The sequence below is a fragment of the Rosa rugosa genome, chromosome 5, assembly GCF_958449725.1.
Source record: "Rosa rugosa chromosome 5, drRosRugo1.1, whole genome shotgun sequence".
Taxonomy (NCBI): domain Eukaryota; kingdom Viridiplantae; phylum Streptophyta; class Magnoliopsida; order Rosales; family Rosaceae; genus Rosa; species Rosa rugosa.
Window position 1 is genome coordinate 13,245,602 of NC_084824.1, and position 57,500 is coordinate 13,303,101.

Sequence of the window (57,500 nt, forward strand, 5' to 3'; positions counted from 1 at the left end):
CACTACTAGAATTTTGTTCATAGACATCGGCCCAGAACCGATGTTAAACTAATTTTCGACCGATGTCTTAGTGGGTGTAGAGAAAGATATAGACATCAGTATAAGCGCGTTTTTAACCGATGTCCCAGACAACAACCAACATCGATTCTAAAAAACAAATCGATGTATAATCGTTATAATCATCATATTTTTGTATGTTAGGTATGTCTAATTCTTCATATTTTCACATTTTATGCTTAATAAAGTATATCTCGAACAATACCTAAGTGAACATTTAAATCGATTACAATTTCAGAAATGATGTCTAATACACTCGTAGACATCAGTCTCTAAAAAAATTTGTTTGTTCGTGTCCATTTTTACGTGCATCTTGCCGTCTTATTCTCCAGAGAACGATGTATGTACCTTTAGGCAACATCAGTTAATCTATTAAGAATGATGTTTTATGTTACTAGGAACATCGCTTTTCGTTAGTTGAAACGATGTCTAGTAGTTTTGTAGACATCATTTCTATTTTTCAAAACCGATGTCCTGTATTTCATGGTAAATCGGTTTACTTTATAACAGCTGATTTGTACGTTGACACTAGATAACGGTCTGGTGTTTAGATATCGATGTGCATTGATTTTGTGTACATCGATTTTGGGGTGACATTTCGATATGTTGATATTCATGAGACATCAGTCCAGTTTTAGGTACTGATTTCTAATCTCTGAATTGACATCATTTTCTGTCATTATTGTTTTGTTCCCCATTTATATACATCAGTTCATATATATAAGAATGATGTGCAAATAATCATCTAGCTGCTGGTGGTGGGAAAATATTTTGAAATACATTCTCATCATTCAAAAATTGGGGCTTTCCATTAATTTTCTCATCTTCATTCATGATTCTACATAATTCACAAAATAAAACCCCAAAACCTACAAAGGCTAGCCTATAAACATATTAGCAACCAACTACAAAAGTTCAACACCAAACTTTGCTTCAAAGCAAAAACTAGTCTTACTCAAAATCATGTTGGTAGCCAAACTCTGTATATAATCAGCCACTTCAATACGTACAAAGTCGTCTCTTTGACAATTATATGTAGATGCCGGATCAACAAAGCAATGGTGTCAAATTCATCTCTTTGAGTAAGAAGTTCATGCAAGTACCTGTGTCAAAAGCAAAGACATGAAATTGCAAGCAAACTCGTTTTCCAAATGCAGCAAAACCCCATAATCCCATATCACCTTTCCACACAGTTACATTGCAAGTCATGTGTAAGCAAAGGGAAAAAGAAAAAAAAGGGAAGACAGCTGCAGCCATTACCTAGCTTCCATAGTTATGTATCAAATCAATCTTAGAGAAGACATTTATGTGTGGGAGCTCCATATGTATCATGGTTGATAAAAAAGAAGAAATGCAGTAACATACTTTGCAACGTCACTGCATATATGGGCATCAACTAAATGCGTTGCAGCCAACTGCAGAAAATCAGGAAGCCAACCAAATGAAGAGCAGAAGGCACATCAATCATTCATGGTCATGGTGAATGGTCAAAGCAACAATATCACAAAAGAAGAATATAATCATAACTTGAGGTTTAACTTCTTTATGAGTTTCATGATAATATTCCTGGTGTTGGAAAATCAAAGAGAAGATAGTGATCTGCAGTAACATTGATAGGCAGCAGAATGCTATTGTTAATTTTACCACTACTTAGGGGACAAACTACAAGAAGAATGCTAACATGCCATGTCATTTGAGCAACTTTACAATCAGCCAAATATATATGCTTGCGTAATTTCTGATTGTGGATTTCAAAATGCATCACTTATTATTTGAATTTAAGTATCATTGGTTGAACATTTCAGTATAATTCTGAGCAACCATAAGACTAGCTCCAATTTGAACTGATTCTTGATATAACAATGAAAATCACATACTAGCGAATTATACAAACGCTCAGAGAAGCTATCACAGAGAAAAGAAAAAAAGAGAAAAAGAAAAAAAAAAAAAAAAAAAACACTATCACAACAACTCCAAGAAGCAGTTATGATGTATCATAGGAAAACAGTATAATAAAACTGCCCATATAAAGAACTTGATGGGAAAAGATAAGAATAAGGATAACAGAAGCCAGATGCACAAACCCTGTATTCAGAAACATTATTTTCATAATCTGTAAAGCACAAGATAAAATGAAAGTTAAGAGTATCAGGCTTAAGGATTCAAGGAGCACTCTTCTCCATAAAAAGAAAAAGAAAAAGAAAACAGGATTCAAGGAGCACAAGAAAAATGGTATACTTATATGCACATGTTTTCAGTGACATCAGTAACTAGCAAAATGAGAGACTTCCAGGGCCTTAACTGAGCTCCTGATATAGTCAGAAACAAGTAGAAATTTAACATAATCTACATAAATGTGCTTTTATTTATTTGTATAATAAACACACTTGAACTGACCAGATTGTGAATACCTACCCTAGCACCAATTACTGAACAGTTCTTTATTCAGGTCAGCCAGTGTTAGGTTGGGGTAAATTATGCTAAAGAAAACGTTTTGTATTATTCTCACATAGCCACTTTTGCAGCAGGACATTATCATGCACTCTGGGTACATAACACCTTGAAGAGCACATATCAACCCATTGTTTCCCATCTCGTTCCAGCTTTTCACTTTTATCGACTGGATCATCTTCAAAAGTCAAACCAGCTATACATATGTTCTTCTGCTAGTTGATTATCAGAAGAAGTCTCACCAAACACTGCCTAAAACTAACGGAAAAAGCAGCAATAAGCCAAATCTTTTCAATCTAAACTACTTCGACTCTTGGTAAACCAAAGAACATATACACTATGTTCTGAACAGTAGTAAAATCAGTAGTAATTTATAATTCGGGAATCCACCAAATTTCCTCAACTATTCTAATTTATTGGTAAAATATGTTTTCTTGATAACAACAAAAAGAGTGTGACCATATAAAGAAACAGACAAAATATAAAAAAAGACTCGCACAAGGAAATGGTTTTCATGAGCATTTATTTAAATATCTATATTTCTGCCGCACTTATGTAAGCATATGTATTGTGTAAAGAAACATGTATGGCAATAAAAATGACTTACTTTTTCCCTTCCACATCGACACCATGTACCAGAAACTCGTCTGCATACTTGGCAATGAAGTCTAATATTTCCTTGTCAAGATACACGTCACTGAACTTTTGCCATCTATCTGTGACAATTGCATATTTACCTTCCTGCACATAAAAGACCAGATACACATTAAGGCCAACGAATAAAAGAGGGGCTTGAATAAATTAATGAGATGGCGAATGTGTGACAGTTGCTTATTAGGCTAAAGCACAAAAGCCTATTATATATTAAACATGGTACTTGAAAATGCTTAAAAAAAAAAAAATACAATAGTTCCAGTAGCTTGCTGCAAAACTCGTCCACTGTGTTCTAGCATTCATAATATGATCTGAGTTTTAATAAACTGATATTTCAAAGGCAATAATTAAAACTGCTCAAGAATACGTAGTCTAATGAGGCTGCTTAGCCTCGTAAAGAAAGTGAACAAATGAAGGACATAAGACGTATAATTCTGGATAACTTCATACCCTCTTTCTACAGCTAAGGTCTAAAACAAGCCTTTCTTTTCCAACAACACGAACAAGATCTTTAAGCCTTTCAAGGTTTTGCCCATTATTAAATACATACTGCAAGAAAACCATGACAAGTTTTAGAAAATGTTTTCCTGATATTAATTGTTCTAAGAAATATACATGGTTTTTCAATTTTAGAAGAGGAGAAAAACAGAACTCACAGAAGTGACAATGACGTGGGTAGCCCCTTCTTCTATGTATTGCAAAGAATTATCTGAATTGATCCCACCTCCTACCTGAAAACCACCTAGATTATACCAGTCCTCGTAGCAAGTTCAGCAGAGGAAAATCTGTAAGTTTAAACATATCATCAATCATAGAGAACAAAGTGAAATAGCACACTCACAAGGTTTATACTAATCTCAGCATGTGCAATGAATAATGAGAAATCTGATCCTTTTGCAAAAGTTGGCACCTCTTTGATATCAATTTCCCTAAACCTCGTAATCCTAACTGATGCAAGTTAGAATAGTACAAACGCACAATAACTTCTTTCAACAAAATGTGTAACTTTCAGACCATGATCCTATTTACAACAAATAAAAATAATCATGCAGTAAACTCTGAGACCATGATGCTATTTACAACCACACATCCAGTAGATAAACACAAATGATATATCTCCTTAGTTTAAGAGTTGAATAAATAAAGAACAAAGCATGGTTGAGTTCAGAAAAGGATTTTACATGCAATATTGAACTGGAGGAAAATAAAAAACAGAGCAACTAATATTGCTGAAGGCCATACCTTCTGTGAAAGAAACCAGATTTCCAATCCTGTTGCGAGCAATTGAAACCGGATTTCCAAGCCTTCGAGGAAGCAAGCACATAGCAATACTAGATATAACTCAATCAACATAAAAATTACAAGTATGGCCCACCAAAATGGCAATAGTAAAGCTAAAATGAACCAGGTGTGAGAACATTGGCAAGATTTCGCACTCCAAATATTGAGTGGAAACAGTATAACATACTCAACCTCGTTCAAGATACGCAAAAAATAAAAAAGTTCACCTTTGAAAACTTCAGTCCGGATTTCCAAGCCTTTTGGGAGCAATTCAACCTTTGAAAACTTCACCTTTTCCCAATCAGCCCAACCAACAGCCCAGAACCTCTACCTGTAGAACATCACTATATAAGGAAGCAATGTTTGAGGCCTCTTCTGCTAGTGAGCTTCATAAATCACAATCAAATCAATACATCACACAACGAAATCCAGTTACAATCAAATCAAATTGCTCACATATTATGTATAGCTTCAATTCCACAAAAGTTAATCACATAAACACAAAAATCGAATCACCACAGCAAAATAGATCGATCCTTTACATATATAAAGCTCAAGATCAATCAAACAACTAATAAGAGCAATCATGAACAACTACAAAGTAGTTCTAGATTAGATTTTTATTTTCCTAAAATTAACACCAAAAACTAATCCAGATAACAAAATCTCTATACAAATAACACATACATGCCAAGCAATTTTAAAATTCCAAATATTTCAGCGAAACGGAGCAGAGCAAAACCTTTGGGGCTTCAAAGACAGAAGAAATCTGAGTGAGGCCGAGAGTGATGTGAGCAATTGTGTGAGCCATGTGCTTCTTCCCACTCAAGGGCGTGACTGCAAAACAAAGTCACAGACTCGGCGCGTGCCTTAGTTTCGTTAAAAACGAAGAAGAATATGAAGGTGAAGAAGATGAAGTGATTGCGATAAAGGAAGAATCCAGTGACACGACACTGGCCACCATTGGAGTCCCATCGGTGAGGACGTGAGGTAGTCGCCTGGAGTGTTTGGGATGACGTGGAAGAAGAGATCGAGGCAGGGGTTGCCGGTGGAGAGAAACGTGGCAGAGTCGTTCTCCGTCAGGCCCATTGGGAGGTCGTGCTTGGTTCCGACGTCGTTGAAATTCGCCACCATCAGGTCCACGAAGGATTCGCCGGTGGTGGGTTTGGAGTCGGGTTTGGATTTGGGTTGGGGTGGCGCGCGGAGCGGTGGTGGTGGGTGAGGGTTTGTGGAACTCGGGAGGACCGAGAATACTGGGAGGAGCCATGGCTCGATTTGTGTGAGCTAGCTACCTGTGAAACTAGGGAGGGAGAGAGAGGGAGATGAAGGAAGCAATGAGGAGCTCCAGAATGGCGGCGAGTTCGAGTGAGCTTAGGGTCCAGAATGGAGGTCGAGTTTGGGAGGAGATCTAGTTTGGGAGGAGTTCAGAATGAAGGAGGTCGAGGGAGAGTAACATTAGGGTTTTCCATCTGTTTCTATTTGGGCGCAATTTTTTTTCTAAGTGTGAAAGTTTTGAGTTTTAGTCCCCGCTTCTTCATTTCACTTAAAAACTTAGCGTTTTTTTGCAAAAATAGGTTCCCGCAAATTTTCGAACTAAACTTTTAACACCGGTCATTTTAAGAACTGGTGTTAATGACATACATTTAAATCGGTATTTTCGTAAAACGATGTTAGATTACTTTTTTACATCGTGGGCAAGTCTGACCGATTTAAAACATGTGATGTCTATGAACAGATTTCTAGTAGTGGTATTTCCAAAATGCAGGGCATTGTGATGAATACAATTCAGTCAAAGGCACTGGTTGGAATAGGTCGGTCTTCAGTCCTTGTAAATTTTATTTTCATACTCTTATACGTGTTGGTGTTCATTCAGATTTCTTGGTGTGATCAGTACAGGTTCCATTGGAGAGGTACCAATTTTGGTGGTGAAGCCTCAAGCTTACATGAATTATAGTGGGGAAGCGGTGTGTTCTCATCATCTTTGTTTGCTATCTTGAGTTAATATAGGTTCATTTTGGTGTTACATACTTTTGATCGTGTCTTATTACTTTATACCTGAAACTCTGGGACATCCCAAAGGAAATGACTAGGTTTGCTTTTTGTGTAATGTTTTAATCTTGTTCCTTTGAATACTTTCTCCTTTGTAGAGTTTCTTTTGAGTTTCAGCATAATGTTTGTGGTAGATCAATATATGCAGAGGGTACAGTTGATGCTGTAATTTTCCTTGCTAAGAAGGTAAGGTCTCTCAAACCGTGGAATTAAAAGTCTGTATTGTTTGGTTCCATAACAAGTTCAGAAGATGCCCCTGCATATGAGAAAAAGTAAATTAAAATGATCGATTCATATATAGAACTCATGTGAACTTATGTGAACTTATGACAGAAAAGTTAAATGTCAAAGCTAGTTTAACTTTTAAACCTTGAACCGTGACAATCTAAATAGTATGTGAACTTATAATAGTGTTTAAGTTTTCAAAGATGATCTTATGGTTTACTCTTCATCTGCAACCTGCATATTATGTACATGGCCTTTCTTCATTTGTTCATTTTGTTCATTTTGTTTGTTTTGTTTTAACTTTGAACATATATATCGCACTTTATAGGTCTGAGTTGATTTAATTTCCTTGTGAAGTTCTAGGTAGTTCATAATATATGCAGTTTATATTATGCATGTGAGTGGAGTTGTGGTATCCTGGTTCCGATTTAACATTAATTTTTTGGTCTATCTACTGAGGCGGTTATTTTTGGTTTAAGTTGTTAGCTATTTTGTATTTGATTTTACTAGTTTTTTTTTTTTAATTTTTTTTTTAATCATTTGGTTTTGTTTTCAAGGGATAAGGATAGGTGGCTGACGGTCTGTTAGAGGAGGGAGGAGAAAGAAAGAAAAGGAACAAAGAGAGGGATGGAAAGAAAGAAAGGTGCAAGAAAATGTGGATGATTGCGAAATTGTTCCTCCACCTACTGATAAGGTAACTATATTATTCCAATTCCAATTCCAATACTTATACTTCTTGTTAATGTGTGTAATCCCATTGCTATTTGGTAATATGTGCATCTGATTTTTCTTGTTAGGGTGGCGTCTGCAGCAAACTAGCAAAGTGATTTTGAGCAAGGCTAGCTAGATTTTTTGTGAACCATTTTGGAGTAGTTGTACTGTTGCAGCAACTGTGAACAAAACTACATGTACACTTATTGCAATGGTATGTTTTAGGCTAGCCTTGAAGTACGTAGGTTGGGGTCTTTTTGCCTATTTTTTGAACTATTATCATCTCTGATGTTGGATACAAATTAATGCAATGCCCCATATTCAAATTATTTGGAATTTCATGTTGTCAAATGTGGATTAGATCGATTTTGTAGCAGCAATTACAAAGTTAGTGGATATCATGCTCATGTGAAGGACATGATGTACATACGTCTATTTCAAATCAGTATTAAACTACAAAAACGATGTCATTAAAGAGATGATACAGCAGATTGGAAACAAAAATCGATCGTCTCTTTATTCAGTGCATATCGAGTTATTAAGTAAGAAACGATGTAAAACAACGCAATGGACATCGACTTTTTAAGTAAGAAATGATGTAAAACAAATCAATGAACATCGATTTATTAAATGAAAAACGATGTCTGGTATAAGGATGAACATCAGTGTCAACCTCATAAACTGATGTTTAATAGAAAAATGGACATCACTTCGTAAAAAGAAACGATGTTTAACATAATAATGAACATCGGTCGATTAATACAAAAGAATGTAGATTCAATCTTAAATAGTTTGATATATGACAAGTACTCGTAAAGCTCATAAACAGCAGGCAAATTTCAAAAATACCGATGTGTAAGAATATATTACACATCGTTTCTAGAATGAGTAACGATGTTAAAATGAATACTAGTCTATTGGACCTATATTTCGTTAAGCATTAAATGCATAAATATGAAGGTTTAACAATATCTACAAACACCAATTTGTGATCATAATAGCAGTTTAACATCGAGTCTATAATCTAATTCGATGTTTATGGTAGTATGGGACATCGGTTTTTAACCGATGTCTATTTTTTGGCGATCTTTTACATCACCCACTAACACATGTGCACAAATTTTTTTTTACATCGGTTTTTTGCCGATGTATATGAGAAAAATTCTAGAAGTGCTTCTTGATCTCCTATTCATAAAAATTCTTATGAACCCCCCAAAACGGCGTCTTCTTTAGCTTCTCCCAAGCCTCTTTTCCAATCATTGTTCGGTGGGTGTTGATGGTAGCCCAGAATGCATGCAGATTACATTTATACTGTATGTAATCTGGTCTTTGTGCTCTTATCTTCTTTGTTCCAATCGGTACATCCTCTTTGCCTATTGCAACAACCTTCCTCTTTGCCACTGCGATTAATCTGTGTTTATGATAAATGTAAATATATGAGTACTGACCATCAGTAGTTTATTGACCCTCAATAGTGTACTGACCCTTAATAGTTTACTGACCCTCAATTTGATTAAGAAACCATTATATATAGCTTATAAAAATGCAAGAGACCTAATCAAAAGATCCTCACAATTGCAGCAGATCATTGACCAAAATTTCAAGCGGAAAATAAAGACTAACAACAGTAATGAGATCAAATATCCATAGAGCCTATAGGTAGACATAATTGCAATGACCCTCCCATAAAGTAAAGCTAAGAAATTTGTCTAAAAATGGAAGCTCAACTAAACTGATAATAGATTTGAGTTGAATACCTCATGCAATCATGAGGTTGCAATACACATAGAGTTACTGACCCTCAATAGCATACTGACCCTCAATAGTTTACTGACCCTCAATAGGTTAATGACCCTGAATAGGATACTAATCCTCAATAGTTTACTGACACTTCATGGGATTAATCAACTATTATAGCTTATAAGAATGACTTATGTACTGGAAAGTGGTAGCTTAAAGAGAACTGATATTTTTCACCTAATTCCATTTCCAACCACTAGTTTTGTGACTATCAGGCTGAATAGCATTTTTTTGCCAATCATATTGCAAAAGAGTACAAGCTCTTCACCTAACTTAAGATGCAACGATTAAGAAGTCAAAACTAAGAAACTAGAGCACCCGAAAGCTGTGCAAGCAACTAAAAAGAACAACAAAGCGTAGAATTAGAATCACATTTAATATAGCAAAAGAGAATTGGATTACAATAGAATTTGCAAATTAGAATAGAAAGGGGTAACATGAAGAAAAGTAATTATTGTCTGTGAAGAAGCATATCCAACAAAAAGTAGTTCACTATGTAAAGAAAAATGTTGGAGAGAAAAGATCCCACATTGGAAAAGTGACAAATAAAATATAACTTATAAGTGGGTGACTCTTACCCAATTGTACTGAGACCTTTTGTGATTAAAACCCAACACCTAACGGGTGGTTAAGTTAGGACAGTATCGGTACAATGGTGGGCCACATGTCACACTTGTCGCTGTTTAACATGGTATCAGAGCGGGTCGCTCTTCAATACGTCGCCATCATGGACCCGGATATGGGTTCATTCATTAATTGATTCACCAATCTCCTCTCCAATCATGGACCTAGTTTGGGTTCATTAAATTGGCCATCGGAAGTTTCCGATTGGATTATTGCCAAGTGTCTGATGTGGGCCTTGGATTGTTATGTGATTGGTCAAGTCTCTAATGTGGGACTTGTGACCCGATTTCCAATGTGGAATCGGGTTTGTCAATTAATTCCACGTGCATACCTAGAGCTAGGTTGCACGTGAGGGGGGCGTGTTGGAGAGGAAAGATCTCACATTGGAAAAATGACAAAATATAATATAACTTATAAGTGGGTGGCTCTTACCCAATTGTATCGAGGCATTTTGTGATTAAAGCCCAACACCTATCGGGTGGTTAAGTTGGGACAGTATCGGTACAATGGTGGGCCACGGGACACGCTTGTCGCTGTTTAAACATGGCCCCTCTCCAATTACGTCTCCAATTATCATGAGCCCGAATTTGGGTTCCTTATATTGCCATCAGAAAAATTCCGATCGGATTGTTACCAAGTGTCCGATGTGGGCCTTGGATTGTATTGACCAAGTCTCTGATATGAGGCTTGTGTCCCAATTTCCAAAGTGGGAATTGGATTAATTAATTTTACGTGCTAACCTAGAGCTAGGTTGCACGTGAGGGGGCGTGTTGGAGAGGAAAGATCCCACATTGGAAAAGTGACAAATAAAATATAACTTATAAGTGGGTGACTCTTACCCAATTGTACCGAGGCCTTTTGTGATTAAAACCCAACACCTAACGGGTGGTTAAGTTGGGACAGTATCGGTACAATGGTGAGCCACATGTCACACTTGTCGCTGTTTAACAAAAAAGTCATTCAGTAACAGACAGACCATAGCATTCATAAAGAGCAGCAAGCAACAAAAACAGGTTTCTTCATATTTATGACCTTCACTCAAAAGCCCATTGGTTAAGGGTACTAACCCTTAATACCCCCACTTACAGAGAAAAATTTATGTAGAAATCAAATGATACATAAAGGATTTGTAGAATTTTTCAAGCAAAAAATTTGCAGGACTCTCAATTTCACCATCAAATTAAGTAGACAAGAATCAAACAAAGGATTTCCAAATAGGAATTAAACAGAGAATTCACACTAAGAAAAACAGTAACAGAATTCACAACCAAACTGACCATAATCAAATTTCTCAACCAAAATCCTTTACCTGAGGGAGAGATTGTGACAAGACGAGGCTGAAGGAAACTAGAGGATCTGAAGGATTCAAAAGTGTTAAATGCAAAGCCATTGATTTTGACGGAGGCAGAGAACCTATAGTCATGATCGAGGCCCTACTTCGTGCTGCTATACTCACCTATATTGAACAAAAAAAGCACAAAAATAAGACTATAGCTACTGACCCTTAGTAACTAGAAATTTCTCTACTGACCTTCAAGCCCTAGCTTTGAAGAAGCCTCGCCGCCGGAGCCTTGCTTTTCTTCCTCACCGCTGGAGTCTCGCTCTGTTGCTTTGCCGCCGGAGTCTCGCTTTGTTGCTTCACTGACGGAGCCTCGCTCTGTTGCTTTGCCGCCGCGACCAAACCCTAGCTTCCTTCCGATTGAAATTGAAATGAGGCTGTGAACTGAAATGAAATGGGTTCGAATCAGCTTCAAGCCCTAGCTTTGAAGAAGCCTCGCTCTGTTGAACATTGTATTGCCTTTTCTGTAATTGGGCCTTATAGTGGTTGACGGCCTGTTAGTTTTAATAGACCGCATGGGCTAAACGTTTTAGCTCTTGCGCATGGTAAAAAATCAGGAACTATTGTAGTTATTGGTGTTTACCTCTTTCTTTTATTTCACAAGGACAAGGCCATATCAAAATCCAGCGCGGTTAGGTAGAAATAAAATTCTAAAATATAGTTCTAGTCATATTTTTGCATGTACTAATAAATTAGAAAAGGGCTAAATACTGGTTACTACCCTGTGGTTTAGGTCCAAAATCAATTCAGCCACTGGACTTCTAATTTTATCAAAAACACCCCTGTAGTTTCAATTTTGATTTAATAGGTTCAATATGTTAGTCTTCCGATAATTGAGTCATTTAACTTGTCAACGTGGCTCATACATGGCCTATTTTTTATGATGTGGTGTTAAGGTGGCATGCATAGTCAATTTAAGAGTGGGTCTCACTATTAGAAATCTATCAAATAAAAAGTTTTTCATCAAATAATAACTATAAGTTGAACCCATAGCAGAATATTAACGAATTAGACCTATTAGATCAAAATTGAAAGTACAAGGGTGTTTTTGATGAAATTAGAAGTCCAAGGACTGAATTGATTTTGGACCTAAACCACAATGTAGTAACCAGTATTTAGCCCATTAGAAAATCACACAACAACATTAGAAGTCGAAAAATATGACATATGAAGTGCTTTACACTGCAAGCAAGTCACCTCCTTATCTCAATAATTATTTACTTTTTCCTTTGTAGTTAGGTTGCAATAAGTTTAAAACTTTAGTGGTTTATTTCATTATGATTATATGCGTAAGTGCTGACAAATATTAACTACTATGTCATTGCACGAATGAGTATTCACTATTAACATGTGTATTGTACATAGGTTCGACACGCGTGTTAAACGATTATTTGTTATTCACGCCCATATGAAGATCATGGTTGGAACTTGAAAGCAAACATTTCCATATGAGGGGAACTTGAAAGCAAACATTTTCATATGAGGTGAACAAACAAGATCCATATAATTCACGCACAAGTTCATAACCTCTCGTACTAGTTGGTTGAGAGGTGCCTATCACATGGTGGTTTTCCAACGGAAGCATGAGTGCCTATGTAGTAAGTTAACATGGTCCACAAGATGGAGGTTTTCCAAACCCTTGTTGAGGACAGAACACCAGTTAAATTTCTAAGAACTTGAGTTGAAGTTAGCACAATAATCATAACTACAAAGGTCTAGATGGAGCGGACGGAGAACCCCACCGTACTATATAAGCACTAGTGCACTACGCTCCGATATGGTCTTGTCGATATCGATCATCTTCCTTTGTCCTATACAAAAGTTGATGAAACTCAATAATTTGTGGTCGAGTCCACCAAGTTGCTGAGCTAGCTAATTATTAGTCGAGTCCACCAAGTTGCTAAAAGGTAGCACTTTGCATCAAATCATCAGTCCTCGTGTAGCAAGTTGCGGTCAAGTTGTAAATTTCATGAACAATTGGCTCAAAGTCGCAAATCTTTATTAGTTGTCTAATTGTCATAATTTTTCAAGTTCCTCCTGCATCCTCCAAGTAAAGCAATCTAGATTGTAGTTTGCGTGGTTAAAACTCTTACTCTTGCTGTCAAAGTCGCAGATCTTATTATTTGCTAAGCTAGCACTGTGCATGAATCATCAGTCCTTGAATAGCAAGTTGCGGTCAAGTTCCGAAATTTCTCAAATAATACACGTGAACATGATGAACAATTGGCGATTTGGTGCAAAGTCGCAAATCTTTATCAGTTGCCTAACTGTCATAGTTTTTTAAATCCCTCACGCATTCTCCCTCCAAGTAAAGCAATCTAACTTGTATTTTGCATGGTAAAAATTCTTATTGTTATGGTCAAAGTCAGAATTCGAGTTCTTCCGATTCCCATTTGACATACACAACCAAAATGTACTAGAAAACCATCACAATCATACTTCCTAACCAATAAGCACAAAACAAGGTCCACCACTTCAATGCTCCACAATAATGACCTCTACCTTACTATCACTCCCATGAATGTACATGGTACAAGTTTTTTTTCACTCTTTACCCCATAAGATCAACCTGTTTAACCTTCCTATACTTGAACGAGATGATGACCTGAAAGTTGAATGCATTTCAAAACCCTTTCAAAAAAACAAAGGACTTGCTTTTTTCTTAGTAATACTTTTTGTCTCTTTGAGGAAGTTAGTTAGTATTATATTTTATTTTCGTTGAAGAAATAAAAACAAAGGTTTGAGCAGGGGAGGTTTGTTCCAGAAACAAAACCCAGACGAGTCACACGTCAGTGGCATTTGCAAGCCGCCGTAACAACAATAACTCAACCTTTTACTCTATATCTGATCAAATCCTGAACAAACAAAACGTCAGATTCGTTGGCTATGGATATGGCTACAGAGAGAGAGAGGGCCACAGAGAAAAAAAAAAAAAAAGACCCTGTTTTTAATTTGTTTGTAAGAGAACAAAGTTGAATTCTTTTACCGCGTGGCTGAGCTGAGAGACGTCCACGCGGTCGTGGGAAAGCGTTAGATTCCCTGGTTCTACAGGCGTCATAGAATTTGTTATTAATCAATAGAAACGAGTACTGGTACTAGAAGAACCTCTCTCTCTTTCTATCTATCTATCTATCTCTCTCCACTGAAACCACATTTATAATTTATAGAAGACAGCACAGGCAGAGAGAGAGAGAGAGAGAGAGTTCTCTACTGACCTGTTCCTAATATTCATGTGCTTCTGTTTTGCTTCGAGGTCCCTATATTCTCTCTGCCGGCGATCTCACTTCTCTGACAGTCTCGGCCGTGTAGCACACTCTTCCGGCAAGTTGGTTCCTTTCTCTAGTTTAATTGTTTTCATTTCTGCTGGAAAGTTGTGATCTTGGTGTTGGTTTTTATGTAAAGTTGGGATCTTTGGTTGTGATGGGATTGATGGCTTTGTGGGTATGGTGTTACCTATGTATGGGATAAGCTTTAATGGATTTATGGGGTGGATGTTACCAGAAGATTTGTGGGGTTGTATTGGTGGGGGGATTTGATTGAGTTTATTTGGTGGAATCTGTGGTTTCAGTGAGCTGGGGTTGGTTGTTGTTCAATTGGGTATTTTTTGTTTGGTGGAGTTTGACTATAGGCATTGAAGAGTTTGTGGGTTTTGAGGGGAGTTGTGATTAATGGAGGCTTTTGGAGGCAAGCCTCGGAATATGTATGGTCCGGTGGTGCCGGATTTGAAGGCGGTTGGGAAGAAGAGTTTGGAGTGGGATTTGAATGATTGGAAATGGGACGGCCATGTTTTTACTGCCACTCCTTTGAATTCTGTGCCCTCTGATTGTAGGAGTAGGCAGTTGTTTCCGACTGGGCCGGAAACTCCATCCAATGCTGGTTGGTCCAACAGTAGTTCTTCTGGTTCGGATGATATTAGTCCGGGGAATGAGAAAGGTAAAAGAGAATTGGAGAAAAGGAGAAGGGCTGCTGTTGTAGAAAATGAAGAAATAAATGATGAAGCTGGGTCTCTTAATCTCAAGCTTGGTGGGCAGGTTTACCCAATTTTGGAAGAAGATGGAAAGACCGGGAAGAAGACGAAGATTGTTGGGACTACTTCCAACCGCGCGGTTTGTCAGGTGGAGGACTGCAAGGCTGATCTTAGCCATGCCAAGGATTACCACCGACGGCATAAGGTCTGTGATATGCATTCCAAGGCAACCACAGCTATGGTGGGTAATAATTTGCAGCGGTTTTGTCAACAGTGTAGCAGGTTAGTTCCATTTATGGTGATTCTTCCTAAGTGAAAAAATTATCTGTCCAGATCAATTGTTTGTTCCTTACTTATAGGGATTCCTTGTAGAAATATGATATGCATACAGAAATGGGGCCTTAATGATTGAGCTCCAAGAAGAGAGTTTGGTTGTTTAAGTTTCTTATTATGATATGCAGAGTTTATAAATATGATATACAGAGCTTGTTGTTATGCTTTGGGTCCATATCTGTTCATCACTGTGAGATACTCATGGGCAGGTTTCATGTTCTTCAAGAGTTTGATGAAGGGAAGAGAAGTTGTCGTAGACGTTTGGCTGGCCATAATAGGAGGAGAAGAAAAACACATCCTGACACTGTTGTTAATGGAGGCTCCATGAATGATGAAAGAGGAAGCAGTTATATATTGATTACTTTGCTAAGAATACTCTCCAATATGCACTGTAAGTCCTTTTATTGTTGCACATTCAATTGTTTGCTGCTTTACTGTGACACTAATTGATGTGTTGGTTGCATGGTTGATTTAGTGCTTGATTGTATTAGCTGATGTCTAAGTTCTTAAACTGTTCTTCTCTTAGGTTCAGTCACTATTGTATTGAGGGTTGTTGGAAAATGGATTTGTATAACTCTACTAAATCTACAGCTAGTTGTTATCTGGGTGGGAAAGGTGTAGTTGTTGATGGGTCCCAGATAGCCTTTGGTGCCCTATTTGGGGTACGAATTACAAATATTAGTTTGTCATCTGAGGCTTTTTTGATGAAACGTTAGAATTTTGATGTGTTGGCACCACATCAATAACAACAGACCACAATATTGAAAAAATTGCAAATTTCTTATTCGAGATCAATTTATACTGTCAGGTCAATAAATGACACACATGGTCCTTTGAAAAAAAAAAATGTATGACAGTGATATAGAGTGATTCTGGTTCTTTGGCTGATTCTTTTATAATTGTCTCTGGTTACTGAAGTTATTCTCTTTTTGCACATTGGTCCATGCTCTTTCTACTCTTGATTTGTTGGATGTTCATATTTTGTATATTAGGATGCATAAAGGGTGTACTTTTATGTTGGCCATCATTCTGCTTCTTTTCTATCATTATTGCAGCATCATTTGTCAGACTAATTTGATTCGATGTATTATGATATTTACAAAATGCAGCTAATAGTTCTGATCAAACAAAGGATCAGGATCTGCTTTCTCATCTGTTGAAGAACATAGCCAATAATATTGGCACTGTTGATGGAAGGAACATATCTGCATTGCTGCAGGGATCTCAAGGTTTACTTAATGGTGGGTCTTCCGTTCAGACTGCACAGAAGGTGCCAGATATTGGTTTCAATGGCAAGGAACCCAGTAGGCCTTCTGTTTCAACCTCTAAGATGGACGATTGTGTTAATCTTAATGGTCATTTAAGGCCTACAGGACAGTGTCCGACAGGACCTGCATCAGATAAGTTACTGAACAGAATATCTTCAGTTGGTGGTGATCTTGGAAGTCAAGCTCTTTCTGGTGTGCAGGCTACCAAGTCACTTTCCTCAAGAGACAGTCTTCCGTCCAAATCAGTTGCACCGGAATATGGGAGGATCCAGTTAAATGAGATCGATTTAAATAATACATATGACGATTCACAGGAGTGTTTAGAGAACCTAGGGAATTCTCATGTTCCTGTAAATCCAGGGACCGAGTCTCATGGAGGTCCCTTTTGGATACAGCGTGATTCTCAAAAGTCAAGCCCACCTCAGACAAGTGGGAATTCAGACTCAGCTGCTACTCGGTCACCATCAAGTTCTAGTGGAGAAGCTCAGGTAGATGTTGTAATTGCATGTATTTTCCTATAAATTTGCTTGGTATTGTTGTATGATGTCGAGTCCATTGCTCCAGTTATGTGGCTCTCTGTCCACAGGATTCTATTGAATGACCTCGATAATTTAGTGTTTCCTTTGTGTGTGCAGTCATTGTAGTTTATTATTATTCACCATCGTAAGGCCCATATGTTTAGTAAAATGGCAGTGCTTGAGGTTCTAAAACTGTACATAATTTTTTCTTTACAACTATTTCCCAAATGATTGCAAGATGAAGTACTTGGTTATGGCATCATAAAAATACTAATACTTTGACATAAAAGTTGAGATGGGTTGTTCTCTTTTATTAAACATATAGGGCTGTTTATATCTAAACTGTTGTGTGTGTATGCACTTGAATCAATAGAGTTGTAGTTAAAGTAATAAGTGGTTACAGAAGTTAAACTGGAACATGCATTTTTTCTTTTCTTTTTAATGTGAAAGATGATGATGTAAAGTGTGTCCGAGTGTCATATGTCTTACCACCCTTTTTTTATGCCAAATATCAGAGTCGCACGGATCGGATTGTCTTCAAACTATTTGGAAAAGACCCGAGTGATCTTCCATTTGGTCTGCGATCACAGGTAATTTTGTGCTGACTTTGCTTCTTTTTAATGTAATTTAGTGTTTCATTCTGCTGACTTTATGATTTTATAATTTGTTTTGCATATCCAGGTCCTCGGCTGGTTATCCAGCACTCCTACAGACATTGAAAGCTACATAAGGCCAGGCTGTATAATTTTGACAATTTACCTCCGTCTAGAAAAATCCACATGGGAGGAGGTATACTTCTGCGCATGCCAGATGTTGAAGCAGATCCTTGTATCATGAAGATCTCCTTTTCATCTCTATAATTGTTCCGTGTTTTTATACAGCTTTGCTGTCATCTGGGATCCAGTTTGGCAAAACTTCTAGATGCTTCCAATGATCCTTTTTGGAGAACAGGATGGGTGTATACGAGGGTGCAACATTTTGTAGCATTTGTGTACAATGGTTTGTTCTCTCACATTCTCTATTTCATCTACATTTATAATTTGTATAAACATATTTGTACAATGCGTGTGTACAGAATCATGCTTTATTTATGTAATTAATTATTTATTGGTTAATCCATATAGGATTGACTAAAACACTAGTCCTCTGAGAGAGAGCATTTTAATTAGTTGTTTCTGTCTTGCAGGTCAGGTTGTCTTAGACACACCCTTACCTCTTAGAAGCCACAAAACATGCAGGATCTCATGCATCAAACCAATTGCTGTCTCTTTATCTGAGAGAGCTGAATTTGTAGTGAAAGGTTTTAATCTTTCTAGTTCCACTACAAGGTATTCTTCATGTTTCACTGTTTCAATAGTACCTCAGTACTTCTGCAGATCTCTCGTGTCAGAAGTTGTTTCAGAATTAATACCTATTAGCAATTCAGCACCAGTAGGCAAATACTAAATTCTAGCTGTTGTCAGGTTACTCTGTGCTCTAGAAGGGAAGTATTTGGCCCAAGAAACTTGTCATGATTTGATGGAAGCTACTGATACAACTAGTGAGCATGGTGAGCTACAGTGCCTCAGATTCTCTTGCTCTATCCCAGATGCTACTGGCCGAGGATTCATTGAGGTGCCACCATATGTCTTTTTTATTCATTTATATTTAATATATGAAATTCTTTAATAGAGCACTATTACTAAAAAATATTTTCTAGCAGTGACATGGCCTTTACCAAAAGTTCCTCAGTCTACTTATCGATTTGGCATATAGTACATTGTATGCCAGCCACCACTTCTTCTTCCATGAACAACTTCTGTTGATATATAGTCCTTCATAGGCCATTACTAGTGTGAAGTACACTCTGCAAGTAGTCACTTAATTTTTACAGAAGTTGCCTTTGGCTACTTTGAAACTGCTTTTGATTTTGTGGAAGTTCCAGGACTTTCAGAGCAGCTGGACCTTGGTTTACTATGAAGCACAAATCCTTTTTTTCATTGTTGCTACGGCTGACCCAGAAAAGATCTTTGGGTCTCTATGCATTCCCTGGTCCCCTTCTTTCTTTGTAAACTTCTTGAAACCAACCATTGTTTACAAAGTTGGTCCAAAATCTTTTTATAAATTTTTTGTCATGAAAGCATTTCCATTTACAATAATCAAAGTGCATTAAAAACTGGGGCAGTTAAATGAAGTCTGAAAAAAAATCTATTGCCGAAGTTGGAAGTCCAATAAAAAAAAAAAATAATAAAAAAAGCTAGAGGAGAAGTATCAGAAGGCTTAAAAGAAGAAAGAAAAAGGTCAAACACAGTGCATTAATAGAAGAATGCTCTGCATAAACCATTTGGTTCAGTAATTCAAAAATTCGTAGCTCTGGTTCTTATAATTTAATTTTGATATCAGGTTGAAGATCACGGTCTCAGTAGCAGCTTCTTTCCATTCATAGTTGCAGAGCAGGAAGTATGTTCAGAGATTTGCATGCTGGAGGATGCTATTGAGGCTGCCAATGACATGCAGAGAGATCCTGAAATAATGGAAGCCAAGAACCAAGCCATGGACTTCATACATGAATTGGGTTGGCTCCTTCATAAAAGTCAAGTCAAGTTAAGACTTGGTCTCACAGATCCCAAACTAGATCTGTTTCCTTTTCAACGGTTTAGATTACTTATGGAGTTCTCCATGGAGCATGATTGGTGTGCTGTAGTGAATAAACTCTTAGGCATTCTGTATGAAGGTACTGTTGACGCTGGAGAGCATCTTTCCATTGAGCTTGCATTATTGGATATGGGCCTCCTCCACAGAGCTGTGCAAAGAAATTGCAAGCCTATGGTGGAATTCTTGTTAAGATTTGTCCCAGATAAAGGTTTAGATAAAGCAGAGTTGGAGGAGAAGCAACAAGTTGACAGGAACAGCAACAGGTTCTTATTTAGACCTGATGTTGTCGGTCCCATGGGGTTGACTCCTCTTCATGTTGCAGCTAGTACAGATGGCTGTGAGTATGTTTTGGATGCCTTAACTAATGATCCTGGAAAGGTAATTTCTTCTTATACATTGCTACATATTGATTATTTATATGTAGAAATCACACTGAGCTATTATCCAAAAACATTAAAACTGAAACCACTGCAGCCTTCCAGTCTAGAAAAATGGAAGAGAAAGTACCAAACTGAAGCCCACAATTTTAATTTGTATCTTGTTAGATAATCAATTCTTATATTGATGTGGCTTCTTTCTGCAGGTGGGAATTAAAGCTTGGAAAAATGCCCGAGACAGTTTAGGATTGACACCATATGATTATGCATGCCTGCGAGGCCGTTACACATATATCCATATCGTCCAGAGGAAAATCAGCAAAACAGAAAGCGGTCATGTGGTGCTTGATATCCCTGGCACGATTTTAGACAAGAACACCAAGCAGAAACAAATAGACGGGCATAAATCATCAAAAGTAGCCAGCTTCAACACTGAAAAGATTGCAATGACAGCAATGCACGGAGACTGCAAGTTATGTAACCAGAAACTAGCATATGGCAGCACAAGGTCACTGGTGTACAGACCGGCAATGCTGTCAATGGTGGCCGTTGCTGCTGTCTGTGTTTGTGTGGCCTTGCTATTTAAGAGCTCACCCGAAGTTGTTTTCGTGTTCCGGCCCTTCAGGTGGGAACTCTTGAAGTATGGTCCAAGCTAAGCTAGTCACCTGTATTCATTCACGCTGACTCTGGCTCCTAGGTCATTTCTTTTGATTCTATAAGCCTATATGAGAAATCTATTGAGTACTGGTTCTCTGCATCGGTCTAGATTTCAATGGGAAGTGCACTGTATGTATCAATTATAGTTCATATGAAGTATATAGAGAAAGTTGATGGTAAATAGGACTATTGACTGATGGATAGACATGAACTTAGCTATTTTTTTTTTTTTTTCTGTGTAAATCTGAGCTTATGAGATAACATGGGCTTCTGAGATTGCTCACCAGATGTTATTGTACACAATTCTTGCTCCAAAATGGATATCAGAACGGCACAACATGTCGATTAATTTTATTTGAAGCATGGACACCAAGTGTTTTGGTTCAAAAGTGTCAACTTCGGTCCAACTTGAAAAGTGTCAAATTAAAATTCAAAGAAAACAACATAAAACAGCCATCAAATTACATTCAATGACTAGATTCATTATGAAAAATACCAAAACTTTTATTATAAATAATCATGAGAATGATTTCATATATACTTCAATAATTTAATATAAAAATTACATTTAATATATACTTTTTTTTTTACTTTGCCAAAAAAAAAAAAAAGTTATATAGTTTTTTTTTAGATAATTTCAGTAACAGCAACGAAAACTAACACATGTTCAAGATTAAAATATAAAATCATGGTGTACATTGACTCTAATTTTAATTTCATGACTGAGAAACTTTTCTCTCAGAAATGCAGCTTCCTTTCCTTTTTTTTTTTTTTTTTGGTTACAAGCTTCCTTTCCTTTGCTATACCCATTTATAATTTATTATTATCATTATACTAGCCCTTTAAAATGTGCTCCGCACATGTCAATTGGTTTTTTTTTTTTTTTTTAAATTAAAAAAAAAGTTACAGCAGTTTTTCTCCTGATTTTGAGGAAGTTTCTCATTTTTTCATGGGAGGTATTGATGTAGTCAATTGACTATCTTATCCTCATATATAATAATTTATTTATTAATATCTATATTATGTGAGGGCATATATGGTAGTTCAAAAATTTAACCATTCCCTAAAAAATTGGCTTAATTATATAAGATTTTGCTGCAGGTTTTAAATGGCTTTATGGTAATTTGGAGATGCAATTATTATGAGCAGTAGTTCCACTCATTTTCTTTCTAGTTTCTGCACGTACCTTTTGCACTCATTTCGGTGGGTTCATGATCCTGCTCCTGAGGATATAAAGGTAATTCCCTCTCTCTCTCTCTCTCTCTCACCACTGAAACCGCATTTACGCACAGTCTTTTCCTAACCTTTCCTAATTTTCATGTGCTTCTGCTTCTGCTTCTTCCTCCTCCTCCGGCGATCTCAGCAGTCCTCCGCAGCTCTCAGTATCGACTCCACTGGCAAGTTTCTCTATCAAAGTCTTTACCTTTTTCATTTCCCCAAGGATTTATGTTCATAAAGTTGCAAACTTTGATCATGGTGATGATTTTGAGGGATCGTGAATTGGCTCGTTAGTGGTTTTTGGGGGGTTAATTGTGTAATTCGTGGGGTTTGGGAATCTGGGAAGCTACTGTTTTAGCTTCATGGATACAGATGCACTGTTTTTTGGATGTATGGGGTCCATACAGAGAGCAATTACCACTAATTTGTGGGGGTTGTGATGTTTTCGTGTTGAGTTTATTGATCTGTTTGGTGGAATCTCAAGTTATTGATCTCAGTTAGCTCAACTGGGTAATTGTATGTGCTGGAGTTTGACTATTGGGGTTGCAGAGTATCTGGGGGTTGTGAATTTTTGATCTATGGAGAGTTTTGGAGCCAAGAATCGTGGGTTTTATGGTCCGGTGGCGACGGATTTGAGGGGAGTTGGGAAGAGGAGTTTGGAGTGGGATTTGAATGATTGGAAGTGGGATGGTGATCTTTTTGCTGCTAGTCCTTTGAATTCTGTGCTGTCTGATTGTAGGAGTAGGCAGTTGTTCCCGGCTGGGCCGGGAACTCCTTCCAATGCTGGCTTCTCTAACAGTTGTTCTTCGGGTTCCGATGATATCAGTCCCGGGAATGAGAAAGGGAAGAGAGAAGTGGAGAAAAGGAGACGGGGTGTTGTTATGGAAAATGAAGAGTTGCATGATGAAGCTAGGTCTCTTAATCTTAACCTTGGAGGGCAAGCTTACCCGATTGTTGAAGGAGAGGTAAATACTGGGAAGAAGACAAAGATAGTTGGGAATGGGACTACTTCAAATCGCGCTGTTTGTCAGGTGGAGGACTGTAGGGCTGATCTTAGCAATGCCAAGGATTATCACAGACGGCATAAGGTCTGTGTTATGCATTCTAAGGCGAGTGAAGCACTGGTGGGAAATGCTATGCAGCGGTTCTGTCAACAGTGTAGCAGGTTAGTTCATTTTATGGTTATTCTTGTTTTGTGGAAACATTTCCAAGTTTTTTTTTTTTTTTTTTTCCCAGAATTAAGGTCGAGGTCATTTAGTTCACTTTATCTTAGACATTCTTCCTAGAAGGATGATACAACCTATTCTTAGTTGTATAAGTTTCTGATTATGGGTTTGCTGTTCTTATGATTTGGGTTCATAGCCATCCATCACTGTATTATGGATAGTTGAGCTTTTCAGAATTTCTTGGTCTTTTGTTGATTTAGTTGCAAAATGTTTATCCTCGTGGGCAGGTTTCATGTTCTTAAAGAGTTTGATGAAGGGAAGAGAAGTTGTCGTAGGCGTTTGGCTGGCCATAATAAGAGGAGAAGAAAAACACTTCCTGACACTGCTGTTAATGCAGGCTCCTTGAACGATGAAATTGGAAGCAATTATCTATTAATTAGTTTGCTGAGAATACTCTCCAATATGCACTGTAAGTCTTTGTCTTATTGCACTCGATTGTTTGTTGCTTTACTGAGGCATTCAAATTGATGTTAAGTGGTCACATGATTGATTGATGTTGTGCTGGATGTTGATGAACTTCTGCTCTGCTCTTATGTTTAGTCATTATGTATAATATGTGATTTAGGATTGTTGGAAAGTGGCTTTATCAATCAAATTTTTATTACTCTACAAAGTCCTAGTAGCTATTGGGAGGAAATGGTATTCAGTTCATGGGGTCCCTTAACTACTTAAGGTGCTATATTTGCTGTACAACAGATGATGATAATAGTTTCTCTGAGGTTAATTTGATGTAACTCTTGAGTTGTGTTGCCCGGGCATGAGAAGAAATTCCACAGCCTTTTTGAGTTGAACATATGGATAAACCATACGGTTGAAAAGATTGCGAAGTTCTTACTCCAGATTACTCCTATGCTTGAAGTTGGGTCTTTGGGACTGGGGCAATTTATTTCATTTATCTGAGAATTATGTGAGACGTTTAAAGTTTATTTCCTTGGCATGAGAGTAGAATCTATGACCTTTTCCTTCAGTTAAATTTGTGTAGATGGGCGTAATGTTGAAAAAATTTCAATATTTTTCAATCCAGATTACTAATTATATGCTTCAAGTTGGATTCTTTTGAGATCACTGTGCTGGACTTTCACTACCATACTTGATATAATTACCCATCTCATTCATAGGCTATTCATTATTAGGTTTTATGAGGTTAAGTGGTTGAAAAGTTTGATGTTTTCAGGCTTCTTACTCCAAACTATTCCGGTGCTTGTGACTAGATCTTTAAGCAAAGGGGGCTGAACTGTGACTACCATATATGATGTCATTACCCTTTCCTGAGGCAGTTCTTTTTTATTATTTTTTCTTTTCAGGTTAGTTTGATGAAAATAGCCTAAGAATGAGACTAAAGGTCCCCTTGAGTGGTTGATACATCGACCAGTCTGTTTTGATCTTCTTACTCCAAATTACTCCTATGCTTGAACTGGATCCTTTGAGGCCAGGGTGTCCAACTATCACTTACATAAACAATACCAGTGATGAGACAATTCTTTTTCTAGATATATATTTCCCGTCTTTTGTTTGGGAACTTGTTGCTGATATTGTGATACCTTAACTCTCACTTTTGGACTGTCGTCTTTTGAATTCTAGAATGTATCAACGACGGACTTGATAGTGAATTCTAATTCCCAGAATAAATTCTACAAGCAATTATATTTCAGTGCTTGTATTATAATAGTGTTTGGTTGAATATGTTTCTGTTAGTTTTCTCTACTCATTGTAAGTGTTGCATTTTTCATATTATTTTACTCAACATTTTATGCCTTTGCAAATTGCAGCTAATAGTTCTGATCAAACGAAGGATCAGGATCTGCTATCTCACCTGTTGAAGAGCCTAGCCAATCTTGCTGGTACAGTTGATGGGAGAAACATATCTGCATTACTTCAGGCATCTCAAGGTTTACCTAACACTGGGTCTTCCATCAAGACTGCACAACAGGTTCCAGATACGGTTTCCAACATCTTTGAACCCAGTAGGCCTTCTGTTTCTGCCTCAAGTATGGATGATTGTGTTATTATTGAGGAACCTTTAAGGCCCATAGGACAGTGCCCGATATTGCCTGCATCAGATATGCAAAAGAGAAGATCTTCAGTTGATGGTGATCTTGGAAGTCAAATTACTTCAGGTCTACAGGCCAACAAGCCACTTCCTTCAAGAGAAAGTGCTCCAACCAATTCAGTTACACCGATCCAGTTACTTGAGATTGATTTAAATAGTCCATATGATGATTCACAGGACTATTTAGAGAACCTAGGGACTTGTCATGTCACTATAAATCCAGGGATACAACAAGATTCTCACAAGTCAAGCCCACCTCAGACCAGTGGGAATTCAGACTCAACTTTTACTCAGTCACCATCAAGTTCTAGTGGAGAATCTCAGGTATATTCCTTTTGTAATTATATTTCATTCTCTATTGAATTGCTTAGTTATAATTCTTTTAATTCCTTTTGGTGGATGACTCTCAGCCCAGTGCTATGTATGTGACTGTCTTTTCATTAGGCTATGTCGAAGGACCTCCATTATTTATTCTTCCCTTTCCTTGTGTACTTAACTGTGATTTTTCCATATAATAGGATTTTTTTTTTCCTGGCGGAAACTAGGGATGAACCTGTTAATTGTTGTTAATCACAACATGGGCCATAACTTCTCCTTTTTTTTTTTTTTTTGGCTGTAAGATAGCTTTGTCATCTCCTTTATTCACTACATCACTAGTTAGGGGGTTCTTAACTTGTCTGTTTAACTCGTCTATTGAGTGCTTTGATGACGAAGGGCTTGGTTATGGAATACTTAGAAATGCTTTTATTGTGACATAAAAGTTGAGATGGACTGTTCTCTTTTAATTTCTGTGATATATATATGGAGGGCCTTTCCACTAAGGGATCCCTTTTTTTAGCTAATTTGAGGGATTGATTATTGCACCAACTTTTTGATTACCTATCAACATTTCTACCGTTCAGTTTTTAGGTCCTAATGTATAGATCACTTTTGCAAATTTTCAGCCAAATTGATGATCGTTAAGGTATCGAACTAGATTAAATGAATGGACGAACCGTATCTGTCCAACCTGAACCGTTCATGTTTATAATGGTAAATCGCAGTCATGAATGCCTTAATGATTATCAATTTGGCTGTAATCTACTCATATAGACCTAAAAACTGAAGGGTTGAGATGTGGATATGTGATCGAAAAGTGGTATAATGATCGATCCCTTAAAATGGCCAAAAAAGGGATCCCTTAGTAGAAGGGCCCTGTATATATATGTATATATATAAGCATGCACAGTTTTTTTTTTTTTTTTAGATTGAAAAGCTAGTAGTGAATGTGTGTGGAGTCTTAACTGCTCTTTTTTCTGCAAAATATCAGAATCGCACAGACCGCATTGTTTTTAAACTCTTTGGAAAAGACCCGAATGAACTTCCATTTGTTCTGCGATCACAGGTAATCTTGTGTGTGTACTATTCAATGTAACTTGGTGCGTATATAGCATGGATTTATGATTACTTTGATTATCCAGATTATCGACTGGTTATCCCATAGTCCTACAGAGATTGAAAGCTATATAAGGCCAGGATGCATCATTTTGACAATTTACCTCCGTCTAGAAAAATCCACGTGGGAGGAGGTATGCTTCTGTTGTGATGCCAGAATGTAGATTGCTGATTTATTTATCAGGAAGATCTCTGTTTCATCTCTTCCTTGTTTGTTATGTGTGTATGCAGCTCTGCTGTCATCTGGGATCCAGTTTGCAAAGACTTTTAGATGCCGCCAATGATCCTTTCTGGAGAACAGGATGGGTGTATACTAGGATGCAACATTTTGTTGCGTTTATGTACAATGGTTTGTTCTTTTAACCCCTCTCACTGATACTTACCTTTTCATGTATTATAGAATACATATACACGTGTGGTACACTCATGTGTTTAGTGGCCTTATAAGTTCTTTCTGTTTAACAGTTCTGTTTTAGTAATTCAATTATATATATCCTAATGTGTATTTGGATTGACCAAACCGATTATGTTATGAAAGATAAAGCATTTTGACTAGTTATGTCTGACCTGCAGGTCAAGTTGTCTTAGACACAACCTTACCTCTTAAAAGCCAAAAAAGTTGCAGGATATCAAGCATCAAACCAATTGCAGTCTCTTTATCTGAGAGAGCCCAGTTTGTTGTAAAAGGCTTTAACCTTCCTCATTCCACCACGAGGTATTCTTCATCTTACATTTGTGCCTCATTACTTTGTTCCCGATAAGCCTACTGATTTTGCAGACGTTCTCATTTTAGATTCTATTTCAGATAAATGGGAAAAATACTTAATCTTATATCTTTTACAGGTTACTATGTGCTCTAGAAGGGAAGTATCTGGCGCAAGAAGCTTGTGATGACGTGATGGATGGTGCTGATACAACTGTTGAGCATGATGAGCTACAGTGCATCAGATTCTCCTGCTCTATACCAAATGTTACTGGGCGAGGATTCATTGAGGTAATGCCATATGTTCATTTTGATTTCTATCTTTAAGTTGAAGTGAGCTCAGCTCTTGTTAGTAGATTGTACAAATTTCTTTTAAAAAGTGTCATTAATATTGAATTCAGCAGTCAGATTTCATACACTGAAAGTCAATCAGCTGATGATTTGACATATATCATGTCCATGCCATTTTTAGCCTTTCTCTTACGCCAGTTCTTGTTGGTAGATATGAAAACATGATTAGTAACAAATCTTGAATTCTATCGGTGAGATTTCCTATATCAAAAGTTCCTCAGTGTAATGATTTGACATATATCACATTAAATGGCATTTAGTTAGCTTTTCTCTAACGCTAGCTCATGTTGATATTCAGTCCTACACTGGCCATTTGTTTATACGGAAATGAAAAAGGCCCAAGACAGTGCATAGTATATGAATACGTCATTTGTTTCAGTTTTGGAGAACGTATGAAATTTGTAATAAATTCTTGTGATCAAATTTTTGAAATCAGGTTGAAGATCTTGGTCTCAGTAGCAGCTTCTTTCCATTTATAGTTGCAGAGCAGGAAGTGTGTTCAGAGATTTGTATGTTGGAGGATGTGATTGAGGCAGCTGAGACTGTTGATGACATCCAGGCAGATCCTGAAATATTAGAAGCCAAGAACCAGGCTATGGACTTTATACATGAATTGGGTTGGCTTCTTCATAGAAGTCATGTTAAGTTTAGACTTGGTCACCTGGATCCCAACCTAGATCTATTTCCTTTTAGACGGTTCAAATTACTTATGGAGTTTTCTGTGGATCATGACTGGTGTGCTGTAGTGAAGAAACTCTTGAAGCTTCTGTTTGACAGTACTGTTGACACCGGAGAACATCCTTCCGTTCCGCTTGCATTATTGGATATGGCCCTCCTCCACAGAGCTGTTCGAAGAAATTGCAGACCTATGGTAGAACTGTTGTTAAGATTTGTTCCAGATAAAGGTTTAGAATCTGAACAGAAGAAATACGTTGAAGGGGAAGACAACAGTTTCTTATTTAAACCTGATGGTGTTGGTCCCCTGGGGTTGACTCCTCTTCATGTTGCAGCTAGTATTGATGGTTGTGAGCACGTATTGGATGCTTTAACTGATGATCCTGGAAAGGTAAGTTCTTGACACATTATTAGTTTTATTTATATTTATTTATTGTTTTATATCTAACTGTATGACAATCACAATGAGTTGGACAACATTTATCTCAATTCTACCACGCATCTTACCTTCTGCTCATACAATCGATTTGCATCTCTGCTCATTATGGATCACCCATTATCTCTTTTCTTATAGATCATGGATCTGAAACCACTCCCAAGTATTATTTTGTTCTTTTTGAATTTCTCCCCTGTCCACATGTTTCTTGGCACACTCATTTTAAAAGTGCATTGTGTGACGTTAGATTTTAAAGATCCCGGCATGTCTAGGACTGCTGTTTTCGACAAGTTTTTTGCATATTGAGTTCTAGATTATTCGGCAATCCATTGATCATATTTATATGGGTCTGCCCTCTTTAGGTGGGAATTGAAGCTTGGAAAAATGCTCGAGACAGTACAGGAATGACACCATATGATTATGCATCCATGCAAGGCCGCTACTCCTATATCAATCTTGTTCAGAGGAAAATCAGCAAGAAACTTGAGAGCGGGCATGTGGTTCTTGATATCCCCGGCACTCTGTTAGAGAGCAATAGCAAGCAGAAGCAATCAGATGGGCATAGATCATCAAAAGTAGCTAGCCTTGACACCGAAAAGTTTGAAATAAATGCATTAATACGAAGTGATTGCAAGTTATGTAGCCAGAAACTAGCTTATGGCAGCACAAGGTCACTGGTGTACAGGCCGGCAATGTTGTCGATGGTGGCCATTGCTGCCGTCTGTGTCTGTGTGGCCTTGTTCTTTAAGAGCACACCTGAAGTTGTTTTCATCTTCCACCCCTTCCGGTGGGAGCATTTGAAGTTTGGCTCAAGCTAAGCTAGTTTGTGTGCTACTAATTCCTAGGGTTTCTGTTGTTTGTATGTAATGTATATCTGAGCTTCCAAAATAACATGGACTTTTGGGGATTGCTCACCAGGTTGTGTCCTTCTTGGTAAGACCATATTGCTTCCCTTTGCCCCTATCATTGTAATTTGTACGAGTAATTGTAAACACCATCATAAAGTGGATAACACCAATATTTGTTTGTTATATTTTCCTAGTCAAAATAAAGCAATGGCTCCAGTTGGTTTGGTTAACCGCTCTTTCAGTATGGTCCAACTTCATTTCCTCAGCCTTCATGTGACGTTCAACAAATTACTATAAGAATAAAAGATCTTGGAAAATAAAAAAATCATTTTATTCAAGTGCTAGTTAAAATTCACGTACTTGCCAGCTGAAGGATGTCTCAGTAAGATCCTAGTCTTTGCTACGAAATGTATAAACAAAAGTACTTGCAGCATGGTAACATACTTTCCATAATTAGTTACACGCCTCCATGCTCCATCTGATTGCTTTAGCACTCGGAAGAGTACTGTGCATGGAGCTTCTCTTCTTAACAAATGCCTAACTTGGAGAATGAGGGATGGCACCAGGATCTGTTTTTGGACTGACTGGTGGGTAACCTCTGAATCACAATATTACTTTGCTCTTCCCTCTCTGCTATTATTGATTTAAATTGCAAAATCTGTCATTTTTGGGACGAGCATGGTTGGAATATTCATCTGCTTTCTAATGTATTACATCTGGAGATTGTTCAAAAGATTATTTGCATTCCTACAGGCTTTGGAAAGTTGTGGTGAATATAGTCAGATATGGAGTGACACTTTCAATGGTAAAATCTGCTTACAACTCTCTTTGATTTTACTGAGCAACATAACTCTCCCTGGAAGATAATTTGGAAACTTCAGGTGCCTCCCAAACTTAAGACCTTCATTTGGGTGGTTGCACATGGCAAGCTAACCAGTGTTCAACGTGCATGATCGAGGAGAAACCTGTACTACTGATGCTTTTTGTCCAACTTGTCACTGATGAAACATTGTTGCATCTGTTCAAAGACTGCTGCCGTTGCTAATATTTCTGGATTGGCTGGCTTACTGCCAACTTGCATTGCAGTCAGGTAATTAACTCCAACGAATATAAGATGGTGTGATGTGTTTGTCTTCATCTGTTGGTATATTTGGCCATGGAGAAACGGAAGAGTCTTAATTGATAACAATTTTCAACAACCTTTTCATCCATCTGTGGTAAATCACGTACTGAAGCAACTACAGAATGGTCTTCTGCTCAATCTAACATTCATGTGAACAGGAGCTCATGTCAACACATGTTTGCTTGGATTAAGCCTGATGAGAATCTTTTCTGTGAAACTTAACAATGATGGAATCAGAAATAGTACGTACTCTTAGTGGAAAAAAATTGGTGTACGTTGGTGGTGCATGTTCTTAGAAATCAAGCTAATCTTCCTTTCCCCTTGGTTCCTTATTGTCCTGCTGCAAAACTCTACTATCCACAAGTTTCAACATGTTTACTGTGAGTGCAATATTGACACGGTCGGAAGTAATGAGGTTTACAAGTTATAAACTCTAGAATAGATAGAACTGGAATCCACAAGAAAGATGAGAAAACTCTCAAGCTTTATTGATAAATAATATGGAAGATAGCATTCGGCAGCCATTTAAATCCTAGAAAACAAATCTTAGGGCAACTAACAATCAAGCCATTTAAGTTTGACTCATGTTTTGCCCTTAATGAAGAGTTCCTAGTGGCCATTTTGGCTTTAGTTCCTAGGTGCGGATAAGGAATCAATCAAGGACAAACAAGTCATTTGCTTGGCCACTTCACTCGCTACGACCTTGTCCCAGTCTCGGGAGTTTCCCAAATCCATGGCTTCTTCTTCAGTCTCAGTCTCAGTCTCAGTCTCAGTCTCACTCTCCTTCTCTTCTTCTCTCCACCCTCATCCCCTCTCCCCCAACAAGAGCCCCACCGCTCACAGAGCCCAAGACCCCACCTTTAAGCCGGCCCACTGCGCCTACGCAGCACCAGCTAAGAGCACTAGGTCTGCTAACTCCTCTTCTTCGTCTTCTCAGACCAGAAAGCGGCACTGGAAGCAAGGTGAATACCCAGGTGTTTCAGAGACTCCCATCCCCAGAAGAACGCCTCTCAAGAATGTCAAGAAGAAGCTTGACCGCAAGGACAAGGCCAAGGCTTGGGTCAACACCGTCACTGAAGAATTCTGTCACTCCATCGACAACAAGCAATGGCTCCGAGCCCTTGAGGTTTTACCCCTCATCTAAATTTCCCTAATTTCTTAGTATTGGGTTCATCTCATTTTTCATTTTTCCAATTTGGGTTTAGGGTTTTTGGTGAAACTGAAGTAAATGAATATTAGAATTGATAAAAGTGTATTCTTGTAGTATAAGAGTTTTTGAATTTAGGGAAGCTGAACTAAACTGTTGTTTAGGTGCTCTTTGTTTCTATGCATAGTAAAATTGGCTGCTATTAACTGTGTTTCAGGTGTTTGAAATGCTTAAAGAGCAACCCTTTTATCAACCGAAAGAAGGGACTTACATGAGGCTCCTTCTTCTGCTCGGACGGTCTGGCCAACCTCAGCGTGCCCAGTGTCTTTTCGACGAAATGGTTGAAGAAGGGTGTCAACCAACTGCTGAACTGTACACAGCCCTGCTTACAGCTTACTGCAGGAGCAATCTTATTCATGACGCGTTTTCTGTTCTTAACCAGATGAAGACGTTCCCTCAGTGCCAGCCCGATGTTTTTACATACAGTACCTTGATAAAGGCTTGCATTGATAATTTGCAGTTTGAATTAGTTGAGTCTTTGTATGAAGAAATGGCTGCACGGTCAATCACTCCAAACACAGTCACCCAAAACGTAGTCCTGAGTGGATATGGTAAGGCCGGGATGTATGACCAGATGGAAAGAGTGTTGTCAGGAATGCTGGAGGGTGAAAGTTGCAAGCCCGATGTTTGGACAATGAATGTTATCCTTACTATTTTTGGTAACAAGGGTCAGATAGAGATGATGGAGAGATGGTATCAGAAATTCCGTGATTTTGGGATTGAGCCAGAAACTCGTACTTTTAATATTCTGATTAATGCTTATGGGAAGAAGAAATTGTATGATAAAATGTCAACTGTGATGGAATACATGCGCAAGCTTCACTTCCCGTGGACAACCGCAACTTACAATAATGTTATTGAGGCTTTTGCGGATGTGGGAGATGCAAAAAACATGGAGTACACATTTGATCAGATGCGTGCTGAGGACATGAAAGCAGACACCAAAACATTCTGCTGCCTAATAAGAGGGTATGCCAATGCAGGTCTTTTCCATAAGGTGATTAGCAGTGTTCAGTTGGCTGGAAAGTTTGAGATACCTGAAAATACCACGTTTTATAATGCAGTGATATCTGCATGTGCAAAGGCAGATGATTTGATGGAGATGGAGAGAGTTTTTAACCGGATGAAAGAAAAGCAAGTCTCGCCAGATTCCTCGACATATGCCGTCATGGTTGACGCATATAGAAAGGAAGGTATGAACGACAAGATCTACTATTTGGAGCAGGAGATTAGTGCTGATGGTATTCAAACCGATTAGGCCTTGGGAGTTGAGTATGGATTGTTGTTCAATTGATATCTTTGAAGGCACCAGTTTGCTTCAACATTCCCCTAATCTTGTATTTGGCATTCCGGTACTTCTATTGCAGCAGTGGGACTCTATCGTGACATTCCTGGTTTATAAAGGACTGCAAGAACTGTTACATCGGAGAAACTTTAGGGGACATGACTGTAAATACAGAACCTCTCTGCAAATTTGAGGTGCTCTTTAAACTAGCATGCAAAATTGTAAGGAGATTTGTAAGAATGCCAACAGAGCAAGGCTTGAGTGATTTTGTTGTTTATGATTTCTAATTACTATGAACCTATCAGCTGGTTTGCTCTTGTAGTTTCATGTGAAAGCAGCTGTTTCACTATTAGTAGAAAATTGATTTGGTAAAAAAGTCGATCTTTGATAATAATATCAATGAAATAACATTAACATTTGTATGCTCCAGCTTAAAACTCGTCTGATTCATATGCATCGTTGGGATAACATTCAATTATCAGTGATAACGACTTTATATTTAGACTGCAATGTGCGGGGGGTCAATTCGAAAGTGATTTCAAAACCCTTGCAGGTTAAAACCTATGAGACACCTAGAAACATGGGCCAACATGAAGTTGGATTAAGTTAGTTACTCTGCTTCTTCTTATTCTCTTTTAATTTGTTTTTTGAAGGGTGGCCACAATTGAAAAAAGAAGGAAATCGGGTTAGTTAAAGTTAATTTTGTCACTGCTGAAATTCATGTTCAGGAATCTTTCCTGGGCTACAGTGTTGGTGAGTGCCTCCCTGCAAAGTTGAGGTAATCAATGACTTCATTCCTTTGTCGCTTGCAATTCGATCAATAAGAAAAACATTTCCATCAATTTTTCCCTTCTGGTCTTCTTCACATATTTATATACAATTTGTTACCATACTTCTAAGTTTCAACAGTACCCACAGGGAACCCACTTTTTTTTTTTTCCCCCTTCTCCCTCATAGTATATATAGTCCCAGAATTTGACTAAGAGCTACATCATACTGATAGTGTGTTGCAGGGAATATTGAAGTAGTCAGTACTTGCCTACATGTTAAGTTACAGCTATTTAAATATAAAAGATGTGATGTATCTAAGTTGATTGAACAAAGTCAATGGCATTTTTCAGTTCATATCATATTCATATTAACTTAACAAATGAGCCATGCCGCTCTGGTTTTAATAATGAGTCTGGCTTATGTCATGCTTCTCATCTTCATGTTTCTTCGTAATTTTTAGTCGTTTCTGGTCAGATCGATGACTAACGTGGATTATGTGTTAAAAATGAAATAACAAATCATTAATCTTCAGCTTTGTTAGTTTGTTTTCCAAAGATGATGTCTTAAACCAGTAGGTGCATTTGCCATATCCTTGCTGCAGTATCACATGACGCATTGCATTACCTCAGCCTTTTGGTGAGAGTTGTGTGTATATTACTACTCCGAGTTCATTTATCTATTTTCTCTAATCATGGCTCAGTTGGCAGGAGCAGATGAAATTGAGTCTTTCAGGATAGAGCTAGCAGAGATTGGGAGGAGCATTAGAGCCTCCTTTCGAAGCCATGCCTCAAGTTTCCGAAGCACCTCTACTGTCAATGCCGGAGACAGTAGAATGGACGATGATGAAGAATATTATGACTTGCAATGGGCTGCGGTTGAGAGACTACCCACTTTTGAGAGGATCACATCAGCTTTGTTTGATGATCATGATGGCGCATCGGCAAAAGGAGATGTTAAGGGGACTAGGGTGGTTGATGTTACGAAGATTGGAGCTCAAGAACGGCGTGTTTTCATAGAGAAGCTCATCAAACATATTGAGAATGATAATCTTCAGCTGTTGCAGAAAATTAGAAGAAGAATAGACAAGTAACATTCTTTTTTCCTCTTTTTGGGTTCATGTACACATTCTGTTGAGCACAAACACGCACTAGTGTTATCATATTTCATTAACATGAACTCAAGTGATATCTCTGCACGTGTCTTGCAGGGTTGGTGTGAAGTTGCCCACTGTTGAAGTAAGATACAAGAATCTTTGTGTGGAAGCAGAGTGTAAGGTAGTTCACGGCAAGCCCCTCCCCACTCTATGGAATTCTCTAAAGAGTTTGATTCCGGTAAGTGTCTTAATTTGTAGTGCTAACCTCCTGGAGCTTCTAAATTGGAAATGAAACTCGATTTTCATAGAATTTAAAACTGCAATTGAAATTTAAGCATTCCCTTGTGAGGTGCTTCAATCATGGATGATACTAAAATGACCAGAGGTCATATTTGATCATTTATTCTTCTAGTTAATTAGTCGTCTGAACTCTCTTTATGACAGGACATCACTGAACTAGTAGGTTCAAAAAAACGTGAAGCGAAGATAAGCATCATCAAAGATGTCAGTGGCATTATTAAGCCGGGAAGGTTAGTTTCTCTTACCTCGGTTTATAGCTTAGTTGTGTGGCTGTTGTACAATTTGATGAAATGCATCTCTTCTATATCTGAAGAAATATTTTATGATTACATGAGCTTAATTTTGATAATGTTGACAGTAATATGCAATATTCAGAATAACCATTTTCCACATTTTAAGAAAAATTTAAGGAGATTAGAAAATTATAAGCCAAGAAAGCAATACTTACCAAACTTTGGGCTCTCTTAATTGCAGAATGACCTTATTGCTTGGCCCTCCGGGTTGTGGCAAAACCACATTACTGATGGCGCTCTCAGGAAAGCTAAGCCATTCTCTCAAGGTGTGTACAAGTTTGAGTATCTTGAGTGATGTTAACAGTCCATAATATAAGGAATCATACCAAATGCAGAAGCTTTAGACCAAGTCTGTTTCACAGAATCGGAGAACAATGAAACTGCATGTGTTTCAGTCTTGGTCATGTTTTCACAAGATACTGGTCCATATTATTTATTTAGTATTTATTTTACCTATCATCTATGCTGAAATTTGAAATAAACTTGTCATCTTGTTTTAACAGGTTTCTGGCGAAATTAGTTACAATGGTTATAGACTTGAAGAATTTGTTCCGGAGAAAACCTCAGCCTATGTAGGCCAATATGATATGCATATTCCAGAGATCACTGTAAGGGAAACACTAGATTTCTCTGCAGGCTGTCAAGGTGTAGGAAGCCGACCCGGTAAGCATTTTTTTGCAATAAAATATGACCTTGAAAACAGTTATCAAGTCGCACTTACATAATAACTACATTTTTTATGCATAAAGAGATTATGATGGAAGTTAGTAGAAGAGAAAAGCAGGCAGGAATAGTCCCGGATTCTGATGTAGATGCTTACATGAAGGTACACCTGGGATGCCTTGGTGCAATTTTCTGCTGTATGTATTCCATTAGTCCAAAAGTGATGAACAATTTTCTCTTGCAGGCCATATCTGTTAGTGGACTGAAAAGTACACTTCAAACTGACTATATTCTAAAGGTATTCTATTTCCTTACAAAGTGCGCTTTCCGTCAGGAAATCTGTAAGTATTTTTGTATGTTCACATCATTTTTACTAATCAATGTCTTGCAGATACTTGGCCTTGATATATGTGCTGACACGCTGGTTGGAGATCCCATAAGAAGAGGAATATCTGGTGGTCAAAAGAAAAGGTTAACTACAGGTAGTGTTGATTTAGTAGTAAACAAGTTCTTTGACCAAAAAAAAAAAAAAAGACACAGTAAACAAGTTCCGTGGGCAATGTAACTATGCATACACTTCAGATTCCCTGAGTCAAATCGAATATATATGACTCAGTATTCTTCTCACTATGCAGGGGAGATGATTGTTGGACCTGCAAAAGCTGTTTTCATGGATGAAATATCTAATGGCTTAGATAGTTCCACAACTTTCCAAATTGTTTCTTGTCTTCAACATTTTGTGCATATAACAGACGCTACATCATTGATCTCACTTCTTCAGCCTGCACCAGAGACGTTCAATCTCTTTGATGATGTTCTCTTAATGGCAGAAGGGAAGATTGTGTATCATGGACCAAGAACTTCTATCCTCCAATTTTTTGAGGAGTGTGGATTTAAGTGTCCAGAAAGAAAAGGTGTTGCTGATTTCCTTCAGGAGGTAGGGTATTATTTTACTCATATCTTAAGCAGGTATCCTAATACTTTTGGTGAATATTTTGTTTTCTTGTTTTGCTTCAGGTTATCTCTAGAAAAGATCAAGCACAGTTTTGGGACGGCACAGAAAAACCATATAGCTACTTTTCTGTTGATCAGTTCATTGAGAAATTCAAGGATTGCCATCTTGGCAGGAAGCTAGATGTGGATCTCTCAGAGCCATTCGATAAGTCTCAAAGCCACAAAGATGCTCTATCCTTTAAAAGATACTCATTACCTAAATGGGAACTGTTTAAAGCATGCACAAGGAGGGAATTTCTTTTAATGAAAAGGAATTCTTTCATTTATGTTTTCAAATCAGTTCAGGTAGCTTTTTTTTTTCCTTTAATTTTCATTTGCTGCCCTTTGTTTTAAGTGCTTTGTTTGCATCTTTTTTCTATCTGCTCTACACTTTTCAGAAGCATTTTTGTATTCTTTCTTCTGCAGCTAGTCATCATTTCTTCTATAACGATGACTGTTTTCCTTCGAACTCAAATGGCTATTGACACGATCCATGCAAATTATTATATGGGCTCTTTGTTCTTTGCACTTGTGATACTTCTTGTTGATGGATTCCCAGAATTGTCAATGACTGTCTCAAGAATTGTGGTTTTCTACAAACAGAAAGAGTTGTGTTTTTACCCTGCTTGGGCTTATGCGATCCCAGCTGCCATCCTAAAGGTTCCACTTTCGCTCTTGGAGGCTTTTGTTTGGACTGCTCTTACATACTATGTTATTGGTTACAGCCCTGAGGTTGGAAGGTCAGTCACAGATTGAACTATTCAATTCCTAATAAGATGCTTACATGCTTATGGTTAAAACACAATCGTGTTACTATGTGTTCCTGTTTCTTGTTTTTAAATACTAGTGTTAGATACTTTGGACATCGTTTCAGTTGTTACATCTTGCTTATATGTTTTACAGGTTCTTCCGCCATTTCCTTCTACTCTTTGCTATGCACCTAACATCGATATCCATGTTTCGGTTTATTGCTTCAGTTTTCCAATCTGCCGGTCCTTCTATGACAGCTGGTGTTTTATCAATATTGTTTGTTATGTTATTTGGTGGCTTTGTTATGCCAAAGCGTAAGATCTCCATTAGCTTTTCTCGAGGTTTACATCAACGAATTTTTCCGCATTAGTCATGCTCAGAAGTTCTTTTTGTTTCAGCTTATATGCCAGTTTGGTTGAAGTGGGGATTTTGGGTGTCTCCTTTGACATATGGAGAAATAGGCATAACAGTTAATGAATTTCTGGCACCTCGGTGGGAAAAGGTGATAACTATTCTCAGCTTCTGTACTATACAGTACTACTCCACATGATCATTGAACAACATGGAGGTTATATGTGTCGGGCTTGACAGCACTACACTCCTTTTTATTTATTTGTGAGATGCCTTATTTAATTATATTCATAGGTGTCTGGAAACACAACTCTTGGGAAACAAGTGCTGGAAAGCCGCGGATTGCATTTCGATGACTATTTTTATTGGATATCAGTTGGTGCTTTAATGGGATTCACATTACTATTCAATATTGGTTTCACCTTGGCTTTAACTTTCTTGAAGTGTAAGTGTGCTCCGTGCATTACTTGGTTATCTATGCAACAATGTCTGTAAAGCTTTTGTTAACCCAGCTAATGCTATATGTTCAGCTCCTGGAAAGTCCCTTTCTCTTATTTCTTATGAAAAGTACCATCAACTACAAGGACAAAGAGACGACAGAGGCAGTTTAGATGCAGAGGGAAAATCCACCGGTGAACCTAAGACTAGTGTAGAACCTAAGAAGGGTGAGGATGATCTTATTCTTCTTGATTATTTATTTCTATTGAAAATGGGGTCACTAGGCTTTTTATGTTTAGATTTACATTTTTCTTTCCTTTCCAGGAAGGATGGTTTTACCATTTGAGCCCCTAACTGTTACATTCCAAGATGTACAATACTATGTTGACACCCCTTTGGTAATCATCTAGAACTTCTCCTTCTCTCGCTATAGGTTCTAATCAGCAAACTATATCAGCTGACCTTGTGAGTTCTACTATCTTTATACTGCAGGAAATGAGAAAGGGAGGCTTTGAGCATAACAAGCTCCAGCTCCTATCTGATATTACAGGTGCATTCAGGCCAGGTGTTCTGACAGCATTAATGGGTGTCAGCGGAGCTGGCAAAACAACTCTCATGGATGTTCTTTGTGGACGAAAAACCGGTGGTACAATTGAAGGAGAAATAAGAATCAGTGGGTATCCTAAGGTTCAAGACACATTTGCAAGGATATCAGGCTACTGTGAGCAAAATGACATACATTCTCCACAAATAACCGTGGAAGAATCAGTAGTATATTCTGCTTGGTTGCGGCTCCCGTCTCAGATTGATTCAAAGACCAAAGCAGTATGATATCTTTCCAAGAACATGATTATTTCAATGACCCTGGACTTGAATATTTGAGTTAAACACTTGAAACTGAATGATAATTTTTCCCTTCCCCAGGAATTTGTAAACGAGGTTCTTGAAACTATTGAACTTGATGGGATTAAAGATTCCTTGGTAGGCATGGCAGGAGTTGGTGGTTTATCCACTGAGCAACGTAAACGGTTGACCCTAGCTGTGGAACTTGTAGCCAATCCATCTATCATGTTCATGGATGAACCAACTTCTGGTTTAGATGCACGGGCGGCTGCTATCGTTATGAGAGCAGTGAAGAATGTTGTTGCAACAGGAAGAACAGTTGTTTGCACCATCCATCAACCAAGTATTGACATTTTTGAGGCATTTGATGAGGTAAACTGTTTTTTGAGAAATTTAAATGACATGATCAATAAAGATGTGCAATTTCTTCAACCAAGTTACTCTCGCTGCAGTTGATTCTCATGAAAATTGGAGGACGCATAATCTATTCTGGCCAACTTGGACGGCACTCAACCATGGTTATTGAGTATCTTGAGGTAGTGCTTGATGAACAATATATTACCATATCAATCTCTTTTGAATCATTGTAAGACTCGTCTCTGATAAACATGTAATCATCTAGTTCAATCCTCATCCACTTTCCTTTATTTGGCTAGAGTATCCCTGGGGTGCCCTCAATCAAAGACAATTACAATCCGGCAACATGGATGTTAGAAGTTACTTCAAAATCTGCAGAAGCTGACCTTGGTATAGATTTTGCACAAATTTATAGGGAATCGGCCTTGTATGAGTAAGTGTAATACTAGGTCATTCATGTTTGTATATATCAATCTACAATAGAATATATCATGTGCGTGCACATATGAAAACCTAGTTAGACATGACTCCTGCATTTTTGCTTGTAGGAAGAACAAGGAGTTAGTCAAGCAAGCGAGTTCACCGTCTCCTGGTTCAAAGGATTTGGAGTTTCCTACCCGCTATCCACAAAATGGTTGGGGGCAGTTCAAAGCATGCTTTTGGAAACAGAATTTGTCTTATTGGAGAAGTCCCTCGTATAATCTGGCACGGATCCTTTTCATGTGTTTCTCAGCTGTGTTGTTTGGAACACTGTACTGGAATCAAGGAGAGAAAATGTTAGTCAGCAAAATTTTACTTTTACTCATTTTTATCGTATAATGAGGAAGGGTGTACGTCATTTAAATTTGTACTGCACGCCTTTCCTTTATAATAGCTGAGCCGGTATTCTCTTGTTGAAAGAAGTTTCATTGACCATATATATGTTTCTTGTTTTGTTAGAAATAACCAGCAGGAGCTCTTCAATGTGTTTGGTTCAATGTTCGTGGCAATAATCTTCTTTGGCATTTACAATAGCACAACAGTTCTACCATTTGTTGCAACAGAACGGAATGTTCTGTATCGAGAAAGATATGCAGGAATGTTCTCTTCATGGGCCTATTCATTCGCACAGGTTCAGATCTTTTCGACTAAATTTCCTCATGAACTCATCCAGAAACTCTGGTCATGAAATCTTATAACAAGTTCACTTTAAGAAGTTTTCCAACTAGTAGAGTTCATTTTGCAGGTCCTGGTTGAGGTTCCCTACTCATTCACTCAAGCAGTTCTTTATGTGGTCATCACATACCCGATGATTGGGTACCACTGGTCTGCCTATAAGATATTTTGGTCATTCTATAGCATGTTCTGCGTACTACTATACTTCAACTACCTAGGGATGCTACTGGTGTCCTTGACACCAAATGTTCAAGTGGCTGCAATTGTGGCATCATCTTCCTACACAATGCTGAATTTGTTTTCAGGGTTCATTGTTCCGGGACCAGTAAGTTTATGGATGATCAAGTTATTATAATTTTCTCTTAAGTAATTTTCTTCCACTGCTATAAAAATGCTGTAAGTATAACCTTTATGCTTTTACAGGACGAAAAGCATTTTAGGCACAACTCAGATATGCTGAAACATGAGAAACTTATAATACTTTCTTTGATTGATGCAGCAAATCCCAAAGTGGTGGCTCTGGCTGTATTATTTGTCTCCTACATCATGGGCACTGAACGGAATGCTTACTTCGCAGTATGGAGATGTGCAGAAAGAAATCGTGGTGTTTGGAGAGACGAAAACTGTTGCTGCTTTTTTAGAAGATTACTTTGGGTATCACCACAACCTGTTAGGCCTTGTCGCTGTTGTTCAGCTTCTCTTCCCCATTGTGTTTGCTTCTCTGTTTGCATACTTCATTGGGAAACTAAACTTCCAAAAGAGATAGACATTTCAAGCTTTTTGTGGATATCACAAATATATAACACCAATCTTTGACTAATAGGTACCAAATTTATACTACTTTTGTGTGATACATTATCTTTCAAGTCCTCCATGATGAGTATGTTTCGAGGAGATCTGACCAAAAAAAGAGACGACTTGCAAGGAGACCAAAGAAATAAGTTTCAAGGAGAGAACTCATCACTAGTTTTAATTTAATCAATGAACTCGATCAACAAAATACGAATCAAATGGGTTTGTGAGTAGCTTTTGGCTATTGTAAGTTCACAAATGAATAAAGAGTTTATCTTTACAAATATAATATAGAATATGAAACTGAGAGTGTCTTGTAGTTTATCAGCATGGTAATTTGGGACTTCTTAGTGGCTTATAACTTGTTGCTTGAGATCAACATCTGTCAACTTGAATTCAAAGATGAATCACATGATCACAGCAGTAAGCGACTCCCATGCATTTGCTATTTTCTTGTTTCCATTTTTACGTTTTTCTTTAGTTCTGCTAGAGATTATATGTTTGAAATAGGAACCTATCAAGTATACCTCACCTAGGATCAGGAACAATCCAAAGCGGTGCCGTAGTCTTCTTTCGGTGGAAGTTGTAAGATTTCTCCACAACTTTGTTACCATTCAAGCTGTATACCCGGACAACTTGAGGCTTTCCGGGGAAAGTATAGTAAATTGAGTTTTCTTCACATCCTGGACAATCTCGAGCAGATAATGCCATTGCTTGCTTCGGAGCCAAGAACAAAACCTGGTCTCCCAAACGATCCACATTCTCCCACTTTTCCGCGGCCAAGTTCAGCTTGGAGATTAAGAAGCGTTGGTCATTGTAGGTAGCACTCTTCACACGCAAAATCTCACCCGATGTCGACACCACTAACCAAGCATAACGCTTTGGACCATTCCAGTTACAAATCGAATAAGCTCTAAGATGGTGAGTTTTCATGATAGGATAGGGTACCCTAAAGTCCCAAACTTCAACTGAACCTTCGTGGTCCAATGTAAATAATTGGTCATTGTGGAACACCATATCTATATGATAGTCATAATCACTGACGCCGTCCAAATCCGTCCATGAGATGTGTCCCTGCTTACAGAATGAAAGTCTTGCTGGATGCCTAATGCCTATTACCACAAGATAGTTAACGTTCTTGCCCGAGGGTGGTTCCTCAAAGAAAACCCTAGCTGTATAAATATGCCACCAATAAAACCCCTTGGTCGTGTCAGGAATATCCTCAATCTCTGGGAGTTCAATGCTAGCTCCTGTAATCGGATTGAAAAGATGTAAGGTTGCTTCCTTGTAGAGAATAACGAGCCACCCGTGCGACGAACCCCAACGTGAAGTGTGCTTGGGAAAGCTCTCAAACACGTTCTTTATAGTTTGGACGTTGTTCTCCTCAAGATTGAAGAAGTCAGCGTCGAGTTCTTGACCTTCAGTTGGGTTAATCAGCCATGGAGTTTGAGACAGCTTATAAGATTCTGCCGCAGAATTCCAGGATGTACAGATAGATCTGAAGATAATGATCTCGAAAGAAGAAAGCTTTTTTAGGATCAACTGTAGCAAATCGGTTTGGAGCTCAGACCAGGTTGGCTCTTCTGTAGAACCTGTATTCCTAGTTTTGGAGTTTTGGGAGCAAGCCATTGTTAATCCTCCCTGAAATTCAGTATGATAGGTTTATGTAGGTCAGTAGGTGTTTATATAGAAATCAAATCCTATATAGCTACATAAACTAAAATTAAACCTAAACCTAAACGATTAAGTAGTCAAATCCTTTTTCTTTTTCTTTTCCTTTTATTTTTTATTTTTATATTTTTAACCCCACATCACATACCCCATGATTGGCTACTATTGGTCTGCCTATTTTGGTTATTCTATAGCATGTTCACTACTATGCTTCAAGTGTCTTCAACTACCTAGGAATGCTATTGGTGTCCTTGAGCATTTGAAAGTGGACATTTGAAGTGGATTCAATCGTGGCATGATCTGCCGCCACAAAACTGAGTTTGTTTCAGGTTCATTGTTCAGGACCAGTAAGTTTATGGTTCACTAAGTTATTCATTGTTCCGGGACCGGTATGTTTATGGATCACCTAATTTGGGCCCAATCTTTGAATTTGCGGTGATCACCAAAGTTAAATTTGAGCTCAATTCACACCTGTTGATTGGAATTCAAAGATGTTGATGGAAAAAAAAAAAATTCAAAGGCATGATCACCCATTTTTTCTCGTCTTCTTGTATCCTCGATCTTTATTATAAACTAAGCTCCTTTTGCTATCAGAGCTGATTTATTTGTTTTATTATATGTTTGAAATAGATAGGAACCTATCCTCACCGAGGATTAGGAACATTAATTAATCCAAAGTGGTGCCATAGTCAAATGGTGAACGTCGTAAGATTGATTTCGCTACAACTGTATTTTAGGTTAAGCTGTATACATGTGGGCCAAGGAGGAGGAGTGTGGTCTCTTAGTTCAACAAACATGGTCTGATGGTAGTAACAGTGGATTTGTAGTCAAGATTAGAAGGGTGGCTGAGAGATTGATAGTGTGGGGAAAGGAAAATTTTGGCAGTGTGCGTCGGCAGGTGAATGAATTAAGACAGGAGCTTGATGATTTGCAGCATCAACCACCCTCCCCTGAAATACTAAATTGGCTCCAACATGGGGATCGGAATACTAAATTTTTCCACAGCTATGCAAGGCAGAGGGGACGCACCAATAAAATCTCTGGTATTTTGGGAGAAGATAATCGGTGGAGAACTAGTACACCTGATATTGGCTGTGATTTTGTGACATATTTTCGTCACTTATTTTCCTCTAGTGGTGGGCAGTTCAATGATAGCAGTGGCAGATCTAGGATTTGAAAATAGGGAGGGCTACATATTTATGTGTCCCTTTGCGCGAAACCCAAATTTTTTTTTTTAGTACAATTATGCACAGGTGTGCGAATGCAAGAGTGGGGAGATGAGAACCTGAGAGTTCAAGTGTTCAAAGATTGAATTTAGTCTGTAATTTAGGCCTTTTTGTGAAGAAGAAGAAGAACAAGAAGAATGAGAATTTGTGATGGACAGAGAGAATGGAAGAGCCAGAGAGGAGTTTGACTTCGATAATTTGAGAGTTCGGGTGGGCTTCGTTAAACAAACATACATATAAACAAAAAATATACATCATATATATAGTTTTTTTTTTCAACCCAAAAGTTTGTTTTGAATATAAAGCCATGGATACGACGAAATAGCTAGCAAATAAACCCAAGCCTAATCTGCAAAGTTAACTCTATAAACTTGAACTGATTACTCGGCATTCGAATGAGGCCAAGCTCCTGGCCGAGATACTGAGATAGCACAACAATTGATAAAATGTTAAGTATTGAAATCAAGTAAACCCACAACAATTGCACAGCAGAAAGAAGACCCACTGATCGACCTTGATAAGTTTTGAAATCAATTAAACCCACTTACCCACATCAATTAAACATTTAAACCCACATCAATTAAAGTATACATCTAATTTTTTTTTTAAGCCTAAAAATCTCGGACGGGCTCGAGCCCGCCCAAGCCACTACCTAGATCTGCCCCTGAATGATAACATGTTCCAGGCTGTTAGTGCAAGAGTTTCTGAAGCTCATGTGGATTCTCTTTCTAAGAGTTTTACAAGGGCAGAAGTTGAAAGGGCTCTTAAAGGAATGGGAGCTATGAAGGCTCCGGGACCGGATGGAATGCCGCCCATTTTCTATCAGAAGTATTGGTCTGTTGTGGGTTCGGAGGTACGTGGTAGCGAGATGCTTGGATTTCTTAATGGACAAGGCTCTATTGCGGAGCTTAACCATACTTTGATTGCATTAATTCCGAAAGTTGCAAGTCCAAAGAAGGTGACGGAGTTTAGACCGATCAGTCTCTGCAATGTGTTATATAAATTGGTGTCGAAGACTTTGGCTAACAGATTGAAGTCGGTGCTTCCGGATGTTATTTCTGACTACCAAAGTGCGTTCATACCAAATAGGTCTGTTCATGATAATGTGATTGCGGCCTTTGAGGTAATTCATAATCTGAAGAGGCGGGGTAAGGAGTAGACAGAAGGTGGCGTTGAAGCTGGATATAGCTAAAGCCTACGATAGAGTGGAATGGAATTTTCTGAAAAAGATGATGGAGGTGTTGGGATTCCCTAGTAGATTTGTGGAGCTTATTATGGAGTGCATACAGACTGTTACTTATTCTATTTTACTCCAGGGCAAACCTTTTGGGAAGGTGAGGCCTAGGCGCGGGCTTAGGCAAGGTGATCCGATTTCCCCATATCTCTTTATCATTGTTGCTGAGGGTTTCTCTTCTTTATTACGAAAAGCAGAGGCTGATAATCAGATACATGGTGTGATTCTTACCCACATCAGCCTTGACCCGTGGGTAATGGAGAAGGTATAAGAGTCTTCCTTGACCCGTGGGTACCTGAGTTGATTGGTTTTGGTGTGACTTATAAATCTGGTGTGAATATGTCAATGAAGGTGTCAGAGTTGATCTCAGTTTCAGGAGAGTGGGATATATCCAAGTTGGAGCAAATTGGTACGGCTCAGGAGGTTGATGCACTAAGTATCCCACTAGTGAGGTTGGGTGGACGTGATCAATTGATTTGGAATCAAAATCCACATGGAAAGTATTCCGTGAAGAGTGGGTCTTGGTCGGCTCTTAAGGATGCAAGAGGGCGAGGAGATCACCAGAATCCGGCACCGGTGGTCGCTGACTATTGGCGTCACCTTTGGAAACTTAAACTCCCTCCAAAGATGTTGCATTTTATTTGGAGGTGTTCAATGGGGACTATGCCATGCATGAGCTCTTTATACACGAGACGTATTGTGAACGTTCCTATGTGCTCTAGATGCCAGCAAGCTTATAAACGCCTTTACACGCAACATATCAGTGTCCTTCGAGTGTTGCGGTGTTGGAAAAGGTGTGCTTCCTCTCAAAGTTGGGCTATGGTGCATGGGGCAGCTTTATGGAGTTTCTAGAAGATGCTAGAAGGAAACTATCAGTGGATGAGGTTAGTTTTTTAATTGTTCTCCTTCGGGTTAATTGGAAAGAAAGAAATGCTGTTTATCATGGTGAGCAGGGAAAAGATCCTTCGGTGGTATATGAAATGGGTGCTTCCATCTGGGACTGCAGTATTAAGCAAGCAAAGCTTCTATTGGAAGCAGATATTATGTTATCTAGTCATTAATTATTATGTCTTGTAGTCATTAATAATTGTGTCTGCCATATTCCTCTAGCTGTGTAGGGATGTTATGTCGGTCTTCCCCTTTTCTTTCCTCTTTTCCTTGTTTCAAGGGTTGTCATTAGAATATTGTTTTAGCCTTGGTTGTGGGCACGTTGCCTGTTGGCTTCTCCTTTAACTTTCCTCTCTCTTTATAGTTAAAACTCTCTCTTGTAAATTGTCTGATCATTTTGAATGAATACAAAACAGTTCACTCTCTCTCAAAAATTCTTCATGGTATCAGAGCAGGATCCCTCACGGGCCTGACTTAAAGATTCTTCAACTTCATCTTTGCAAAAGTTTTCTAATTTAACCTTAGTCATGACTGAGGGTTCATCTATTGTTGATACTGAGCTTGTCTCAGTAACTTCTTCTTCAACCTCCGATGTTGAGGGAAATTCTAACCAAAGGTTGTGTTCAGTTGTGTTGAACGAATTCAACTATTTGCCATGGTCTCGTTCTGTTACTTTGGCTCTAGGAGGAAGATCAAAACTAAGCTTCATAAATGGAAGCTTGGAAGGTCCCGATATCACCTCACCTACTTATGAAGCTTGGTTATGTAAAGACCAGCTTGTTATGTCTTGGTTGCTCAACTCTATGGAGAGTAGAATAGCAGAGATTTTTAGTTTTTCTGAGTCTTCTATGCATCTCTGGAAACATGTTAAAGAGATGTATGGAAATCGGAATAATGCTGCTCGAGTGTTTCAACTCAAGCGAGATATTGCTGATCTACAACAAGAGGGTAAGTCTTTTGTTCAACACCTTGGTAGCCTTACAAGCATGTGGAATGAGCTAGATGTTTACAGACCGCATACCACATAGGCTAGTGTTTTGTTAAAGAGAGCTGAGGAAGACAAGATTTTTCAACTCCTTGCAAGCTTAAGGTCAGATTATGAAGAATTGAGAAGTCACATACTCATGAATTCTGAGTTTCCATCTTTCAACACTGTATGTGCTATGGTTCAAAGGGAAGAGGTTCGAAAAAAGGTGATGAATATGGAGAACCAGCCTAGTCTGTTTGAAACTAGAGCCTATGTTTCAAATCATAGGCATATTGAACAGAGAACATACAAAGGCAAGAGAACTGATTTGAAGTGCAGTTACTGTGAAGGTGTTGGCCATATCAAGGAAAGATGTTGGGTTCTCCATCCTGAGCAGAAGCCAAAGTTTCTAAATGAAGGCAAAATTCTTCAAAAAGGCTGGAGTACTCCATCACTTAGAGCAAAATTTGTAGATGCTTCTTCTACTGGGAGTATGATGAATTTCACCTCTCATCCCGCTGCTTTGATTAATGAATTTGCTGCTTATCTCAACAAGAGGCATATGCATGGTGAAAAAGGAGAACCAGCTATAACTGGGAGTGAAAGCCACACTGCACTCCTTGAAAAATTTGCTGGCTTTCTTGCAGAAACTGATTGTGTCCCACATAAAGAAGCTTCAGGTATTCTAAAATCCTTCTCAACTGCTCTCAATGTTTGTGCTATGGATGATTATTGGATTATAGACTCAGGAGCTACGGATCACATGACAAATAAGCTCAAAAATTTGCATGACTTTGAAAAATTGTCCACTCCTTCTAAAGTATCAATAGCAAATGGTAAAGGTGTTTCTGTTTTGGGAAAAGGAAAACTAAATCATTGAGTCAATGGCTCTTTATGTTCCTTCCTTTCCTTTCCAACTTCTGTCTGTTGGAAGAATTATACATACCTTAAAATGTCTTGTCATTTTCTCTCCTTATAATGTTATATTTCAGGATCTCATCACCAAGAAGACGATTGGTGAAGGATTCTTCTTGAATGGACTTTATTATCTGTCAAAAAACTCCTTTGCCTCCAAGGTTTTTCAAGCTAGTTCAAATTTAGCTCAAGATCATCATCTTTGGCATCAACGTTTGGCTCATCCATCTGAGAAAGTGTTGTCTTTTTTTGTTCCCAAATATGCACAAAGTAGCTAATCAATGTGATGTCTGCCATTTATCAAAATCCTCTAGATTACCATTTACTTCTTCTTCATCTAGGGCTAGTAATCCTTTTGAAATCGTGCATTCAGACATTTGGGGTCCAGTTCTTGAGTCATATGATGGATTTAAGTATTTTGTAACCTTTGTAGATGATTTTACTAGGATCACATGGTTGTATCTTTTGAAACTAAAAAGTGAAGTTGTGGATGTTTTTAAGGATTTTCATAAACTTGTCATCACTCAATTTTCATCATCTATTCATATTTTACGATCCGATAATGGTTCTGAGTATATGTCCAATAGCATGTCACAATACTTGAGCACACAAGGCATTGTGCATCAAACTAGTTGTGTTGGTACTCCTCAACAGAATGGGATTGCCGAGAGAAAAAATCGAGACCTTCTTGAAAAAACCAGAGCTCTTATGTTTCAAATGAATGTTCCAAAAAATTTTTGGTCTCAAGGTGTTCTCACTGCCACATATCTCATCAACAGATTACCTAGTAGAGTGCTTGGATTCAAATCTCCTCTTGAAGTGTTGAAAGGTAGAAAGATTGATCTATCTCACTTGAAAGTCTTTGGCTGCACATGCTTCGTTCATATTCAAGCTCATCAACGTGATAAACTTGATCCTAGAGCTGATAAATGTGTTTTCCTAGGATATTCATCTACTCAGAAAGGGTATAAATGCTACAATTATGCAACTAGAAAACTCATTGTCTCCAGGGATGTGAGATTTGATGAAGTTACCCCTTATTTCACAAGAAAATCATGTGATACTGGTCAGGGGGAGTTTCTATCTGATCTGTTCCCAAGTCCTAATCTTCCTGTTGATGATGATTGCAATTCATCTGTCAATCCAGCTATTCCAGCTCAAGAAGGTCCAGCTGTTCTTTCTGATCCAGAGATTGATATGCAATCTGTTGTCGAGCCCCTTGATATGCAACCTGTTGTCGAGCCTCCTTCTCCACCTGCAGTTGTTCTTCGTAGAAACCCTCCACGAGAACGAGGTCCTCCATCAAAGCTCAAGGACTATGTAACCTACAATGCAAGGTATCCGATGTCACACTTCATCTCTTATAAGAATTTTTCATCTGCTCATTCTGCATTTCTGAGTGTCCTTGATAATACTCATGAACCTCAAAGTTTTGAGGAAGCCAATCATCTTGCTGAATGGAAGCAGGCTATGGCAGATGAACTTCAAGCTCTCAATGATAATAAAACTTGGAGTGTTGTTCGAATTCCTAAAGGGAAGAAGGCTGTAGGTTGCAGATGGGTTTACAAGACCAAGTTTCACTCTGATGGCACGGTGGAGAGACGTAAAGCTCGTTTAGTGGCTCGTGGTTTTACTCAAACTTATGGGGTAGATTACAAGGAAACTTTTGCTCCTGTTGCTAAAATGAACACAGTAAGAGTTTTGTTATCAGTTGCAGTTAATCATGCATGGCCTCTCTACCAAATGGATGTAAAAAATGCTTTCTTACATGGTGATCTTGAAGAGGAGGTCTATATGAAGTTACCTCCAGGTCATTCTCAGTCTCATGATCCTGATGTAGTGTGCAAGCTTCACAAAGCCATCTATGGCTTAAAACAATCTCCACGTGCATGGTATGCCAAACTTAGTTCGGTACTTGAAGAAGTTGGTTTCCACAAAAGCAATGCAGATTCTTCATTGTTCATTCGAATTGGTTCAACCAGCAAACTTCTGGTGCTTATCTATGTTGATGATTTGATCGTAACAGGTGACAATGTTAAAGAGATTGAGTTGCTTAAACAATCGCTTCGAAGCAGGTTTGCTATCAAAGATTTGGGGATTCTTAAGTACTTTCTTGGTATAGAAATGGCTACTTCTCATAAAGGCCTCTTTCTCAACCAAAGAAAGTATACTCTTGATTTGCTGCAAGATGCAGATATGAAGGATTGCAAACCAGTTCGCACTCCCCTTGACAGTAGGCTGCAACTTAATGCATCGAGTGAGCCTCTCTGTAATCTAACTTCCTATCAAAGATTAGTTGGTAAGCTTATTTATCTCACGATCACTCGACCTGACATTGCTTACGCTGTAAGCATTGTCAGCCAATTCATGCATGCTCCAACTTTGGCTCATCTTCACATTGTAAAGCGAATCCTTCGTTATCTCAAAGGTTCTGTTGGTAGAGGCATTTTGATGAAAAACAATAGAAACACTCACATAATGGGATACACTGATGCTGATTGGGCAGGCAACTCTCTTGATCGTAAATCCACCACTGGCTTCTGCACATTCGTTGGTGGTAATCTGGTTACTTGGAAGAGTAAGAAGCATACTGTTGTTGCTCGTTCTAGTGCGGAAGCAGAATACAGAGCTATGGCCTCTACTGCTTGTGAGCTTATTTGGCTAAAAGGTCTCCTCTCTGATTTGGGGTTCCCTAGTAGTCAACCAATGTCTCTTTTCTGTGACAATCAAGCTGCAATGCACATAGCTTCTAATCCGGTTTTTCATGAAAGAACCAAGCACATAGAGGTTGATTGTCACTACATTCGAGCTCAAGTTCAGTCCAAGATCATTGATACTCACTACACTCGAAGCCATGATCAGTTGGCTGATATTTTCACCAAATCCTTTTCCACTGCTCAATTCCACATAATTTTGGGCAAGCTTGGATCAATGAATCCCCTTGATCCAGCTTGAGGGGGAGTATTGGAAGCAGATATTATGTTATCTAGTCATTAATTATTATGTCTTGTAGTCATTAATAATTGTGTCTGCCATATTCCTCTAGCTGTGTAGGGATGTTATGTCGGTCTTCCCCTTTTCTTTCCTCTTTTCCTTGTTTCAAGGGTTGTCATTAGAATATTGTTTTAGCCTTGGTTGTGGGCACGTTGCCTGTTGGCTTCTCCTTTAACTTTCCTCTCTCTTTATAGTTAAAACTCTCTCTTGTAAATTGTCTGATCATTTTGAATGAATACAAAACAGTTCACACAAAACAGTTCACTCTCTCTCAAAAATTCTTCAGCTTCGTACTCAAGGGGGTCAGGTGGATGACTATACTGGAGATGGAAGTGCAAATACGATTTGGGTTCCACCACCGATTGGAAGACTTAAATTAAACTGTGTTGCATCAGTGGCTGCTAATGGAGAACAAGTGGGTGTTGGTATTGTATGCCGAGATAGTGAAGGAAATTTTGTCGCAGCGTTGGGAGAGAGGCTTGTCGGAAGATTAAGTCCATGCGCAGCTGAGAACGTTGTTCTCATTATTGAGGGGTCTTGAATGAGCTATATATGGACTAGGGCTGGAATGGTTTGGTAGTTGAAGCAGATTGTTTGGAGGCTGTGACGATAGTAAATGGAAGTGATGAATGTCTTGCAGGTGAGGGTGTCCTAGTGGAGCGAATCAGAGAGATTTTGGCCGCTTCGGATATTCTCAATATTCATCATGTTCCAAGGGCGGCTAACATGGCGGCTCATACTGTGGTAGGAGTTGTAGCCCGGGGTAATGGGCGAAGTAGTTGGTTAGGGGTTGGGCCTCCTTGGCTCACGGATGTCATTATTAATGACGGACCCATAACTGGTTAGGTTTCTAGGGAGGAGGAGTGGGGAATTCATGTCCACCACCGGTTATTCCCATGTTTTGTAATCTTCGTTAGCTCTTAAATAAAAGTTCTTATTCTCAAAAAAAAAAAAAAAAAAAAAAAGACAGCTTACCATACCCGAACAGTTTGAGGGTCTCCAGGGAAAATTAAGTAAAGTGAGTCACATCCCGGAAAATCTCGAGCACTTGATGCCATATCTACATGATAGTCATGATAGGAAAGGGGTACCCTAAACTTCCAAACTTCAACTGACCTGGCGTGGACTAGTGCGGATAATTGGTCATTGTGGAATACCATATCTACATGATAGTCATAGCTACTCACACCGTCCAACTCCGTCCATGAGGTGTCTCCCTGCTTACAGAATGCAAGAGCAAGACTTGCTGGATGCTTGATGCCAATTACCACCAGAAAGTTAACGTTCTTGATGGAGGGCGGTTGCTCAAAGAAAACAGAAGCAGTAGAAATGCGAATCCATGTGACTTCTTGGGCACGTTACGAAGAGCCTCAATCTCTGGGAGTTCAATGCTAGCTTTTGTAATCGGATTAAAAAGATGTAGGTTTGCTTCATTGTCTAGAATCACCGGCCACGCGTGCGAAGAACCCGAACCCAAATATGGCAGACAGGATTGGGAAAGCCCCTCAAACACACTTTCTTAATAGTTTGAACGTTTTCCTCCTCGAGATTGAAGAAATCAGTGTCAAGCTCTTGACTCCCGCTAGCGTTGATCAGGCATGGAGTTTTCCGAGTTTGAGCACCTTATAAGAGTTTGCAACAGAATTCCAGGATGTGTAGACAGATTTGAGGATAATGGTCTCGATAGAAGAAAAATCTTTCCGGATCAACTCTAATAAATCGGTTTGAAGCTCAGTCCACTGAGACCAGATTGGCTCTTCTGTAGAATCTGTGCTACAAGTTTTGGACCTCTTGGAGCAATTAAACCATTGTTAATCCTCTTTGAATTAATTTAGTAATAATTATTATAATGAACTGAGAATTTGTATCTCCGTCATATGTTTATACAGGAATCAAATCCTAAATCACTAAGGATCGAAACTAAACTAAACCTATACGAAGAACGGAAGCAATCAAAATCCTATTTAGAAAAGAAAAAGTTGATTACTTTGTGCCTTTTGTTATTCATATATATCTTTGTTAGTTCAGTGTAATAGTAATGTGGATAACAATTTGTCATTCCAAGATTGTTTTAGCAGCTTTAACCCCGGCCCGATTTGAATCTGAAACATATTTTGCTAGATCACACACAAAAAGTTATTGAAGATATAACAACATAAAACAATAAAATGATATCGAGCTATCATGGTAGGTCATAAGTTTGACACTCGTAGTCATTTTCTATTGCAAAATCATGAAAAGAAAAAAAATTGTTGAGCCATCATGCTGACTGTGATAAAAATAGTTAAAACTCAAAATGCTAAGGACAAACAAGAGATAGTTGACTATTCCTGTCGTATTACATATTTTTCTTTTCCATGGTGCATGCATGCATGCATTTTACATTTTAATCACCCCCTTAATAACAAAATAGAAAATTAGGAGCAGCCTTGGCAAGTTACATCATTTCAATGAGAATTTTTTTTTTGAGAAGAAGATTTCAATGAGAATTGGACACGTAAAAATGCCCAGGTTATGAACATAAACCCCTTCTATCAACGTAGCAGTCCACTCACTTTACATGGTTCTCGATCGTCAAAAGGATATATAATTCAGAAAATTTCGAACACGCACATATTATTATATGGTATCAAAACAAGAAAGAAATCAGGGTGATTAATTAACTAGTTAAGATTCCTCCTCGCATATGAAGAGACCGTCGATTTTAATAAGGTATAGGGATTTAGATGTGTTCACTAAGCCACCTGATGGATGATTTTTTTTTCATTTATAGAATTATAATTCATGTGGGATTACTTCCTCATAATAATATGAACCCTCCAATTTCTTTGAGTAAACAGCAGTACAATGGGAATGTGTACTCAAAGCCTAGAGCCTCTTGTGTCGTTTTGACCAAAAAAAAAAAAAAAAAGAAAGAAAAAAAGGCCTCGAATTAAGGAGGCACGATTCACGACAATGTCATCTTCCTTTGGTGGAATAGGTGGGGCAGGATTACTCCGCAAATGTTTTTTTTGGATAAGTGGGAGCCAAGAGGCCCAAAAAGAAAGAAAAAACTAAACTTCGGAATTCACGATCCTAACTCTAGGAAATTCACACAAGTCATCAAGAGGAGAGGTAATGACTTGTGGAGGGCTAGGAGGATGCAACATGACATGCACCCCAGCTTCAGCCTGCAACCCATCCTTGGATAGGATATCTGCAACTGCATTCACTTCTCTATAGGTGTGTCTAATATCAAAGCTCAGGAACTTTTGCTGCAAGAATGAGCAACAATTGAGGATAGTCTTTAGTGGATACACTTCATCCACTCCATTCTTTACCATGTTAACAAGGGTTTCAGAATCACTTTCAACATACAAATGGGAGCATTGATTATTATAGGCCAATTTTAGCCCCAACAACAGACCCCATGCCTCAGATTGGGGAACAGAGCCACTTCCCAAGTTGGCATAAAATCCAGCAACCCAAGAGCCGTCATGACTCCTAATTACACCATCTGCCCCAATTTTACCCATTTGATTCCTTGCTCCATCAACATTAAGTTTAAAGCAGTGCACAGGAGGAACATTCCACTTAAGAGTAATTGTTTTTTTAAGAGAATCACCTGAATTACCAGAATTTGCTGCACACCAATCCTTAGCCACATCAATGATTACCTTACAAGGATTCAAAGGCCTATGAAAGTCATTCTCAAACACTACCTTATTTCTCCATTTCCATAAGTACCAACAGGTGAAGACAAACACAGTACTCCACATCAAATCCCCATAAGACCGCCTATGACAATGTAAATTAGCAGCACACCAACTACTCCAGTCTAGCTGCATGCTTCTAGCAACCGTATCAAGACATACAATATCATTCCAAACGACACGAGCAAACTGACAGTCTCTAAACATATGGATCATAGTTTCAGGTTGTTCATGGCATAAAGGGCAAGAAGAATCCATAGTCATATGCCTTTTAGCCCTCTCAACATTGGACAAAAGTTTCTGGTGACATAAACACCACATAAAAGTCTTCAACTTGGGAGGGATGCATAGTTTCCAACAAAAGAACCAAGGATAACTATCAAAATTTTTCTCCTTTATAAGAGTAAGGTAGGCAGATTTAACAGTGAAATTACCATTTGAAGTAGCTCCCCAGATCAATTTATCATGTCCACCACCAAGGAAACCAGCAGGGACTTGGATAATTTGGCTAATGGAATCCTCACTCACACATTGTCTTATCAAATCTAGGTTCCAACCAACACCGTTCCAAAAATCCTTCACTTTCATATTCAAATCAACATTTTCAGGGTTTATAGCATCCTTAATCAAAGGTCCACCTGGAGTCCAAATGTCAGTCCAAAAATTCACAGTATTACCATCACCAATCCTCCATGACAATCCCTGCTTAAGCAATTTAGTACCAAAATGGACACTTCTCCATGTACTAGAACACCTAGAAGGGCACACATATTGAGAATGAAGTAATGAATTAGTCTTCACATACTTCTGATGGAGAACCTTACTCCACAATCCATTATCTCCTTGAGTTAATCTCCACCCAAGTTTTGCAAGAAGAGCTTGATTCATTTGCGAAGTACTCTTGATTCCCAAGCCACCATACTCCTTAGGACGACAAACCATCTCCCAATTGGCTAGATGCACCCTTTTCTTAGCTTCAGAATCACCCCAAAGAAAGTCCCTGTTTAATTTATCCAAAGAATCACATAGAGAGATAGGTAGCTTCACAGTTTGCATAGCATAAACATTACTCTGCAAATGTTTGTTATGCCAAAAAGCCTAAACTTGCACAATCCGGGGAAGAAACCCGCCTAAATAGAACTAATCAAATAACACCAACCCAACTTAAAAGGAGCCGATACGAGCCAGAGCGACAAGCGTGAGCTACATGGTCGACTACTAATTGACACCATACTATTATTGTGCCCATCTGAACGGCCACTTATTCGGTTTGAAATTTTTTCATTCAATTAATTATAAATCACCCACTTATATATATATATATACACACACACACACACACACATATATATAGATCCTATTTAGAATGAGGCCTCGCTCTGAAATTAAAGTGCGATTTTAGAGTTTATGGTCACTTTTTGGTCGCATATCCACATCTCGACCGTTCAGTTTTTAGGTATTAATATATAGATCATTAGATCATCTCTGCAAAATTTTAGTCAAATTGATGGTCGTTAAGACATTGATAACTTCCTTAAAGCTAGTACGGTTAAGGTTGGACAGATTTTGTTCGTCCATTGGTTTAAGCGAGTTAGATACCTTAAAGATCATCA

General features: G+C 38.3%; 4 protein-coding genes and 1 long non-coding RNA gene across 17 annotated transcripts; 3 read left to right on the top strand and 2 right to left on the bottom strand.

The window, feature by feature from the left end:
- Positions 1-839: 839 nt before the first annotated feature.
- Positions 840-6,142, bottom strand: LOC133712407 (uncharacterized). 9 transcript variants are annotated; one of them, XR_009847378.1, is made up of 7 exons: positions 4,405-4,960; positions 3,819-3,947; positions 3,613-3,711; positions 3,116-3,249; positions 1,585-1,656; positions 1,318-1,472; positions 840-1,160 (listed from the first exon to the last, which is right to left on the bottom strand). It is a non-coding gene; the product is annotated as an uncharacterized LOC133712407 (long non-coding RNA). The 9 variants fall into 9 exon arrangements; XR_009847381.1 differs by lacking the exon at positions 1,585-1,656; XR_009847379.1 differs by lacking the exons at positions 1,318-1,472; positions 1,585-1,656.
- A 7,849-nt stretch (positions 6,143-13,991) lies between these two features.
- On the top strand, positions 13,992-30,116 carry LOC133712406 (uncharacterized). Its single transcript, XM_062138511.1, has 20 exons — positions 13,992-15,440; positions 15,701-15,882; positions 16,601-17,247; positions 17,793-17,867; positions 17,959-18,066; positions 18,159-18,276; positions 18,464-18,605; positions 18,741-18,891; positions 19,660-20,289; positions 20,495-20,887; positions 22,748-23,328; positions 23,617-23,798; positions 25,159-25,763; positions 26,749-26,823; positions 26,900-27,007; positions 27,105-27,222; positions 27,447-27,588; positions 27,717-27,867; positions 28,364-28,993; positions 29,401-30,116. Exons 1-20 carry the CDS (start codon positions 14,860-14,862, stop codon positions 29,854-29,856), a joined length of 6,075 nt encoding a protein of 2,024 aa, XP_061994495.1. The 5' UTR covers positions 13,992-14,859; the 3' UTR covers positions 29,857-30,116.
- Positions 30,117-31,643: 1,527 nt separating this feature from the next.
- LOC133712048 (pentatricopeptide repeat-containing protein At3g06430, chloroplastic) lies at positions 31,644-33,822 on the top strand. The gene is made up of 2 exons (XM_062138125.1): positions 31,644-32,135; positions 32,374-33,822. The coding sequence occupies exons 1-2, from the start codon at positions 31,743-31,745 to the stop codon at positions 33,472-33,474; spliced, it is 1,494 nt and encodes a 497-aa protein (XP_061994109.1). The 5' UTR covers positions 31,644-31,742; the 3' UTR covers positions 33,475-33,822.
- Positions 33,823-34,779: 957 nt separating this feature from the next.
- Positions 34,780-42,359, top strand: LOC133712353 (pleiotropic drug resistance protein 3-like). 5 transcript variants are annotated; one of them, XM_062138462.1, is made up of 25 exons: positions 34,780-34,908; positions 34,986-35,358; positions 35,480-35,603; positions 35,810-35,895; positions 36,140-36,224; positions 36,462-36,621; positions 36,708-36,784; positions 36,866-36,919; positions 37,013-37,103; positions 37,257-37,558; positions 37,639-37,920; positions 38,041-38,354; positions 38,518-38,678; positions 38,763-38,866; positions 39,010-39,160; positions 39,246-39,380; positions 39,478-39,551; positions 39,646-39,978; positions 40,078-40,368; positions 40,449-40,532; positions 40,653-40,786; positions 40,902-41,129; positions 41,293-41,464; positions 41,579-41,833; positions 42,008-42,359. In XM_062138462.1, the coding sequence occupies exons 2-25, from the start codon at positions 35,105-35,107 to the stop codon at positions 42,272-42,274; spliced, it is 4,218 nt and encodes a 1,405-aa protein (XP_061994446.1). In that variant the 5' UTR covers positions 34,780-34,908; positions 34,986-35,104; the 3' UTR covers positions 42,275-42,359. The 5 variants fall into 5 exon arrangements, with proteins under 5 accessions (XP_061994446.1, XP_061994447.1, XP_061994445.1 ...); XM_062138463.1 differs by having other exon boundaries at positions 34,793-34,908; positions 34,980-35,358; XM_062138461.1 differs by having other exon boundaries at positions 34,814-34,908; positions 34,973-35,358.
- A 119-nt stretch (positions 42,360-42,478) lies between these two features.
- On the bottom strand, positions 42,479-43,929 carry LOC133712354 (putative F-box protein At4g17565). Its single transcript, XM_062138465.1, has one exon. The coding sequence runs from the start codon at positions 43,927-43,929 to the stop codon at positions 42,829-42,831; it is 1,101 nt and encodes a 366-aa protein (XP_061994449.1). The 3' UTR covers positions 42,479-42,828.
- Positions 43,930-57,500: the final 13,571 nt, after the last annotated feature.

Excerpts from the sequence above, each read along its gene's own strand:
- LOC133712406 (XM_062138511.1), top strand. The coding sequence starts at position 14,860 with ATGGAGGCTTTTGGAGGCAAGCCTCGGAATATGTATGGTCCGGTGGTG. Across the intron at positions 18,277-18,463 it reads TGTAGCATTTGTGTACAATG|GTCAGGTTGTCTTAGACACA; the intron begins GTTTGTTCTCTC and ends TCTGTCTTGCAG. Across the intron at positions 18,606-18,740 it reads CTTTCTAGTTCCACTACAAG|GTTACTCTGTGCTCTAGAAG; the intron begins GTATTCTTCATG and ends AGCTGTTGTCAG.
- LOC133712048 (XM_062138125.1), top strand. The coding sequence starts at position 31,743 with ATGGCTTCTTCTTCAGTCTCAGTCTCAGTCTCAGTCTCAGTCTCACTC. Across the intron at positions 32,136-32,373 it reads AATGGCTCCGAGCCCTTGAG|GTGTTTGAAATGCTTAAAGA; the intron begins GTTTTACCCCTC and ends ACTGTGTTTCAG.
- LOC133712353 (XM_062138460.1), top strand. The coding sequence starts at position 34,964 with ATGGCTCAGTTGGCAGGAGCAGATGAAATTGAGTCTTTCAGGATAGAG. Across the intron at positions 36,622-36,707 it reads AGGTGTAGGAAGCCGACCCG|AGATTATGATGGAAGTTAGT; the intron begins GTAAGCATTTTT and ends TTATGCATAAAG. Across the intron at positions 39,552-39,645 it reads ACTATGTTGACACCCCTTTG|GAAATGAGAAAGGGAGGCTT; the intron begins GTAATCATCTAG and ends TTTATACTGCAG.
- LOC133712354 (XM_062138465.1), bottom strand. The coding sequence starts at position 43,929 with ATGGCTTGCTCCCAAAACTCCAAAACTAGGAATACAGGTTCTACAGAA.